Raw genomic sequence first — 51223 nt, 5'->3', positions numbered from 1 at the left:
TATCCTACTCTTCTTTTATACCACTTGATCTGCCTTGTACTGAGATTGGTATACTCTTACCATTACTGTGTTTTTAACTAAATCTCCCTGCCTTTTTGCTTTATAAAGGTGATTGCTGTGTTATTCGGTGTGTACATATTTCTAGGTGTTATATCTTCATTGTGAATCTTGGCTTTTATCATTAAGACATGTTCTTTCTCATGTTTAATGCTTTTTAAAAAATCATACTTAACCACCTGTTTTTCTTAACACTTTACTATCTGGTCCATTTGGTTCCCCCCCTCCACCCAGTATCATTTAACACTCACCTACTGTGTTATGACAAAAAGGTTTTCTGTTTTCTTCTATTCCTCTGCCTTCTCTCACTTTTAGTTGCACAATTTCTGTTTTTTCACAACATAAAGCATTTGTACATTAGTCTTCCCCCCTTTCCTCCACCTTGATTTTAGTATTAGATGTAAAATGCTCACCATCAGATATTTTGGTGAAGCTTTTTTCTGTCATTGCATGGGAGATCACAATCCCAGTTCATCTTTTAGAAAATTACCTAGCAAACATTTTGTAAAGAGACCTATAGTAAATATTTTACGTTTGTGGGCCACAGTGCCTCTGTCACAACTACTCAACTTTGCCATTGCAGTGCAAAAGCATCCATGGGCAATACGTAAATGATTGGTCATGGCTTTGTTCCAATAAAACTTTATTTACAAAATCAAGCAGTGGACTAGATTTGGCACAAGGAGCCACAGTTTGCAGACCACTGTCTAGTAGATTCCTCAGGGAGGGCTGAGGGGTGCAGAATTTCCTAAGTTCCTCTATGTTGAAAAACTGTTTTTCTATAGGCTGTGATATTTGAAGGACACCCCAGCTGGATATAAAATCTTTACTTCAGACTTTCTTTTTAGTCCATTTCTGGTTTTAGATTTTTAAAAATATTCTGATTCAAGGTAGCTTTCATATCCTCAAATGCTTGCTTGAGTATAATTAATTCTGTTTGGAGTGTTGACTTACAGTCTCCTTCTGCTTTGTGGTTGTTAAATATGTGTGAAATTTTGTTTCCTCATCTTTTTTTGCAATGTTTTCTGTGCAATTCCCCTTTCTTTTGTTCGTTTGTATGAAATTGGGTTGTTTCACAAGATTCTTAGTTTAATGATGTCATTTTCTGCCAGTATAGCAAAGTCCACATCTTTTGTTCATTTTGTTTATTTGTTTTGGTGCCCTTTCGCTGTCTCCATCTTGGGACGTTGAGAGTATGAGAGTCATACTATGAAAACTTGGAAGCCATGATTGATGGTCTGCAGATCCTCCCTGTCCAGAACTCTGCCTCTTGGTAAGACTATGTCCGATAGAGACACTGTGAGTCAGCAGGAGGGTATGCTGGGGCCTGGGGCAGGGGAATACCTAACAGTCTCCCAAAAGTAGCCAATGGTGAATGCTGAGGAGCTCTGTGGGCCTATTGGTCCAACAGTTGGGGTCACCTGAGGGACTCCAATGTCTTACAGAGTTGATTATAGAATAGAGGTGATGGAGGATACCATGGTTGGATTTACCTTCTGAGTGTGATTACATAGAAGGACATGGGTATTGAGACTGGGGAGGACCAGAGGTGAAGAAAGTATGGGGAAAAGAATAAAAGATGCTAAATTTGTATGGAAAGGACTTCTTGGTGAATGGTATATGGAGTGAAAACCAGAGATAAAGAGTTCTGTCCTGCTTCCCATCATTGATCGTGCTGGATTATATTCAAATCGTCTCTCTCTCACATATTCTGTCTCCTCTCCTTACAGGGGGCCAAAACTGAGGATCCTAGATTTAAGGCAGGACGTGGACTGTGGGACAACATGCTTGGAGATCAAGACCACATTCCCTTTCTGTTTTCAGTCTTGTGTTTATTCTCAGCACTCTATCCTTAAAAGAGAAGAAGCCCAGCATAGTGTCAGGTGCCTTGGAATTGTTAATTCAGAGTCTGAGCTTCAGTCACCCTGGGAACCCATGGAATTATTAGTGGACCTTTCCCTCAATGATACCTTGAGAACAAAGCAATTTCTTTCTTTCCTTCAGAGTAAGGTTGAGCAGAGCTTTGAGTCCCTGCACCTCTGCTGCAGACATTTGCAAATCGATAAACTTTCTGCCCACAAAAGTCTCCTGCAGTTTCTGGATCTGGGATTCACTGATCATGTGGAAGTGGATCGGGCTTATCTGAGTGGAGTCACCACCCTTTTGGCTCAGACCATCCACCTAAACAGCCTTAGTCTGTCTAACATCCCCTCTAAATCTTGTAAGGGGAGAAACTTCAGGACGTTTCTCATCTGGCTTGGGCAGCTGGACAACCTCCAGGAGCTCAGCTTGGCTTTCTTCCGCCTCACAGATCAACTGCACAAACTGCTCAGGCGAGGGGGTGGGAAGGAACCTGGGTTCCATGAACACACCATTTTTCAGACAGGAAAAGAGACCGTGTTTGGATATTCCTGAGCTCCTTGTAACCTATTTCTCCTTCCACCTCAGCATGGGCACTGCTGGGAGTTTGAAACTGGCCAGGCTAGAGAGAGGTGCCTCATGGTGAGGAGAAAGACAAGATTAGAAAAGGAAACTGTGCTCATTCTTTCATTCATTCAGTCAGTCAGTTGACCATGTGCAGACACTATCATAGGTCTGTAAATATACTGGTGAAAAAGACTCAGGCCTTCTCCTGTTGGCATTTACAGCTCTCTAGAGAGGAAGGGGAGGCATTCGGATGGAGAAACGTTTGATGCTGTAGCACTGATGCACATCCCCATGGACTGGCCACAGTAGTCAACACTGCCCTAACGTTTTGCTCCTGTATTTTCCCCAAGGCTTAGACCCTGAATGGAGAACTTGTCATCTGGGAACTAGTCAAAGGGAACCCTCAGTTGGCTGCTTTCCCAGACTCATCCTCACCTAATAAGTGACTAAGACTCACCATTGATTATGTTGTACATCCTAAGTGCATACAATTGTTTTCACTTAATCTTTTCCACAATCTTGTATAATAATTACTTTTGTACACAGTTTAATGATTAAAAACCTGTATCTCAGAGTGGAAAAGTAACTTCCTCAGCATCACACATCTCTTAAGTCTGATTTCAAAGCCCACATGATTAACCGCTGTTGCAAAATATGTACAAATTAGTTTATTCTAGAGCCTTAGGTACCTATAATTTGGGGCTTGCTGCCCTGGTCCAATCCTCATTCTTCTGAAATAACCTTTCTTTTTTCTCTCTATAGAGTTCTGCCACCTCAGTTGGATACATTGTGTCTATCTTTCTGTGGCCTTTCTAACAGAGATGCCACTGTCCTGTCCCAGAGCTCTCAGGCCAGCCACCTAAGGCTGTTGAATCTCAGTAACAACCAGATATTCTCGGAAGATTATGAGCCCTTCCAGACTCTGCTGGAGAAGGTCTCAGGCACCCTGCAGCATCTGGAGATGCATAATTGCCTGATGACTGATTCTACTCTCTCTGCTGTCATCCCAGCCCTGAGCCAATGTTCCCATCTCCGTGTCCTTAGCTTTGCCTTCAACCCCATTACAATGCCTGTGCTCACGAGCCTTCTGCAGCACTTAACATCCTTGATGGAGCTGAAGCATGTAGTTTATCCCATCCCTGTCCATTGCTATGAACAATGGAATTTTCTTGGCAGTTTGGACCCAGAGAAACTTGCAGAAGGGCAGGCCCAATTGAAGGAAATGCTTCAGGCAGTTCAGCAGAATGACATGAATTGGACCACTTGTCCTGAGTGATTTCCACGGTACAGGGAGTTGTTTCAACACTGATGTGTGGCCATTAAAGCACTCAGTGTTTTGCCTGAAGCTCAAGTTTTTGGAGACACATATATAAAATTCTCCTGTTCCAGGAAACTGGGGTTAGGAAGATTGAATATGTAACTGACCTCTATGAAAGAGGAACTCTGAAAAAAAATGGAGGAATTTGAAAGGTCCTGTGGATCTCTTGCCCCTGGCCCTTGACATCCTCTTCTGGTTACTAACCACAGTGTTGGGTATGTGATGTAAGCTAACCTAGTCACGGTACGTCACTTCCCTGTCCACACTGACTGGTCCATTTACCCACTTATGGGCACTTGACACAAGTCAGATCAATTGAAACTCTTCCTGGATGTGGTAGTTGTTGAAGCCAATAATTTTGCCCTCTAGGGTTCTGCAAACATCTTGTATTATGATTGCCTTAGGTTGCTTATGAGAAACCAAATGCAAGTAAAAGGAAACAAACCATGCCCGCTACCTACTGGTGTCTGCATCAACATGTTGCTACCTGCTTTCTCGGCTCGGAGACCCCTGGCTCAGTTTTTCCTTATTTCACACACATTCACCAAGTATCTGTTGTGATTTAGGTACTGTTTCAGGTGCTAAGAAAAATAAAGTCCCTGCTCTCAAACCACCCAGAGTACACATGTTCCTGTGATTTGTCAGTTTCTCCACTCTTTCTTAGGACATTTAGGAAAATTATTTATTCCCCAAAACCCCTCGGTTGTTTTTTTTCGCTTTTTCCCTTATATATTCTGCTGAATCCATGTTGGCCTTTTTTTGCTGTTGGATAGCTGCTCGACCCTCAGGTCATGGCTTAAATGTTAGCTCCTCAGATAGGTTTTCTCTTACTTCCCTGTTTAAGTAGCTTTACTCTGCTGTTGCTCTCTCTTAAGGGACCACGTACGTTTCCCTCATGGTGCACACCATTCCTTATGTATTTGCTCCCTCTGCTCTTCCACTAGAGTTGCACTGTTCAGTGTGGTACACACTAGCCATACGTGGCTACTAAGCAGTAGAAGTTTGGCTGCTCTGAGATGTGATGTACTCTAAGTGTTAAATGCACACTGTATGTCCCAGACTTAGTAAGAAACAAAGGATGTAGAATCACTGGTAACTTACTTATATTGTTTACATGTTGAGATGATAACATATTGCATGTCAAAGACTGTAAAGAAGAAAGAATGTAAATTCACTTGTTTATATTGTTTATATGTTGAAACGATAGCATTACATTTCAAAGACTTCTAAGAAAAAATGTTAAAATAACTAATTAATGATCTGTTTACATGTTTACATGTCAAAATGATAAAATATTGCATTTCAAAGACCTATTGAGAAAAAAGAATGTAAAATTAATAGTTTTTTCCTATTGCTTACATGTTGAACTGTTATACTGAATTTCAATGACTTAGTAACCAAAAAAGAATGGAAAATAGTTAATAGTTTGTATACAGTGTTTCCTTGTTTAAATGAAAGCAGACTGCATTTTAAAGACTTAGTAAGAAAGAAGAATGTAAAAGTAATTAATGATATGTTTATATTGTTTCCATGTTGAAATGATAACACACTCATTTCAAAAACTCAGTAAACAAATAATTAAAAAATTTTTTTTCTTGTTGCTTACACCTTGAAATGATACCAAACTGCATTTCAAAGACTTAGAGAAAAGAATGTAAAAATCAATCATTAATGTAGTTAATAATTGGTTCTTATTATTTCCGTTTTGCGATAACACTGCATTTCTGACTTAGAAAGACAAACATGTTAAAATAACTAATCAATGAATTGTGTGTATTGTTTCTTTGTCGAAATGATAACACATGCCATTTCAAAGACTTCGTAAGAAAAAAAGAATGCAAAATTAATAATTTGTTCATGTTGCTTACATGTTGAAATAATGCACTGTATTTCAAAGACTTACTAATAAGTATAAAATTAACCATTTATTTATATTGTTTCCATGTTGAAGTTATAATTTTTTTTACTTTTGTGTTAAATAAAATAATGATTACAATTAAATTCACCTATTCCTTTTAACGTTTTCGTTTGGTTTTTACTTTTTTTTGACGTGGCTCCTATTATATTTCTATTGGACAACATGCCACTAGACCACAAGCTCCATGCAGGCAGAGGCTGTTTCTGTTTAGTTTATGTATTAATCACTCCTTTTAATTTTCTGTGTTTCGTGATGTTTTGACGTCGGGAGCCTTCTGACACAGGAGAGACTGCCCCTCCCCAGGCTAGCTAATTCCTAGAAATAGCAACCTACTGGCCGGTAGGCATGCCTTTCTTATGCAAACCAGCCAGTACAGAACCCTAGCCCCCAATCACTTTCTTTGTGGGCTCTCACAGGGCTTTTACACTCTGGGCTACTATTCCCCTGCCCTAATCACCCCAAGGACAGGTACCAAACCACTAGGGACAAGCCCTATGTCCCAGTGCCCACTGAAAATGCACAAACTAGCTAATCCTAACACTATCGAACCTGCCTTGCCTTGCCTTTCCCTTGGAAACCACAATAAAGGTGAAAACTTCTATAACACTAAGCAAAGGGATAATAAGGAACATTATTGGTGTGGTGTTGACAACGTGAATGACATGTTTAGACATTTCTTTTGCGAGACTGGTGGTTCCCAATTCTTTGCTTTCAGCAGATTAGAAGAATGATCTAAATGACTTGTCAGATAGAGGATCATTAAAAATACTTTTGGAGGATGTCATAAGACATTCAAGGAACAGACTGCTATTTCTACACAAATGTCCTCTATTACTATTTGTTTAGGGTCACAAACACAGACTGACACAAGGCCAGGAATTCATTTTGTTTCCTACAGGAGGCCTGATTACTTAAGACTCATTCTGAAAGCTACTTCATTAGGAAACTAGAACTGCTACATTACTTCCCACTAAAGCAATAGAGTCTCAAAGAAGGAAGCTTCAGGGTGAGGAGTTCCACTTTTCTGTAAGCTGCAGAAAGCTGGAAAGAGCATCATTCCCACCCTATCAAGAAGAAAAAGCCAAATAAACTACACAATCATTATCTTACTTGAGCCTGTCAGAGAGCTGAAGTCATTGTAGGGCAACCAAGTAGACTGAATTCCAAGGAGGGTCAAGCCTCTCCAGGGAAAGACTGGAGGCATGGACTTTTGACACAACACAGGAAGAAGGAGCACTAGCCAGCTGTGTAAGTGGGTTAAAAGAAGTTACCTAACATTTTTAATGAACTGCTAAACCTCAAGTGTGGGCTAGTTTGACAGCATAAAACCCCTGAGAGTGCCAGACACAAAGGGAGTTCACAGTCATTTGCAAGCTCTTATCCACGGACCTCTACTAGGTGCTCACAAGAAAGACTGGGAACAGGGTAGGAGATCAGAGAGAACCCTCCTGAGTGGTGCAAGCTTGCTGGAGAGGATAAGTCATTGCTGCAGAAAAATCATGAATCTTCAACCCTTGCCCATACCGTTCTTTCATATGAATCAAAAACATTAAGCAAACTTTACCACCAACAGGTCACAGCTAAACACACATTGTTGTCATGGGAAAGGCAGAAGGAAAGAACCCTCTCCCATTAGATGAGATGTAGGAAAGAGCCCAGGGCTTGTTATCCTTTGCCAATAACATTAGAAATCTCCTACCACTGAGGAGGTGGAGGAAGGAAACACGCTCCTGCACACAATCAATCACAAATACTGGCAGAGTTTGGCTGCTACATGGAGGAGAGACAAGAATGCTGAGAAGACCCAATCCCAGAAGCCTAGGCACATAGGGACTGCTTAAGACTGAGCTTGGGAGTGATGTCAGCAAGATGGCAAAGTAGGAGACCCCAGACTCCATTCCCCCACAAAAGCAACAGTTAGACAGCTATCCATGAAATAAAATAGTTCTGGGAGAACTCAGGAGTCCATTTAAGGAGCTGCAGCAACATGGGGGAGCAAAAAACCAGAGAATAACCACACAGAAAGGGTAGGAAGAACAGTTTCATTTTGCCTGCATCATCCCATCCCCCAGACCAGTACTCCTCAGGGTCAAGAGGGAACTCCCCAGCCAGAGAGTTCCCCTCGCAGGGAAAAGAAGAGCAGGTTGAGTGACCAGCTCCCCCAGTCCTAAAAGGCGTGAAGGACCTGATTCAGTTTCACCCCACCCAGATCACTGGGAAGACTGGCAGAGTGAGATGTCTGGAGACATATAGGAATAAAGAAGGGCAGGGGCTATTAGTATCAGCCACGTGGCAGGAGCAACCACGGAACCCAGTGGCCTGCTCTGCAGAGGACCCCAGCGGCCTTCTCCACTGAGGACCTCAACAGGCCCCCAGAGACCCTCCATAGCTTCCACCACTGAGGACCCTGAAGTGTTAGCTGTTGTTAACATTCAAAAATCAGTTGCACTTTCTATACACTAACAACAAGCTATCTGTAATAGAAAACAATCCCATTTACAATAGCACCAAAAAGAACAAAACACTTAGGAATAAAATGAACCAAGGAGGTGAAAGATCTGTACACTGAAAACTATAAAACATTGATGAAAGAAATTGAGGAAGACACAAATAGATGGAAATACATCCTATGCTCATAGATTGAAAGAATAATGTTGTTTAAATGTCCATTCTACCCAAAGAAATCTACACATTCAATGCAATCCCTATCAAAATTCCAACGGCATTTTTCACAGAAATACAAAACAATGCTAAAATTTGTATGGAAGCACAAGATTCCAAATAGCTAAAGCAATCTTGAGCAAGAAGAACAAAACTGGAGGCATCAAACTTTCTGATTACAAATTATATTACAAAGCTATAGTAATCAAAACAGTATGGCACTGACATAGAAACAGACATATAGCCCAATGCAACAGAATTGAGATCCCAGAAATAAACACATGTATGCATATAAGGGCAACTAATTTTCAACAAAGGTGCCAAGAATACACAATGGGGAAAGGATAGTCTCTTCAATATATAGTGTTGTGAAAAGTAGATATCCACATGCAAAAGAATGAAATTGGACCCTTATCTTGGGCACCATACACAAAAATCAACTCAAAATGGATTAAAGACTTAAACATAAACCCTCAAACTATAAAATTTCTAGAAGAAAATATATGGGAAAAGCTCCTTGACAGTGGTCTTGGCAATGATTTTTTGCACTTGACAGCAAAAGCACAGGCAACAAAAGCAAAAATAAACAAGTGGGACTACATCAAACTAAAAAGTTTCTGCAGTGCAAAGGAAACAATCAACAAAACAGAAAGGCACCCTGCAGAATGGGAGAAAATGTTGGCAAGCCATTTATCCGATAAGAGGTTAACATTCAAAATATATAAAGAATTCACAACTCAGCAAAAAACCACAAATAACCTAATTAAAAACTGGGCAAAGGACCAGAACAGACTGTTTTTTTAAAGAAGACATACAAATGGCCCACAAGTACATGAAAAGGTGCTCACCTCATCAGGGAAATGCAAATCAAAACCACAATGAGATATCACCTCATACCTGTTAGAATGACTTTTATCAAAATGACTAGAGACAAGTTTTGGTGAGGATGTGGAGGAAAGGGAACCCTTATACACTGTTGGTGAGAACATAAATTGGTACAGCCATTGTGGAAAACAGAATGGAGGTTTCTCAAAAAATTAAAAATAGAACTACCATAAGATCCAGCAAATCCACTTCTGGACATATATCCACAAGTAATGAAATCAGTACCTTGAATATCTGCACTCCCATGTTCGTTGCAGCATTATTCACATTATCCACAGCAGCCTAACTGGAAACAACCTAAGAGTCTACTGACAGATGAATGGATAAAGAAAATGCGATAGATATGTGAATATTATAAAGCCTTAAAAAAGAAGGAAATGCTGTCATTTGTGACAATATGGATGAACTTGGAAGACATTATGCAAAAAGACAAATACTGTATGATCTCACTTATATGTGGAATCTAAAAAAAATTGAACTCATTTTTGGTAAAATCTTATATGTGGAATCTAAAAAAATAATTGAACTCATTCTACTCTGGTAACACAGAGTAGAATGGTGGTTACCACAGGCTTGGGGTTTGGGGGAAGAGGGGAGATATCAATCAAAGGGTACAAACTTTCAGTTATAAGATGAATAAGTTCTGGAGACCTAATGTACAGCATGGTGACTATAGTTATAAATAATGTATTATATACTGTAATTTGCTAAGAGAGTAAATCTCTAGGGTTCTCACCACAAAAAAAGGTAAGTGTGAGCTGATTGATATGTAAATTAGCTTGATTTTGCTAATCATTTCACAATGTATACATATATCAAAACATCATGTTGTACACCTTAAATATATACAATTTTTATTTGTCCATCATACCTCAATAAAGCTGGAAAAAAACATCTGAGCCTGGACCAAGAGAATGGAGAAAAACCTCGCCCGCTACCATCAGGCTAGCAGACACCACAGGAAAAGCAACACAAGTTTACTACCAGGGGAGGTGTGACAGTGAGGAAACAGACCCTGTCTCTGGTGCAGGCATACAGGGATGGCTGAAAGCGGAAGATGGAGGGGGAATACTGAAAAAACAACAAACCAACCTGTGTTACCCAACCAAGCACTGTAAGAACAAAGTAACACTAGAGGAATTTGAAGCCTGTGGTGCACCAAAGATAATCACGTCGACAACAAAAGCAAAACCCAGCTCAATTCCTGATTAGATTTGACTCTAAACTAGAATATAAACAGACAATAATGGTGTTAGGAGGCAATTCTCTACGAGTTTCTCACGTCTGCCTCTTTTCTGCACTGGGCTATATTTTCCAGGACTTTTATTTTTAGTGAACTGTCTTAGAAGGGACAGATAGTTTCCTTCCAAGGCGGATGACAGATTTTTTTCTGTCCAGGATAATGAAGACCATGTCTCCCTCTGGGGCAAAGGTTACGCATGATTGCTAATAGTCCCATTACAAAAGATTGGAGTTTCTTAATCTCAGGATTCCTTATCTGTGATGCAAACCCACTGTGTGCACAGTTTTCACCTGGGCTACTCAGCGTCGCTTGTGTGGGAATTGGGGGAGGAAAATTCAAGGGGAAACAGCACAGACATAAAGCTCATGCTGCCTGCTGTTCTGTCGGGAATAAATTCCTTCTTCTCGGACCCAGAAGTCTCGTGTCTTCTCCAGCATCTATGAAACTATGGCAGGCTAACTTCTAACTTGCAAGTAGAGCAAAATCACACACCCTTCCTAGTTCTTGAAAGTTTTGATGACAACAATAGGATGTTGACAAAGACGTGGTTTTCTGAAAGAAGAAGGGGCAAGAGATTTTGTCCTGGGTTAGAGGATATGAGAAGGCTCCCCAGGATCTGGTACTGAATGTTCTCATCCCGAGTGGTACATGAGAGTGATTAAAGGTCCCCAACCGTCCTACCTGTTAATGAATGCCTAGAGATGGAGTGGCAAGAGGTAGGGTTGAAACAAGCTGCAATGAGTGGTTCTTTGCTTGATGCTCACTCTCCCCCATTGGAGAGGAGGAAAGGATGTTGTCACGATAACAGGGCAGCAAGCCCCGAAGCCCCATTCAAAAGGCAACATGGCTGTCACTGCTGAATCAAGGGGCCCCAAAGATAAATTAGATAGTGTCAATACTAAGATATAAGAGCTTTGGGTGGAACAAGAGGAGAATTTCATTTAGCTGAGCTTGGCCCACCACAGGACAGCTGAAAATAAAAATAAATGCAAAGCCTTTCTTACTGGTGGGATGCTCCTCACTCTTCCATGTCACATGTTCGTCCCTCCCCATCTACCCTAATATCAGTGACTTTAATGAAAAGTCTGCTTGCACTGAGAAACTTTGGGGGAGGGAAGGGACTCAAACTTTGTTTTAACATGGTAAAATATACATACCATAAAATTTGCAATTTTAACCATTTTTCAGTGCATAATTCAGTGGCATTAAAAACGTTCACATTGTTGTGAAACCATCACCACTATCCATTTCCAGAACTTTTTCATCATCTCAAACTGAAACTCTGTACACATTAAACAGTAACTCCCCAATCACACCTCCCTTCAGCCCCTGGGAACCACTATTTTACTTTATCTATTAATTTTACTATTCTAGGTATCTTACGTAAGTGGAATCATACATTATTTGTCCTTTTGTGTCTGGCTTATTTTCCTTAGCATAACATTTTCAAGGTTCATTCACGTTGTAACATGTATCAGAATTCCATTCCTTTTTTTTTTTTTTTTTTTTTTATTGCAGTAACATTGTTTTATAACATTGCAAAAATTTCAGGTGTACATCATTGTACTTCTATTTCTGCATGGACTACATCATGTTCACCACCAAAATACTAATTACAACCCATCACCACACACATGTACCGAATTATCCCTTTCACCCTCCACTCCTCCCCTTCCCCTCTGGTAACCACCAATCCAATCTCTGTCCCTATGTGTTTGTTTATTGTTGTTATTATCTACTACTTAATGAAGGAAATCATACGGTATTTGGCCTTCTCCTCTGACTTATTTCACTTTGCATTATACCTCAATGTCCATCCATGTTGTCACAAATGGCTAGATTTCGTGTTTCTTATGGCTGAGTAGTATTCCATTGTGTATATATACCACAGCTTCTTTATCCATTCGTCCCTTGATGGGCACTTAGGTTGCTTCCCAAGTCTTGGCTATTGTGAATAAGGCTGCAATGAACACAGGGGTGCATGTACCTTTGCAAATTGGTGTTTTCAAGTTCTTGGATAAATACCCAACAGTGGAATAGCTGGATCATATGGTAGTTCTATCGTTGATTTTTTGAGGAATCTCCATACTGTTTTCCATAGAGGCTACACCAGTTTGCACTCCCACCAGCAGTGTATGAGAGTTCTCTCTCTCCACATCCTCTCCAACACATGTTGTTTCCTGTCTTGTTAATTATAGCCATTCTGACAGGCGTGAGGTGATATCTCATTGTAGTTTTGATTTGCATTTCCCTGATAGTTAGTGATTTTGAACATCTTTTCATGTGTCTGTTGGCCATCTGTATATCTTCTTTGGAGAAATGTCTGTTCAGGTCTTTTGCCCATTTTTTAATTGGGTTGGTAGTTTTTTTGTTGTTGAGATGCATGAGTTCTTTATATATTTTGGAGATTAAGCCCTTATCAGATGTATGGTTTGCAAATATCTTCTCCCAATTGTTAGGTTGTCTTTTCGTTTTGTTGATGGTTTCCTTTGCTGTGCAGAAGCATTCTAGTTTGATGTAGTCCCATTTGTTTATTTTTTCTATTGTTTCTCTTGCCCGGTCAGATGTGGTGTTAGAAAAGATGTTGCTAAGACCGATGTCGAAGAGCGTACTGCCTATGTTTTCTTCTAGAACTTTCACAGTTTCAGGTCTTACATTCAAGTCTTTAATCCATTTGGAGTTAATTTTTGTGTATGGTGTAAGGTAAGGATAATAAAGACCATATATGAGAAACCCACAGCTAATATCATCCTCAATGGTGAAAAACTGAAAGCTATCCCTCTAAGAACAGGAACCAGACAAGGATGCCCACTGTCACCACTCCTATTTAACATAGTATTGGAAGTCCTAGCCAGAGCAATCAGGCAAGAGAAAGAAATAAAAGGGATCCAAATTGGAAAGGAAGAAGTGAAACTGTCACTATTTGCAGATGACATGATTTTATATATAGAAAAACCCTAAAGAATCCACCAGAAAACTTTTTAGAAGTAATAAATCTAATATGGTAAAGTTGCAGGATACAAAATCAACATACAAAAATCAGTCGCATTTCTGTACACTAACAACTAAGTAGCAGAAAGAGAAATTAAGAATACCATCCCATTTACTATTGCAACAAAAGAATAAAATACCTAGAATAAATTTAACCAAAGAGGTGAAAGATCTGTACAACCGAAAACTATAAAACATTTCTGAAAGAAATTGAAGAAGACACAAAAGAAATGGAAAGATATTCCCGTGCTCTTGGATTGGAAGAATTAACATAGTTAAGATGTCCATACTTCCTAAAGCCATCTATAGATTCAATGCAATCCCTATCAAAGTTCCAACAACATTTTTCACAGAAATAGAACAAAGAATCCTAAAATTCATATGGAACAACAAAAGACCCCGAATAGCTAAAGGAATCCTGAGAAAAAAGAACAAAGCTGGAGGGATCACACTCCCTGATATCAAAATATACTACAAAGCTATAGTAACCAAAACAGCATGGTACTGGCACAAAAACAGACACACAGATCAATGGAATAGAATCGAAAGCCCAGAAATAAACCCACACATCTATGGACAGCTAATCTTTGACAAAGGAGCCAAGAACATACAATGGGGAAAAGAAAGTCTCTTCAACAAATGGTGTTGAGAATTCCATTCCTTTTTAATGCAGAATATTATTCCACTGTATGTATATGCTGCATTTTGTTTATCCATTCATCCATAGATGGAAATTTGGTTATTTTCACTTTTTGGCTATCATGAATAATGCTGCTATGAAGATTTGTGTGCAAATATCTGTTCGAGTTTCTGATTTTAATACTTTTGAATATGTATCTAAATGTGGAATTACTGGATCATCTCGTGCAATGTTTTTGAATTGCCATAATTTGTTCCATAGTGGATGCACCATTTTAAATTCCCACCAGCAATGCTCAAGGGTATCAATTTTTCCACATCCTCATCAACACTTATTTTCTGTTATTGTTATTTCAGGGGGATAATGGCCATCCCAATGACTGCAAAGTGGTTCATCATTGTGGTTTTGATTTGCCTTTCCCTAATGATTACTGATGTTGAGCATCTTTTCATGTGCTTATTGGACATCTATATATCTTCTTTGAAGAAATGTCTACTCAACTCCTTTGACCATTTTTAAATTGGGTTCTTTGGGGTTTTTTGTGGTTGAGTTGTAGGAGCACTTTAAATAGTCAGAATATTGATCCCTTGTCACATATATGATTTGCAAATATTTTCCCCCATTCTGAGGGTTGCCTTTTCACTTTGTTGATAGTGTCTTTTGATGCACAAGTTTTTAATTATATAATCAAGTCCAATTTATATAATAAAGTCCAATTCTTTTGTTGTCCGTGCTTTTGGTGACATCTTCAAGAAAACATCGCCAAATCTAATGTCATGAAACTTTCCCTCTATGTTTTCTCCTAAGAGTTTTATAATTTTAGCTCTTACATTTAGGTCTTTGTTCCATTTTGAATTACTTTTTGTATGTGGTACAAGTCCATTTTCATTTTTTGCATGTGGATATCCAGTTTTCTTAGCACCATTTTGTGGAAAAGATTAACCTATCCCTACTAAATGGTATTGGCACCCTTGTCAAAAATCATTTGATCACATATGCAAAGGTTTCTTTGTGGGCTCTCTATTCTGTTCTATTGGTCTATTTGTCTGTCCTTATACCAGTACCACACTGTTTTAATTACTGTTGCTTTGCAGAAAGATTTAAAATCAGTATTTGTGAGTCCCTCAACTTTTTTGTTCTTTTTCAAGATTGTTTTGGCTACTTGGGTCCCTTGAGATTCCTGAATTTTAGGATGGGATTTTTTTCTGAAAAAAAGTTGTGGGCATTTTGATAAGGATTGCATCAAATCTGTAGATTCCTTTAAGTAGTATTGACATCTTATAAATGTTAAGTCTTCCAATTCATGAATATGGGATGCTTTTCCATTTATTTGTGTCTTCTTTAATTTCTTTCAGAAATGTTTTGAAATTTTCAGTGTAAAAGTCTTTTACTTCTTTGGTTAATTTTTTCTTAAGTATTCTATCATATTGATGCTATTGCCAATGGAATTGTTTTCTTAATTTTGTTTTTGGATTGTTCATTGTCAGTGTATAGAAACAAAACTGATGTTTGCATGCTGATTTTGCATCCTGCTTCTTTGCTGCATTTGTATACTTGTTCCAACTGTTCTTTTTTAGAATCTTTAAAGTTTTCTACATATAAGATCATCTCATCTGTGAAGAGAGATATTTTATTTCTTCCTTTCCTTCCATCTGCATGCCCTTTACTTCTTTTTTCTTGCCTAATTGTTCTGCTAAAGTTTCTGATACTATTCTTTTACAATTTTTCTTTATTTTATTATTTTTATTGAGTATATTTAAAGTATACAACTGGATGATTGGATATACTTATACCTTGTGAACTAATCACCACAATCAAGTTAATTAACATATCCCTCATGTCACATACTTACCTCTTTTTTTTCTGGTGAGAAAACTTAGGCTCCATTCTCTTATGAAATTTCAACTATACAGTGCAATATTGTTAGTTATATATATATATGTATATAAAACACACTTTTTTTTTTTTTTTGCTTAGGAAGATTCACCCTGAGTGAACATCTGTGCCAATCTTCCTCAATTTCGTATGTGGGTCGCTGCCACAGCATGGCTGCCAACAACTGGTATAGGTCCATGCCCAGGAACCAAACCCGGGCGGCTGAAGTGGAGCACACTGAACTTAACCACTAGGCTATGGGGCCGGCCCCTATACCACACTTTCTTTATCAATTCATCTGTTGACAATTAGGTTGTTTCCATATCTCAGCTATTGAGAATACTGCAATGAACACAGCAGTGCAGGTATCTCTTTGACATCCAAATTTTAGAAAATTTGGATAAATACCCAGACATGGGATGGTTGGATCATATGGTAGTTCTATTTATTTAGTCTTAGGGGAACCTCCATACCGCTTTCCATAATGGCTGTATCAATTTACATTCCCATCAACAATCCATTAGAGTTCCAGAGTGTATACAAACACACACACACACACACACACACACACACACACATGCAGTGGAATATTATTCAGCCTTAAAAAGAAGGAAATGCTGTCATTTGAGACAGCATGGATGAAGCTATGGGACATTATACTAAGTGAAATAAGCCAGACTCAGAAAGACAAATACTACACAATATCACTTACCTATAAGTGGAATCTAAAAAAAGTCGAATAAAGGTGAACTCATAGAAGCAGGGAGTAGAATGGTGTTTACCAGGGGCTGGGAGGTCAGAAAAATTGGGAGATGTTGTTCAAAGGATAAAGTTTCAGTTACACAGGATGAAGAAGTTCTAGAGATCTAATGTACAGCATGGTGACTATAGTTAATAATACCCTACTGTTCTTTGAAATTTGCTAAGAGAGTAGATCTTAAGTGTCCTACCACAAAAAGAAAGGTAACTATGTGAGGTGATGGAAATGTTAATTAGCTTGAGTGTAGTAATCATTAACCATTTCACAACATGTACATATATGAAAACATAATAACTGTTATATACTCTTGTGAATTGACCTGTTTATCATTATGTAATGACTTCTTTGACTCTTGTGACAGTTTTTGACTGAAGGTCTATTTTGTCTGATATAAGTACAGCCACTCTTGCTTTCTTTTGGTTAGCATTTGCATGAAATATCTTTTTCCATCCCTTCACTTTCAGCCTATGTGTCCTCTAAGCTAAAGTGAGTCATTTGTAGGCAGCATATATTTTGATCTTGTTTATTTTATCCATTAGCCACTTTATGTCTTTTGATGCAGATCTAGTCCATTTATATTTAAAAGAACTATTGATAGATAAAGACTTCCTATTGCCATTTTGTTAGTTCTTTTCTGACTGTTTTGTAGTTCCTTTCTTCTTCTCTTGCTGTCTTGCGTTGTGATTTGATGATTTTCTTTGCAGTGCTATGCTTTGATTCCTTTATCTTTATCTTTTTTGTATCTACTATAGATTTTTCTTTGTTCTTACCATAATGTTTATGTAAAACATCTTATAATTACAAGTCTATTTTAAGCTGATAACAACTTTGTTCATTTACAAAACTCTACAATTTTACTTCCCCCCACCCTCTTTTGCGTTACTGATGTCACAGTTTACCTCTTTTTATATTGTGGGTCCATTAAAAAATTATTGTAGTTATACTTATATGTAATAATTTTGCCTTTTAACTTTTGTACTAAAGTTAAAAGTGATTTATATACAACCATTACAGTGTTAGAGTGTTCTGAATTTGACTATGTGCTTACCTTTACCAACAAGTTTTATACTTTCATATGTTATGATGTTGTTTATTAGTGTCTTTCTGTTATAACTTAAAGAAGTCTCTTTAGCATTTCTCATAAGGCAGGTCCAGTGGTGAATATCTCCCTCAGCTTTTGTTTGTCTGGGGATGTCTCTACTTATCTTTCATTTCTGAAGAACGGCTTTTATGAACAGAGTTGTCAGTTTTTTTCTTTCAGCACTTTGAATGTTTCACCCAATCTCTCCTGGCCTGCAAAATTTCTGCTGAGAAATCTCCTGATAGCTTTACGCTGTTCCCTTGTATGCAACAAGTGACTTTTCTCCTGCTGCTTTCAAACTTCTCTCTTTGTCTTTGACTTCATATTTTGATTATAATGTGTCCTGGTGCAATCTTGTATGGGATGATTTTGTTTAGGGACCTTTGAGCTTTGTGAACTTGAATGTCCATATCCCTCCAATCATTTGGGAAGTTTTCAGCCATTACTTCTACAAATAAGCTTCTTCCCCTTTCTCTCTCTCTCTTCTCCTTCTGGGACACCCATAATGCATATATTGGTTCATTTGATGGTATTTCAAAAATGCCATAGGCTTTCTTCGCTCTTTCTCATTCTTTTTTTTCTTTTTTCTCCTCTGACTTGATAATTTCAAGTGACCTGTCTTTGAGTTCATAAATTCTTTTCTCTGCCTGATAGAGTTTGCTCTTGAAGCTCTCAATTGTATTTTTCATTTCATTCATTGTATTCTTCAGCTCCAGAATTTCTGTTTTGGTCTTTTTTATGATTTTTATTTCTTTGTTGAACTTTCCATTTTCTTCAAGTATTGTTTTCCTGATTTCATTGAGTTGTCTATCTATATTGACTTGTAGCTGGTTGAATGTCCTTAAATAATTATTTTGAATTCTTTGTCAGGCAATTCATGGACTCCATTTCTATGGGGTTGGTTACTGGAAAATTAGCTCATTTATTCTGTGGTGTCATCTTTCCTAGACTTTTCGTGTTTCTTGAAGTCTTGTGTTGCAGTCTTTACATAAGAGGAAGCAACCACCTCCTCCAGTATTTACTGACTTTCTTCAGGAGAGAAAGACCTTCACCAGTCACCCAGGATAGGAATTCTGGGGGTCTCTGAGGCCTTTTCTACGGATGCACCCACTCCACTTGTCTTGTTCACTCTTGTGGGGGAGGTGTTAAAATTGTATGCTTCTCTCAACTATGCAAAGCCCAGCCACTTGCTGAGAGCCTCCTGTTGATTTTCGTTAGGGCAGTGCCCTGAAGTGTTCAAGGTTATATGCCTTCTCCCAATCCAGCAGAGTCCAGCCAGTTCACTTTGAGTTCTAGTGCATGATCTGCAGAGGTTTGAGTGCACCGTCTGCAGGGGTGCAGTGGGGCACTGGCTCTGGGAGGAAGTGGCACATGGAGTGCTGAGGATGCTTGTTGGCTAGTTGGGGGTTCTGTAGGTGATGTGTCCTATGAGGTTTGTGATTGGGCCTCTTGGAAGAGTCTGTGAGGGGGTTAGTAGAGACTGCAGCCCTTTGTCAAATTTGGTGCCCTGTTTGCTGTGAGCCCTTGCCCCTTTTCCCTGCTCCTTGCTCTCCCCAGACTATTCAGCCGTGCTCATCCTCTCTATCTTCTGGGTGGGGCAAGAAAGAAGTGGACCTCTTGGGCTGTGTCTAGCACTGCTGGGGAAGGCAAGCACTCACTACACTCTCATTTTACCCCATGGAGACATTGCAGGCCGAGGGAGTCTCTCTCGGCACTGAGCTGTGCAGCCTTGGAAGAGGATTGACGTTTGTCAAGTGAAGCTGTTCTTACCCTTCTGAATGTGTCTGATCTTAGATTTTTTTCCTCCAACAGGGTGCTGGGACTTCTCTGCTGCACACTGGAGCTCCCACAATGTACTCTCATCCATGATTGATTGGCAAAGTAAGTGTTTGTTCAGGTGTATGAGGGCTGAAAACTCCTATTCTGCCAACTTCCTGACGTTAGACTCTAGAACTATTTTTTGAATGGCAAAAAGTAGTTTGAGTGAATAACAAGAGGCAGTCCAGGAAAAAGTTGATTCTCTACTAATCATATATGAATGTGTGAACCACAATTGTTTCCTTTTAATGTTCTGAACATGGAGGGGGTCATCAAAATGTACTGGAGAGTCATATCATCACAAAGGACACAGCTCATGAATAAACACCCTATATGGAATCTCTACCTTCTCACATCTCTCTGTCCTCTGCCTGGAAGGAGTTTACATTGTGGATGTAATCTTCTATTTCCATGCCATGGTAGTCCCCAAAGAATGAGCCTATTACCTAGAGCTGCTGAATTTTACATTGTGATGGGGGATGGGTGGGCATATTCAGCACTTTGTCAGTGAGCACTACCTGCAACTGTTCCTCTTTTTTCCCACTGCATACCACTGACAATAAAGTTACTTCTAGATAAGTTAATGTATTCCACAAAGGAACAAAGAAAACATGTTTTGAATGCAATTTCCATAACTATACAGCCCTATCTGATGAAATCTCCTGTATACAGTTGCTAGGTAAGTCAGTTTTGCTTTCTGAAAGTAAATTCACATAGGACATCTAGTTCAGTTGTACATATTTGTGTTAGAACCAAAAGCATTTGAGTATTTACATTTAAGTTAACAGCATCACAACTATTCTGTTGCTCCCCTTTCCTGCTTCTCTGTGTTAGATAAAGCCACTCCTCCTAAATCCACTAGCTCTGACCTCCAAAATGTCTACCACAAAATAAAAAAGATAAAAGAAGGAAAAGTTGTTTCCATTAAATCCTGCCAAATCACAGGCAAGAGAAATGGCTTATCATCCTGTCTTACCTAAATAAGCAGAGTGCCTGATAGATGCAATGCCTAAATTAGACCCCAGACACACAGATCTTTAATCACAGAGTTTTTTCTCTGCCCGTCCTCAATGTCGAGAGTGCTGACAGAGTCCCATTGATGGAACCAAATGTTTTCTGAAAGATCCTAAGAAACTCTTGATAATCATTTCAGAGAAAGAATGATTGATTAGATTATTGAGTCTGATAGGATGAAAATCTGACTTAAAGAAGAATTATAATTAGAACCCCAGGATTTGTCTTTTTGGTAAAAAAGTTGATCCCCATCACCGTCAGTTGAGCATAGGTGTACTAGACAAAATTCTTCTGCATCTTACACTGTCAATCTGTTCATTTGTTTGTAATGTTAAGAACCAGGTTTCCTGTGACTGTATGTAGATACTTGAAAAATCCAACTTAAAGTTTCTTAATAGGCTCTATGGTAACTAAACATGTGCCTCTATTTTTGTATCCTGAAGTTATGTGTGTCCCACAAATAACTCTCCACAATTACAGGAGACACACTGACTTGCACAAATAGTGTCTTCTCTTACTATTCTTCACTCCAAACATTTTGACTTCCTTCAGTAGGCCTAGAACCACAAACACAGTCTCTTGTCTTGACTAAATTCCTCACCTTTAACCACAGTGGAAAATTTGGTCTGTTGCATTTTCTTCAGCTTATTTATGTAGCCACGGCACATTGCAGAGACCTAGCAAAATAATCCCAACACATGTATAGCGTTGTTTGCCTAAGCCAGCAAACCAGAAACAGCAGATGAAATTTTTTTTGGACATATAGACGAAGCTGCAGTTTCCCACATTAATCAGCAAAAGACATGTTTGTGGAATTGCAATTTAAAAAAACTACAATATATATATTTTCCTTCTCCTTTATCTGTCCTTTTCTGGGGAGGCACAGACAGAATATAAATACAGCAAAATCTGATGAATTCAGATTCCACTCATTTGTAATTGTCGTAGTGCAGGCAAGGGAACAGGTATGATGTTTAAACTTTACCATAGTTCCCTTTTCAGTGTTTACTTAAAAGGGAATGTTTTCAACTAATATCAAGCATTTTATACACCACTCTTATATACACATATTCCACATATTAGTGATAGGTTTATATCTATGCATAAAACCTTAATTAGAGGTCATCAAGTAGACTCAACTTTGACTGGGTCTAATTACTGATAGTACTTGAATTTACTTAAGTGACATTTCAGAGATCTCTCATGATCTCAACTTTTCAGTAACTGGGGCTGGTTTTCCAGGTTTTCTGAATTGGTAAGGCTGAACTAATACTACTCTCTGTCAAGGAACCTGGCGGGTGACCAGAACACAGAGTTGGAGCCAGACTGCCTATAGGCAACTCTTGGTTTGCCACCTACAATATCTGTGACCTCTTAGGCAAGTGATTTACTACCTCGTACTTCTATGTCCTCATTTGTAAGTTTCTGTAACATTACTCACTCTATAGAGTTACCTCTCTTAAATGAGTCATCCTTTTAAAGTGCTTGGCCCACAGTAATCACTATACATTTTTTTTTTCAAATTAACAACTAAAACTCATTAGACTTGCTTTAATTTCCTTTAGGCTTGCATGGAATTTAAGTCAACCATGCTTACCTGTACCCACTGCTTAGGCTCTTAAAGTAGTGTCTACAGTACACCCACGATTATGGTTTTGCGGAGGATGTATTTCATTGTTATGTATTAAATTTCATGTGTCATTAGGGAAAAATCACATAAAATTAGCACATTAAACAGGGATGGGATTAGGTAAAGCCCAAGCTTGCACTGTAGAGGGTCACCTGGAGGCACCAACCTCACAGAGGAGACCAGGCACGTGGGCAATCTCAGATCTGCGGGTCTCCTGAAGCTATTTTCCTGAAACATGCAGATCAGGAGAATCCTACTGTCTTGGACCCTACTATCAGGAAGCTGACTCAGCCCTCCCAAGCACATGAGCATTGTGGGTTCCTAAGGCTATGGGTCATGTGGATGCTGCCATCATGTGGACAATACTTATGTGGCAGTCCCACCTTTAGCTGTCATGTCAACACCATGGGCTCTTAAACTCAAAGGTCATGCAGTCTCTTTGGCCCTGTTGCCACTATGGTCATGTGGTAGATCCAGCTCTTCAAGTCACTAGAGCATCCTGGACTCCTAAACCCTGCCTGTCACATGGATCCTTCTCTCATGTGACCCTTACTGGCCACCAACATGTGGAAGCCTAAACCGTTGATGTCACACAGATGACCTACTGCTTAGGGTCATGTGGATGCTATGGCTATGTACACCCCCCATGGTACATGTGAAACTCAACTGTCTCTGCCACGTGAAGATCGTGGGCTACTAAACTCTGCAGATCCACATATAGGCAACAATGTGGCTCCTACCACACGTGGCAGACAAAGCCCTTGCAGTCACATGAGCATTGCAGCTACCGCTATTGGTCACGTGGATCCTGTGGTCACATGCCAGGATATGATCACGCGAGAGTCAGCCGTCTGAGTCACGTGAAGACTGAGGGCTCCTGAGCCCTGAGGGTCACGGGGATCCCGAGGTCATGCGACCCCTTGTGGTCGTGTAGTTCCGCGTGGCCTTCCGAGGAGTGGCCGCCATTAGGAGTGGAAGACTTTAGAACTGCGGTGCGCCCCCTGGCTCAGGTAGAACTTTGGTGAGACTGTGGCTCACATCCCAACCTTTCCGCCAACTTTCATATCCTGCCGCGGTGAGCAGTAGTCGGGTAGCGGGGCCTGCAGCCGGGACTAGAAGTTTAGTCAGAGAATTGGCTTTTTGCGGGCGGCCAAGTGGCCTCGGGCCAAGGCCTGGGCAAAGGGCAGAGGGCCCGACAGGGGGTTGGGTGGAGGTAGGGGGAGAACTTGTGAATGTGGCCTCACTTTCGTACGTCTGGCAGAGAAAGCCTGTGGGTGTGTGCGACCAGGAGCTGTTGTCGGTAGAGAGTGAAGTGGAGGAGGAGAACGTCCTGCCTCGGAGGGTGGGGCGGCGGTGGAGGGGGCGGCCGGGGCTCGTGGGCTTGTATGGAATCTCTCAGCAGCTGGGCTCTGGAAGCCCGATGGGACCCCCTTCCCTGCCCCCACACCAGAGCCTTACCCTTGCTTATCACCCCGCCATATTCACTGTCCGTGTGGTGTGATGGCCTCCTCTGACCATGTTCTGATTAAGGACACCAGAGACCTCCTAGATGCCAATTTGTATAGAGGATTCCAAACCTGATCCTAATTTCTGCCACGTATTCGATTTTGTAAAGATTCTCTTTATTCCCTTGATGTATTTTTCCCTCACAAACGTTCTACATGTGCTCAAGCAAGAAGCAAAGCAGGGCCAGCCCCCGTGGCCTAGTGGTTCAAGTTCAGCACTCACCACGTGGGCGTGGTGGCTTTGTTTCCTGGTAGCAGTACCGCACCACCACCTGTCAGTTGCCATGCTGTGGCTGCGGCTCACAGAGAGGAACCAGAAGGACTTACAACTAGGATAAACAACCATGCACTGTGGCTTTGGGGAGGAAAAAAAAATAAAGGAAGATTGGCAACAGATATTACCACAGGGCGAATCTTCCCCTGCAAAAAAACAAAGAAAGAAGCAAAGCAGAGCTAGAGGGAGATAGAAAGGGGAGGAGAAGGAAGGGGAGACAGAGGGAAGGAGGGAGGATAGGAGAGAGAATTTATTTTCGAGAATTTGATATTTCAGTAAAAGTGTCAAAGTAGCCATGCTGTGAAGATTCAGACTTACTTTCTTATACTTAATTTGAAGTTCACTACTTTTACAAAGTACATCTGGGAGCTGGGCAACAATCTCTTTTGCACTTAGGATCTCTGGTTTAAAGTAGTTCAACCAGACACTGTTCGTTTCTGGTTTCCCCCCTGATTTCCTAACCATTGCTTCTTAGACTCCTTCTTGAAAACTCCCTCCTTTCCTTCACTGGGAAAATAACAGTGAATTTATTTAAGAAAATATTCGGTCAAGTCATAGGTGATACTCATGTTTGGTACATCATGAAAGCGGTATAGAATGAATAAAGGTGAGCAAATAGCAAGATTGTGCTTACATTGATGGGGGATTTAAGTACTGCTTGACACGTGGTTCAAGAATATTGTCATTTTTGATAGTTTATATTACATGAGGCTTAAGTAACACACTTTATTTTTCTCTCATTTCAGCATTTCCAAGTTTGTTCTTCAGAACACTAGGGCCAAGAAACAGCAACAACAAAAATGTACTCTACTTTAAAGAAGTATAGGACAAACAGGACTGAAGGTAAGTGAATTTCCACACAGTAGGAATTTTTTAGAGAATTTAATATGTAATACGAATCTCAAAGGGAGGGATAGTTTCCCCAACTTATATGGGAATGGAACATTTTTCTACAGAGCATCTAGTGTCCTTCATAAAATATTTTGGGAAATCCTCTACCACTTTAAAACCTTGTGCCTTTGTTTATACTGAGAGCATTAGAATGTGTGTTTATGATAATTGTAATCTACTCTTCTTTTCATTAAGAAATTACTTGTTGCTCTTTCATTCATTTTCTTTTATCTCATTGGCCAGTCTGTCTCCTGCTTAAATCTTTTCAGTTTTTCATTCTTCAGAGATAACCCCAATTTCTAAGCATGTTTCTGATAGCATGGTGGCAAAAATAAGTGCATAAGTGTAAATCATTGGGAAGTCTTATCTGTAGCAATAAATATAGTGCCTCCATCTAGAAAGCAAGATACAACTTATCTATCAGGATCAGCAGACACAATGCCTCTCATTTTATACAAATATTCCACACTTCTTCAAAACAGTTCTGTTATTATTATTTAATAATTATAGCTGCCATGTTTTGAGCCTCTAGTATATGTCAAACACTGTGGTAACCTCGTCATATAAGTTAACTCAGTTAATCTTCAGAAAAATCCTGAGAAGATTTATTTTAATTTACAGATGAGACATCTGAGTCAGGAGAGGCTGGGTTATGCCATGGTAATAGACAATCCCCAAATCTCAGTGGCTTATTCCTCACACCTATTCCATGTCCACAGCAGGTGCACGTCCATCACGGGATGGTGGATGTTGGGGGTCTGAGCAATTCTTATTGGAATGACTTGGAGATCCAAACTGAAAAAGCAGCCACCATCTAGAAAACTGTCTGTCACTATACCTGAGGGGAAGAGGGCCCTGGGAGGTCTCAAAGAAGTATCCATAGGTTCTGGCCCAGAAATAACACATCACCACCAACCCATTAACCAGCACTTGTCACATACACGGCCCTCCTCAAACAAAGGGGGTCAAGTAAAAATTGCAGTTCTGCAAGGTGCCTGGAACAGGGGAGAAATGGAAACACTTGGCAAACAGCACCACCGACCACTGCGTGATGGAACTGAAACTCAGAGAGATTGAGTGCTTGCCTAAAATCACATAGGAAGTAAGTGACAGAGCCGAGATTTGAATCCAGATAAGTATGTTTTCAAAGTTGATGCTCTTGTTATGCTCCTTTCAACATTGCATGCTATTCTCTTAAATGACATTCATATATATTTATTATAGAGATTCCATTACTTCAACGCTCCAGTTCCCTCTTTAATCATCTGATGTTCCAACAGTGGAACTGAATGAACGTGAAGGCATTGGCTAAAAGCAACATCATTGCTAGCTGCAGGTGTCTTCCAAACAAATGAATGTACTGGACATTTGAGTGTCTGTAATATTCAAGAATAAAAATTAGAAAATAAAACCTGATGGTAGATGAAAGGACTGTTCATTGATCGTTTACTTAATAAAAAATAATCTCATGTTTTTCAACTATTGTCAAGGAAATATAATAAAAATAAGATCAGAGTGAAATTGATAACAGATATGACAGCTCAACAAAAATGCTAGGTGGTAGTACTTTAGAGAGATAGGATAATAAAGAGAAATCTCTGGCAACATGGGTAAAGAAAATTAGAGATAAGGCACAGATAAGCCACTTTGGGAAAGAAAAAGCTTATAGTTACAGCAAAGATTTAAGAGGTAAGATAATATTATGTAAAAGACATGCTGAAAAATTTAAAATTTAGGTTAAATAGATAATATCCAGACAAAAATATAACTTTCCATACTGAATAAATAGAAAAATCTTAATGCTATTAAAAGTATTCTTGACAAGGAATACATGAGAAGGCAAAATTACTAGCCAATCTCAGTTAGTTACATAAACACAAAAAAGTATAAATAAATTAACAGCAAACTAAATCCAGCAATGGCTAAAACAGGTAATACAGCATGACAAAGTTGTGTCCAAGCATGCAATGCTGGCTTAACATTAGGAGATCCATAATGGAATTTAACACAGAGGGGAATAAAGGAAGGAGGAAAGGACGATTATCACAAAATATCCAGTAAAAAAAGATAAACAAAAAATCAAACAACCAATCAGGATTAAACAACAACAATAATAATTCTCAGCAATTAATGAATGAAAGATATTTCTTTAAACTGAAAACAAGTATTAAAAAAGAACAAACTACATCAAACATCACACTTAATAGTGAAACATTAAAAGCATTCCCTTTAAAATCAGAAAAGAGACAAAGATGACTCATACGACCACTTCCCTTCAGCATCATACTGCGTCTCCTAAGCAGTACAGTAACCCAAAATACATACATGCATATATACTACATCAAGAAATAAGTATATACAAGTAAAAATAAACAAAGTGTCAATACGATGGTTATCTTCATATAAATTCAAGAGAAGCTAAAGAAAATTAAAATTAAAAATAGAGTTTAATAAGTTTCTTGAGCATAAGACCAATACACACAAAATAATTGTAACAACTAGGAAATACATTTTTATTCTGAACACATCATTTACGATAGAAAAATGACAACATTCTGTGAAATAAACTGTGAATCGGCTCCCTTGACAACTATTCCAACATTCGTAAACACTCTTACATGCTTTCCTGTTCTATAGAGACTAGAATGCTTAAAACACGAAAGGAAACTAGGGTGTGTGTGCGCGCACGTGTGTGTGCGCGTGTGTGTGCGTGACACACACGTTAACCAGAGCCCCTTGCAGCTAGGGTCCCAAATGGGATCTTGGTTGTATCAAGCATAGGCACCAACCTGAGACTTGGAGATGTAACTGCATGACGTGGGAACCTATGGCTCCATGAGGTGGTCAGCTATGTGTGATGGGAGAGGTCTCTGCGTTGTGTGGAGCAGCCATAGCGGACGCCTAGGATTCAGTCTCTGTCGTACATGTCAAGTAGCGGGCAGGCAGCGGTGGTGTTTCAGGTATAACAGTCCCATAGTGAGAGTGAGCTTCCCCTGGGTGTGCAACATCCAACCCTGCTTTTCTGGCCCTCACAGAGTTTTTATAAGCTGTGTAATATATTTTATTAACATATCTTATGTTTCTAAAATAACTAGAATGAATTCTGGCATAGGAAAGTGGAAACCTTGATTAATAGAGTGCTTGACACCAAAATTGGTTGCAAGCATAGGGCCCTGAAGGAAATGGGGATCTGGGATAGGTTGTGTGACCTGTATGGATCTGAAGATACTAAGGATCCAGTTGACTTGAGAGGATGAAATATTGGTATTCCGTGGCACACAATGGTGAAAGAGTTGCAAAAGTTATCACCTGTGGTCACTTGAATTGAAGTGTCTTTGAAGTCAGTGTGTCAGTGGACCAAGCAGCTGCTGTTAGGGACTCAGAGGACAGTCCACTCCCACGGTGTTGAGACACGTATTGGTGAGGAGGGCATCTTCACCTCTGAAGTGTTGTGATATGGCTGACTTGTGTAGGCCACAGATGAGATGGGAGATCCTGCCATTGACATGGTCACCCTCAGTTCAGTGGGGAGGTTGGGATCCTGGAGTCACAGGCCAGGTAGAAGCACTTAACCTCCTGGGTCAAGGTGAGTGCTGTTTACCTTAATAGGCAGCAAAGATGGAAGGACAGTCACATTGGTTTGACCTCCAGTAACATTTGAAGGTGGCTAACTGATCAACAGATCCCTTGGATCTTGAAATATCTGAACATTCTCTAAATTTGCATTTAATCAATGTAAAAATAAAGAAAATATAAATGAATATTTATTTATAATAAAATGTAAGAACATAAAATATAAATAAAACTCTAGATCTGGTGACTTGAGCCATCTTGATGGCAAACGATGGTCCCTTACTCCGTTCCCACTCCTGACCCACAACACCATGAACGAATGGACTACTGAAGAAAGACCTTCCAATGAAGTCACAAGTAACTACAGTCAATCTTCTCCCTGGGCTTAGCCCAAGGGATCTCCAGCCATTTACCACAGATACTGTGCACTTGGTTTAGGACACTTGCTCTAAGCCAGAGCTCAACAAACTTTTCCTGGAAAGGGCCAGATCATAAACATTTGAGGCTTTGCAGGCCTTTTGGTCTCTGATGGAGCTATTCATATCTGCCGTTGTAGAGCAAAAGCTGCCATAGACACAGCATGGCTACGTTCCAATAAAACTTGATGTATGGACACGGACATGTGAATTTCAAATAATTTTCAGGTGTCAAGAAATAATATTCTTGTTTTGATATTTCTCAACCTTTCAAATATGTAAAAACCATTCTTAGCTCAAAGTCAGCAAAATGAGGTGGCAGCCATTCCTAGGGTCTTCTGGTAAGCATCAACCAAAAGCTGATGCTTTTTGACAGAGTGGTTTTCAAACGTGGTTGCACACTGTAATCACATGAAGAGTTTAAAAATGTGGTTGCCTGGGTCTGCCTCCAATTCTGCTCTAATTGTTCTGGATGTAGACTGGTGCTAGTGATTTCTTCAAACTCGCCAAGTGTCTCTAATGTGTAAACAAGGTTGAGAACTACCTGAACAATTTAAATGGTGAGAGTGCGAGTATTTCACAATATTTAAAGTCTTATAATTGTGGTTTTAGAATAATAATATTCTAATGTAAATACATATAATATTCCAATAACAATAAATATGTAGCCATGGCTCAAAGTATGAACTAAGAATTTCCATATAAGAAATCTAGTGAGTCTGCCCACCACTGAGGAACTGTTGGTTGCCGCTGGGCAAGTGCTTGTTTGCTTGTCACCCCATTTTTTCCCTACCGTAGCAGGGATGCTGTTGCCATGTACTCAGTGGCATAGCAATGATGTAGGTAGAATTCCAAAATGACACAGGAAGTATCCGTATGAACACTCATAATGTTATAAAGGATACTCACGACTATTTCTTCGTGAGAGGATCAGCTAGTATATGGTGGAGCCTGAAGGGGAACGCAGGCAGCCTGGGTGACAGGCACTAGCTGCTTTATAATACTCCTGTTATCGCCTTTGATTCTGGCAGAACAACTGTGAGACAGGGATTGTGTGGAGATGCAAACACACAGTAAGTGGATATATGTCTGTGTGTGGGTGTGGGGTCTGTGGTCCCCCTGTGGCTTTTTATCACATGCCCACTCTCCTGTGAGATTCCCAAAACAAGGCCATGCCTGAGATGGCTCGTGTCTGAATCACCTTGATGAGGGAGGGCCCTGGCCCTGTCCAGGCACCCGACTTAGTTGGTCAGTCTGGGGATTGCTGTAGCCATCAGCTGGCTCACTTGGACACTCCCCCTCAGCGACAGTATTTCTGAAGTAATGTTAGTTCTGGAAAATGACTCTGACTCTTCCTATATGCCATGTGTTGACCGGGTGCCCTTACTCCTCCCTTTAATATTTGATTTTTTACTTTCATTGATGTACTGTCAGGAAAACGAGTTGGTTGCCTGGCATTCTCCAGTGGTCAGCAATAAGAGTCCTCTTTGCTGTTTGGTATCATTTTGAAGTCATGGCTTTTTAACATGGTGATGGGCTTCAAACCATTGTTATATGGTTTTGAGCAGAGGAGTGAAATGATTTGACTCATGGTCTGCTGCCAGGTTGAAAACAGATGGTGAGGGAGCAAGGATAAAAGCAGAGGGACCAGTTGGAAGGTGGTATAATCCAGGACATAGATGTCTTGGCTAGGGCGGTAGTAATGGAGGTGGGGAGAAGCAGCTAGATTCTGGATATCCTTTGAGAAAGGGGCCCAGAGCATTTCCTGATCAATTGGATGTGGAGTGTGAGAGAAAGAGAACACTCCAGGCTGCCTCCAAGTTCTGGGGACTGAGCAAGTGGCATTTCTGGGTCAAATGCTCGATTCATGTCGAATTTCACTTCCAATGCCACACAGGGAAGGTCCCAAAGGTTGTGAGCAGCAGGATTGCCCTGATAGCCGGCCACACAGTGAAAGCAATCACTTTCCAGAGGAGTCCATCTGAGGTCTGGTTATAATCACTACATCATGGAGTGATCAGCCACGAACGGACTTTTATTCATAAGGGTGCCCTCAGACAACATGGAGTAATTAATGTACAAAATGCACAACACACAAAGCTAGAGAACCTTAAATATTATAACGCAAAAGGAAGCTGGCTTCTTTTTTTTTTTAAACAGTTATTTTAATTTTATTTATTTATTTATTTTTCCCCCAAAGCCCCAGTAGATAGTTGTATGTCATAGCTGCACATCCTTCTAGTTGCTGTATGTGGGACGCGGCCTCAGCATGGCTGGAGAAGCGGTGCGTCGGTGCAGGCCGGGGATCCCGAACCCGGGCCCCCAGCAGCGGAGCGTGTGCACTTAACCGTTAAGCCATGGGGCCGGCCCAGGAAGCTGGTTTCTAACAGCCTAATTACATGAATAATCCTCCCTCCCCCAAAAGCACTAGGATTATTATCTGCTGGTACAGTTTCACTTGAATGTGGTAAAAATAAAACACCCTTAGTAAATCCACCCATGGGAGACAGAACTGAGACTATGTTATTTCTGTAGATGCCAAAAAACTCTTCCGAATATCTCCATATGGTGAATTACAAATGTTGGTGGGGAGAGTTTTGGGGACTGGAGGGGGCGCACTGAACAGCAACACAAATCCTAGGAGTGAATACAGGGTGAAATACAACCAAGTCACTCTGCAAGCATACCTGTGGCTACAGTATCCAATAAAGTAGACATCAGAACAAAGACAATTAATAAGAGACAAAGAGAGGCATTACATAATGATAAAAGGATCAATCCACCAGGGAGACATAATGGTCCTAAATGGGTATGCACCAGACAACAGAGCCTCAAAGTACACGAAGCAAAATCTGATGGAGCTGAAAGGAGAAATAGCCATGTCCATACTTATAGTTGGGCCTTCAACACCCCCCTCTGAGCAAGTGATAGAATTACTAGAGACAAAACCAGCAAGGATATAAGAGGTCTGAACAACACAATAAACTAAGAGGATCTACACGACATAAATACAACACTGCCCCCAACAAGAGCAAAGTCCAATTTTTTTTCAAGTGTCTATGTGACATTTACCAAGATAGACCCTCTCTTGGGCCATCGAACAAATCTCAACAAATTTAAAAAGAATTGAAACCACACAGAGTATGTTCTCTGACCATAACGGAATCAAATTAGAAACCAGTAATAGAAAGAAAAAAGAAGACTCCCTGAACACTCAGATAAGGTAGTTGATACATCATTCCAGTTGGTCATTCAGACCCTTGTTGTAGAAGAGCTGAAGTTAGCAAGAGTTGTCTCCTGAGCTGAGAGGCATGTCAGGCTGGGCAAAAGGAAAGCTCACTCTGGATATTTCAAACAAAGTATTGTTGAGAGCAAGGCTGGAGGCTGTTACATCAGTCCCACCTGACATGAAAGCTTGTCCTACACTGGCAAAGGAAGGACAGCTTGCTGATTGTTAGTGGAATCAGTTTGGTGGCTGATTGGATCTGAGAAGTGGGAGAGAGCTTCCCTCCCAGGTACTGGTGTGGTTGTTAGAGAGGCCTGAGAGAATGCAAGATTCACATGCTTTCCAGGTGTATGGCTGGTGTCCAGTCTAACCCATGGATGCACACACCCCTGTTCTTTATAAATCCTGCTCCATTATTTAAGAAGTTCAACACCATTTCCCTCTCCCCCTCCTCCTGCTCCTTCTCCTCTAAGATTCCTTCCCTGAGAGTGCCATCTGTCAGATAATGCTCTCCTATCTGGACAGGCAGAGGAGTTTCCTTTCTGGGGTTTGTGGGATTGGTCCCTTAGGGCAGATTGGCACTTTGCTTGCCCTCCCATGGTGTTAGCCTAAGACGTAGTACATGGTAAGTGGACCACTGATGTGTCTTCAAACGTGTATTTTTGTTCCTCTTCTCAGAATACAATGATGGTGGTAGCTCACCTCAAGGAAGAAATAAAAATTGGAGTTCTTTCCGAGGTAATTTTGGCAAAAGGAACCCTCGTTATGAACATGGTGGATATGAGCCTTGGCCTTCACACCGCCGGGAGGATGATGGAAACATGGTGATGAGGGATGTCCAGGAGGACCCCCAAGTAAGACAGTAAGTGACCAGGCAGCCTGGTTTGCATGTAGCAGCCCCTGGGACTATGCAGCTCTTTCACTCTCCATGGTCTTTTTCTTCTGTCACTGGAAAACTGAAGAATACTGGAAGTGGAATAATGGTTGAGCAATCCTAATTGTAGTCCTGCTGTCAAAGAGGCAAAGGTGTATAGAAGACTTTCTCAGCATTTATGGCCACTCACTTTCTCTCCACTTCCCGCCCACTGCAGCACTCCCTATACCATTCGACGCAAAAACAGAAGAGTGAAATGGTATAATGAAGACCATATCCATATGGCTGTGTGGAGAAACAGAAAACCTCTGGAGAGAGAAGTTGGGGGGAACACAAGAGATGGAACCCCAGGAAGCTGGTTCAAGATCACAGTGAGTGTCCTAATAAAAAAATGTATGGAATGTGCAGGAGAGAAAGGTCAGGGCGGGTGGTGTTGGTCTCATGTAGAGATGCCAGGTACTTTACTGGGGACAGTTTGTAATCTGTCCTTTTGTTGTTATCTATCTATTTATTTATTTATTTATTTTCTTTACTGTGAAACTTTTGTTGTACATTGTTTTTTGTCAGTCACCATATAAATGTATCCCTTCAGTCCTTGTGCCCACCCCTCAGCCCCCTGGCCTCTGGTAACCACCAAACAGTTCTCTCTGTCTGTGTGTTGGTTTATCTTCCACTTATGAGTGAACTCATGTGGTGTTTGTCGTTCTCTTTCTGTCTTATTTCGCTTAACATAATTTCCAGGTCCATCCACGTTGTTGCAAATGGGATGATTTTGTCCTTTTTTATGGCTGAGTAGCATTCCACTGTGTATATATACTACATCTTGTTTATCCACTCATCAGTCAAGGGACACTTGTGTTGCTTCCATGTCTTGGCTATAGTGAATAATGCTGCAATGAACATAGGGGTGCATAAGCCTCTTTGGATTATTGATTTCAGGTTCGTTGGGTAGATACCCAGTAGTAGGATAGCTGGATCATAAGGTATTTCTATTTTTAATTTTTTGAGGAATCTCCATACTGTTTTCCATAGAGGCTGTACAAGTTTGCATTCCCACCAGCAGTGAATTATGGTTCCTGTTTCTCCACAGCCTCTCCAGCATTTGTTGTTTTTTGTCTTGGTGATTATAGCTATTCTAGCAGGTGTAAGATGATATCTTAGTGTAATTTTGATTTGCATTTCCCTGATGATTAGCAGAGTTGAACATCTTTTCATGTGCCTATTGGCCATCTGTATGTCTTCTTTGGAGAAGTGTCTTTTCATTTCCTTTGCCCATTTTTTGATTGGGTTTTTTCTTGTTATTCAGTTGTGTGAGTTCTTTATATATTATGGAGATTAAACCCTTATCGGATATATGGTTTGCAGATAATTTTTCCCAGCTGGTGGGCTGCCTATTCATTTTGATCCTGTTTTGTTTGCCTTGTAGAGCTTTTAAGTCTGATGAAGTCCCAATTGTTTATTTTTTCTTTTGTTTCCCTTGTCCGAGTAGACATGGAATTCGAGAAGATCCCTTTATGACCGATGACAAATAGTGTACTGCCTAGATTTTCTTCCAGGACTTTTATAGTTTCAGGTCTCACCTTCAGGTCTTTGATCCATTTTGAGTTAATTTTTGTGTATGGTGAAAGAAGATGGTCTACTTTCATTCTTTTGCAAGTGGCTGTAGTTGATTTTTTCTAATAGTTTTCCAATGGATTCTTTAGGGTTTTCTATATATAAGATCATGTCATCTGCAAACAGCGAGAGTTTTACTTCTTTGTTGCCTATTTGTATTCCTTTTATTCCTCTTTCTTGCCTAATTGCTCTGGCCAAAACCTCCAGTATTATGTTGAATAAGAGTGGCGACCCTTGTCTTGTTCCTGTTTTCAGAGGAATGGCTTTCAGTTTTTACCTGTTGAGGATGATGTTGGCTGTGGTTTGTCATATATGGCCTTTATTATGTTGAGGTACTTTCCTTCTATACCCATTTTTTGAGAGATTTTATCATACAGGGGTGTTGTATCTTGTCAAATGCCTTCTCTGCATCTACTGAGATGATCATGTAGTTTTTATTCCTCATTCTGTTAATGTGGTGTATCACATTGATTGATTTGTGGAGGTTGAACCATCCCTGTGTCCCTGGTATAAATCCCACTTGATCATGGTGTATGATCTTTCTAATATATTTCTGTATTGGGTTTGCCGATATTTTGTTGAGGATTTTTGCATCTATGTTCTTCAGAGATATTGGTCTGTAGTCTTCCTTCTTAGTATTGTCTTTGTCTGGCTTTGGTATGAGGGTGATGTTGGCCTTCTAGTATGTGGTGGGAAGTATTCCATCTTCCTCTAATTTTTGGAATAATTTGAGAAGGATAGGAATTAAATTTTCTTTGAATGTTTGGTAAAATTCTTCAGAGAAGCCATCTGGTCCTGGACTTTTATTTTTTGGGAGGTTTTGATTACTGTTTCAATCTCTTTGCTTGTGATTGGTGTATTCCAGTTCTCTATTTAATCTTGACTCAGTTTTGGGAGGGTGTATGAGTCTAAGAATTTATCTATTTCTTCTAGATTGTCCAATTTGTTGGCATATAGTTTTTCATCGTATTCTCTTATAATCCTTTGTATTTCTGTGGTATCCATTGTAATTTCTCCTTTTTCATTTCTGATTTTGTTTATTTGAGCCTTCTCTCTTTTCTTCTTGGCGAGTCTGGCTAAGGGCTGTCAGTTTTGTTTATCTTCTCAGAGAACTAGCTCTTTGTTTCACTGATCATTTCTACAGTTTGTTTTTGCTTGTTTGTTTCAATTTCATTTATTTCTGCTCTGATTTTTATTATTTCACTCTTTCTACTGACTTTGGGCTTTGTTTGTTCTTCTTTTTCTAAATCTGTTAGCCATAGTTTGAGGTTGCTTATTTGGGCTTTTTCTTGTTTGTTAAGGTGTGCCTGTATTGCTATGAGTTTCCCTCTCGGGACCACTTTTGCTGCATCCCCTATGAGTGGGTATGGTATATTTTCATTTTCATTTGTCTCCAGATATGTTTTGATTTCTCCTTTAATTTAATCAATGATCCATTGGTTGTTCAGTAACATGTTGTTTAGTCTCCACATATTTGTCACTTTCCTGCTTTTTTTCTTGTAGTTTATTTCTAGCTTCATGGTGCTATTGTCGGAAAAGATGCTTGTTATGATTTCAATCTTCTTAAATTTATAGATGTATGCTTTATTTCTCAACAGATGGTCTGTTCTTGAGAATGTTCCATGTGTGCTTGAGGAATGTGTAATCTGCTGTGTTTGGATGGAGAGCTCTATATATATCTATTAAGTCCATCTCGTCAAGTTTTTCATTCAAGTCCATTATTTCCTTATTGACATTCTGTCTGGATGATCTATCCATTTATGTAAGTGGGGTGTTAAGATCCCCTACTATTATTGTGTTGTTGTTAACATCTCCTTTTAGGTTTGTTAATAGTTGCTTTATGTACTTGGGTGCTCCTGTGTTGGGTGCATATATATTTATAAGTGATATGTCTTCTTAGTGGAGTGTCCCTTTTATCATTATATTTTGCCCCTCTTTGTCTCTCATTACCTGTTTTATCTTGAAGTTAACTTTGATATAAGCATGGCAACAACTGCTTTCTTTTGTTTGCCATTAGCTTGGAGTATTGCCTTCCATCCTTTCACTCTGAGCCTGTGTTTGTCCTTAGAGCTGAGATGTTTCCTGGAGGCAGCATATTGTTGGGTTTGTTTTTTAATCCATCCCACCACTCTGTGTCTTTTGATTGGAGATTCAGTCCATTTGCATTTAGGGTAATTATTGATATAGAGGGCTTATCGTTGCTATTTTATCGTTCATTTTCCAGTTCTTTTGTATTTCTTTTGTTGTCCCGTGTGTTTCGGACTACCAATTCAGTTTTGTAGTTCTGTAGGGAGGTTCTCTTAGTTTTATCTTTATTTATCGTGTGTGACTCTGTTCTGGTTATTTGGTTAGTGTCACTATCAGGTGTTTATAAAAAATATCATGGATGTGATAGTCCATTTTTTGACTTCCTCTTATTCCTTCAGACTAAGTTGATTCGATCCCTTTCCACTTCCCCTTCTAAGTTATTGTCACAACTTATTCCATCTTGTCTTGTGAGTTTGTGTTTAAAGTGATGAGGTTATATTTATTTTTGGTGTTTTCCTTCCCTTGATCTTTGGTTTTATAATTAAGTGTTTGCTAATCTGTTCTTATAGAGAGCTGCAATTTTTCTGGTTTTGTCAACCTATTTTCTTCCTTGTTCAAAACTTTGTATCCCTTTTCTCTTTTTTTTCTCAGGCATGAGGGCCTTCTTGAGCACTTCTTGTAGTGGGTGTCTTGTAGCAACGAACTCCCTTAGCCTTTGTTTATCTGGAATAGTTATTATTTCTCCATCATATTTGAAGGATATTTTTGCTGGATAGAGTATTCTTGGTGAAGTTTTTGTATTTCAGAATTTTGAATCTGTCATTCCACTCTCTCTTAACCTGTAAAGTTTCTGCCGAGAAATCAGTTGAGAGCCTGATAGGAATTCCTTTGTATGTTTTTTTTTTTTTGTCTAGCTGCCCTTAATATTGTTTCTTTGTCATTAGCTTTTGCAAGCTTTAGTACTATATGCCTTTGAGTGGGTCTTTTTGTGTTGATCTATTTAGGAGATCTGTTGATTTCATTCACTGGTATTTCCAGCTCCTTCCCCAGGTTTGGGAAGTTCTCAGCTATTATTTCTTTGAACAAGTTCTGTGCTCCTTTTTCCCTCTCTTCTCCCTCTGGAATACCTATAATCCTTATGTGGGATTTCCTAATTGAGTCGGATATTTCTTGGAGAGTTTCTTCATTTTCTTTTTTAGTCTTACTTCTCTTTCTTCCTCCATCTGGAGCATAGCTGCATTACTGTCATCAATGTTGCTAATTCTTTCCTCCATATTGTCAGCTCTGATGCTTAAGGCTTCCAGATTTGTCTTTACCTCCTCTATTTTGTTTTTCATCTCTAAGTTTTCTAATTGTTTTTTCTTTATGGTTTTAATGTCTCTTGTGAAGAAATTCCTGATTGCATTGAATTGTCTATCTGTGTTTTCTTGTATTTCGTTGAGCTTTTTTATCATAGCTATTTTGAATTCTCTGTCATTAAGGTTATACATTTCTGTGCTTTCGGGGGTGATTTCTGGGTGCTTGTCCTTTTCCTTTTGGTCTGGAGATTTAATGTATCTTTGCATAGCGCCTGTTGGTGTTGGCTTATTTTTCCTCATAGTGAAAATATCTAGTCCAAGTTCCTCTTGCCGCCGCTGGGTGGGGGTCAAGAGCTGTGTATTCTGTGCCCACCTCGATCCGCAGGTGCTCTGATCAGCCTGCAGCTGAGCTGAGGCGTGGCTGAGCTGAAGGCCACCTCAAGTGAAGCACAGCTGAGCGGAGGCTGCTGAGGCTGGAGTACGGGAACAGCTGGGGCTGGAGTACGGGAACAGCTGGGGCTGGAGTATGGGAACAGTTGGAGCAGGAGCACGGGAAGAGCTGGGAGTGCAGTGTGGCTAGGCCAAAGCAGCTGGGGCTCAGGTGTCAGTGGGCCAAGGAAGCCAGAGCTGAAGCACAGCTGAGCTTCAGCATAGCTGAGCAGAAGCAGCTGGAGCTGGAGCACGGGAACAGCTGGGGCTGGGGCGCAGCTGGGTGGACACAGCTGGAGCTGGAGTGCGGTTGGGTTGAAGCAGCTGTAGCTGAAGCGTGGGTGGGCCAAAGAAGCAGCAGCTGTAGCTGGAGTGCCACTGGACTGAAGAAGCTGGAACTGGAGCACAGCTGGGCTGAAGTAGCTGGCGCCAAGTCAGCTGAGGCCTGAGTGCAGCTGAGCTGAAGCAACTAGGGCCAGGGGGCGGTCGAGCCGATGGCGCTGGGGGAGGGCCACAGTCAAGTCAGTGCAGCTGTGGGCCATGGCACGGTCGAGCTGATGCAGCTGGGGCTGTGGCACAGTCAGTCAGGGGGCAGCTGGGGCCATGGCACTGTCAAGCTGGGGCAGCTGGGGCTTGGGCACGGTTGGACCTGAGCCACTAGTGCCGGGGTGCAAGTGTGCCACTGCCACTGTTGTGGGCGCTCTGGGGGGGGGCCACTGCCTCTGGTGGGGCCGGGGCTCTGGGTGTCGCTGCCCCTGGAGCTGGGGCATGGGTGCACTGCTGCTGCTGGTGGCAGGGCTCCAGGGGGCTGCTGCTGCTGGGGATAGGGCTCTGGGGAGCCGCCACCTGGTACCAGCATGTGGGCATGCCACCACTGCTGGTGGGGCCGAGGTGTTGGGGGGGAACTGCTGCTGGCACCTAGCATGGGTGCGCCCCTGCCGCTGATGCTGGGGCTCCAGGGAGCCGCTACTGGGGGCAGGACGTGGGTGCACTTCTGACACTGGCACTGGGTCTGGGGCTGACCTGCAGTGCTGCTGAGCTAATGCTGTAGGGCCACTGTGCAGAAGCGCCAGGTTGGCACATGTAGGCAGGGGCGCTTACTTTCACCTCCCTGATCCCAGAGGTTTCTCGCTTCCCTGTTGCTCTCTGCTCTCCTGAAGGGCTAGTTTGTTGAAAGTACCCTCACAACAGTTCTGCTCCCTCCGGAGGGAGCTTCCCCACCAGCTGAGAGAGGTCTTGGAGAGCGCTGGTTTTCCCATGGAGGGCTGCCCCTCCCCCCGTTTCTGAGAGCCGCTTGGTCTCAATCTCAGCGTCATAGACCTTGGAGAAGGAAGGGAGCTCCTCTTAACTCCTTACACTTTCTCTGGTGATTCCAGCACCTCAGCCCTCAGGTATATGGCTGCATGGGTGCCTCAGACGTCCCTTGTGTTGTGTGAATAACTTCTGTTGGCATATGAATGTCCTTTCTGTTGTGTCTTAGAGGGGGAAAGTTCAATGGGGGAAGCTCACTCTGCCATGATGCTGATGTCACTCCCCTGTAACCTGTCCTTTTTCATACAAGGAGTTAACATTCTTGTTCATCTAAGGGAAAATTCAGAGAAGCCATATAAAGGAAACAGGCTGACTGTAGGGCGAACAGAGGAGACTGCTTACAAGCAAAGATGGAAACTATGGCCAAGAAGATGGAGCAGCTCCACAATGGATGTCTCAGTTTGGCTCAAGCTGAGTGTGGAGGATGAGGTGTTGAGTCTCTGGATACCTTGCCTGAGGTGTAAGCAGGGTCTGCACTAGGTAGAATCTCCTGGAACTTTATAAAAGGAAGATCATGCCACCACCTTAAGTTGATTAGTTGGAGGAGAGCTTTGGATGGGGAGAAAAGGAATTTAGGAACCCATATTTGGCACAAAGATAAGAAATGATGTCAGTAGTCCCTTCTTTTAAAATACTTTAAAGCTCAATGGAAGGTTGGAAAAGAACACTGTTGGGTCTGTTCTCCAAGCTTAATTCCATGTTGTCTCTCTTCTCTCCCATCCCTTCTTTTCACCCTTAGATTCCCTATGGGAGAAAGTATGACAAGACATGGCTAATGGATTCAGTCCAGAGTCGTTGCAGTGTCCCTTTCACTCCAGTGGATGTAAGGGAAGATGGTGAAGGCAGAGAGTGGCCACAGGGTAGGGGGAGAGACCTGGCTCAGCAGGGGCCATTGGCCTCTGACACTGTTGCTATTGCTTTTAATCCCCTTAGTTCCACTACGTGGAAAATTGGGCTCGGTTCTTTGTCCAGGATGCTGGCGCTGCCTCTGCACTGATGGATATCAGCTACAAGATTTGTGATGACGAGAACCGAAAGGTGTCTATTGAGGGCATTACCTGTACCCAGTCTCAAGGGAGGAGGACAGTCCAGGGGCCGGTTGTCATCTTTGGAATTAGAGTTCCTGGTGCTTAATCCATCTCTCCTTCCTGCAGATATCTATCTTGGTCAGTCCCTCTGCTGAGCCCTACTCTGTGCGGTATAAGTTGGAGCCTGAAGAAATGGAGCAGCTAAAGGTAATGCAGACTGAAGGTACACTGTGTGCCCACAACTAGACCCACTTCTTCACCCAGCCCCCGATTTCCCTATCACCACTACAGCCTCAGAGCGGCTCGCTCCATCTCTCTCTGCAGCTGACCATGAACAAACGATATGATGTCTCCCAGCAAGCTCTTGATCTCCAGAGGATTCGCTTTGACCCAGGTATTGCTGACAGCAGTAATTCTAGGGCAGGTGAGGGCAGAGAGATCTGCGTGGGAGGGAGATTTAGGGCTGGTAACGTGGGGAGGAGTTGGTGCTGGCAATGGACCCCACTCAGCCTTCTGATTCTCTCTTCTTGGCTTTCTGAAGACTTGGTGGACCATGATATTGATATAATCCTGAATCGAAGAAACTGCATGTCTGCCACTCTGCAGATCATCGAGAAGAATTTCCCCAAGGTGAGGCCTTAGGCTTAGTGCTAATATTATGTAAGGGAGTGGAACGGATGGGCTGGAGGGCAGATTTGTCTCCCAGGCCCTAGATAGTAACCATCACTCTAACTCTTCATCCTCACAAGCTATTGTCCTTGAACTTGTGCGACAACAAAGTGTACCGGCTGGATGGCCTGTCTGACATTATACAGAAGGCCCCCACAGTCAAGATCCTGAACCTCTCCAAAAATGAGGTGGGAAGAGGGAGCCAATCAAAGTTGGTTGAGAGTGGGTGGTGGTGCTCATCAGAGTGATGACAGGAGGCAGGTGAAGATACTTGTGGGGAGAGTCAGGGCTGGAGGTGCAGGGGCCCGGGTGTCTCTCTTTCCCTGAGACTCCTTTTCTCATTTCCTCCCCATGTTTCTCAGCTGAAGTCAGCCAGGGAGTTGGACAAGATGAAAGGGCTGAAACTCGAAGAGCTGTGGCTGGAAGGGAACCCCTTGTGTGACACTTTTCAAGACCAGTCCACCTACATAAGGTCAGTGTGAACCCCTGTCATGCTTCCTGGGGACTTTCACCCATAGGAGCCTGAACGACCCCCGACAATGCCCCTCCTCAGGAGGAGGCAGCATTGGTCCTCTGGGAGGACCACAGGCCATCCCTTCTCTTTTCTGTGTCCCTCATCTGTGCTAGGAGGGCTACTTTCCTTCCTCTGGCCAGCTCACCTCTTCAGGTGCTCTGGGGACTGTTTCTCGACTTTGCACCTAGCTTTCTCTAGCACGCTCTCCCAAGAGCATGCTCCAGGCAGCAGGGCTCCCTCTACTCACGAGGACCAGGAGTGACCAGCCTTGAGCCAGATGTTGGTGCCCTGGACTGAGAAGGGTCCTCCCGACCAAGGTCTCATGCTGACACAGGCCTTCCTGCCTCTGAGCCAGTATGGAATTTGCTTCCCCTGCCCTGAGAGGGGTCCTCTTTCCCTTGCTCCAAAGGGTCTCCCCTCCAATCCCAGGCTGCCATGGGGGTTTCACTGCCCCATACCGAGGTCCAAGGCCCTAGCTGGCTTCTGTTGTGACGTCCGTTTCTCTGGCGCAATGCCAGGAGCTGCGTACTCCTTGGGAGAAACCTGAGTTCCCTGAGTCAAGGGGCCAGAAGTGGGCCACCGCGAGTGAGAGGGCTCCCTGATGCAGGAGTGGAGGGCAGAAGGCAGAGGTGGTTGAGGAGACAGAAGGACAGGCCTCTCAGGGGCAGTGCTCCTCCCTCCATCCACACATCACATCATCCTGCCTGGTCCTTCAGAAGAGCCCTGGGTCACCCAAGATGGGTGTGATTCCTCAGACAAAGAATCGACTAAGACAGGCACAGGTGCACAGGGGCCATCAGGAGAGAAGGCAGTGATCATAAGAGGGGCCACAGACCTGCAACCCCATGCTGAGCTGGGGCCTGACCCTGACACCTTCTGGGGAAGGTCCCCTACCCCTGGGGCTGCTCCCTTTCCCATTCCCAGCTCAGACTGAGTTCACACAAGTGACAAAGTGTTAACCAGTATCCAGTGGGCCCCCAGCCCAACAAGTGCATGATTTCCATTTCTATCTTGGGTCCAGGGCCAGGCAGGGCAAATGAAAGAAAGGGCTGCAGCAGGGGAGACATTACCCCTTTCTTCTTTCTTATTCCTTGACCTCAGCCACCATGGCAGAGCTTCTTTCCCTCTCCTTTACTTTCTCCCTCTCCTTATCTCTACTCCCCTGTGTCTTTCTCATCTCTCTCCTCCTACCTTCATTCCCTCTCTGTCCACATCCCCTCCTTTTCCTTCCCTGCCTCCTGAGCCCAGCCTCACTCACCTCCCTGCCCCAACATGTGGGGCCACTTATGGGTACTGTCTTGGTCCTGGCAGAATGCTGTACCCTCAGTGAGGTAGTAGAGCCCAGGGCTCCCACCCCATTCCCACTTCTCTCTGGAGACTTCAGTGGGGACTTGGAGGAAAGAAGGGAGGCAAGGAGGAGAAAGAATCCCTGGAGCCTGGGCTCCAAATGCTATGTCATGCATGGGAAAGGAATCAGAGCACTCTAGGTGAGAGCTACGAAGGAGGAAGGAGAGGGATGCAGGGAGGGAGGGACAAAGGGGAGGGAGGAAGGGATTATGAATGTGAAGCTGTGGAGAGAGGTGAAGAGACTATACCTTTCAGGCAGTCAATATGGCAGATGCTCATTGCTCAGCAGGGAAGTGGACCCAAAACCCTTAAAATCAGAGACTGAGGTGGGAAAAGGGGGCTTCTGGATGGGCAGAAGACACTGGGCTCTGTTTATGGTATCTGTGTTTTAACTCAAAGTAAGCATTGCAACCCCAAACTGTCAACCACTTCTTTCTATTTTTGGTTTTGGACAGTGCCATCAAAGAATATTTCCCCGACTTGTTACGCCTGGTAAGTGCCTGCATTCATCGTTGTCTCTTACTCACATTGATGACCTCCACACCTGCCCTAAAGCCCTTTAGGTCTCGCCTAGATTATACGTTTGCATCAGACCCTTATCCACTTTAGGGGACATGGACTCCTGAAAAAGACGTGAATATACTCTCTGGAAAAATGTCCATACAAACAGACACACGTTGCATATAACAGTAGAAACTTCCAGGACCTCATGATGAAGACGCCCACTGTAGTCTTGCCCATGGAATTTCCAGGGCCCGTTCACACGTGACCTCTGACCCTCACCCTCTCCTGGGCCCATCCTTTTGCCTGATCACCCAGGGCCACCTCGCTGGTCTGCACTGCTGACTTCCTCTTCCCTTCTCCAGGATGGCCAGGAGTTACTCCAACCAATTATGGTTGACATTGACACCCCCTACTTAATAAAGCCCTGCAAGGTAAGGAAGAAGGATCAAACAACATGTGAGGTATTACAAGGGAGGCTTTATCAGCCACATGGTCTCAAATGTCTTTTGATTCCAGGAAAGCTATAAAGGATGCGAGACCCTGAAGAATCTAGTCCTGCAATTCTTGCAGGAGTAAGTACTCCTGGGACCACGAGGAATAGGGAAGGCTGGGAGATGCAGGGCCACCCAAGCACAGGTCTGCTTGTGGGAATGTTCAAGTCTCATCTGAGGTCCAGACCACAGAGATAGACTGTCTTCATTGCTCCCCCACAGGTATTATTTGATCTATGACTCTGGAGACAGACAGGGTCTTGTCGGTGCTTACCACGACGAGGCCTGCTTCTCCCTGACCATTCCCTTCGACCCCGAGGATGCAGCCCCGTGAGTATCACAGCTCAGACTCTGCTCCTGGGCTCTGTAGCTCCCCAGCAGACACAGGCCAGCTCCTGGAAATACCCACACTGGACAGACCACTACCTCCTGTTCCTCTTTCTCTCCTAGAAGCAGCTTGTGCGAGTACTTCAAGGATAACAGGAATATAAAGAAGCTCAAGGACCCCTGTGAGTGTGTGATGGGAAAGACTGGCCAGGGAAAGGGGGCGTGGAGGGGTCAATCATAGGACACAGGGTGTGGCATCCCCTAACCTTCACTCTCCTCCCCCCACAGACCTGCGGGTTCAGCTGCTGAAACACACAAAAGATGACATCGTGCGCTCCCTCTGTGTGTTGCCCAAAACTCAGCATGACTTCAGCTCCTTCTCGGTGGAAACTTGGTTCCAGACGGTGAGCACCTGCTTCCTGCCTCAGGCAGGCCCTGAAAGCCGCAGGTGGGCAGGGGTTTAGCTGGTGACTGAGCACCTGGGCTCTTCCCTTTCAGGAAAGGATGCTCTGCTTCTCTGTCAATGGGGTGTTCAAGGAAGGTGAGTGTGTGTGGAGTCCCCACCCCAGATGCCCCACTTCTCCCTCCCCCTGGCTGGGCTCCCTCTCAGAACTCTCCCAGCTTCCCTGATCTCTTCCCCTCTCTTCCTATTCCCTCTGTGTTCTTCAGTCCCCACTCTGCCTCCAAACCATCCTGGTCTGACCTGTGTCCATGCCTGTCTGTGCCTCACAGCTCAGGCATCAGGGACACAGGCTGTGGAGTTTGATGGCTCTCATCCCAGACCCTTGCTCTCAGAACTTAGGCCAATTACTTAACCTCTCATTTTACTCATTTGCAAAATGGGGCTAATAATACCCACCACTTGGGTAGCTGTAAAAAATGAATCCAGTGAACTTGTAAAGTGGTTGTCACAGAGCCTGGCACGTAGTAGGGTCCCTGTCACTGGGAGCAGATTGTTTCTATTGTTGCCCTCCCCATTCCCAACACCCTGATTCCCAGTGAACAACTGTCCAATTCAGCATGAGTGTCAAGTCAGACCCTGACTGGGCAACACTGTGTGAGCATGTAAAGCATGTGAGACTCTAAGGAGGTATTGTTGTTTGTTGTTTGGTTTTGATGTGGTAGGAGAGTCTCAGAGTTCTGTCCATGTCTTCACACGGACCTTCATCGCTATCCCTGCCAGCAATTCCAAGTGAGTACTGTGTTATGAGTGGGAACACCCATCCCAGCCTGGGCTCAGGGGTGTGGGAATGTGGTGGTGTAGACCTCAGGGTTTTCTCAAAACTGTGGAAAGCCAACAGGTAGATCAAAGAAGCAGTCTAGCCTAGTAGGTAAGATCATGGGCTCTGGAGTCAGAACACTGGGTTCTCTTCCTGGCCCCAGCACTCACTAGCTGTGTGACCTTGGTCAAGTCACATGACCTCTCTGTGACTCAGTGTCTTCCTCTGAACATGGAGATTAGACTGTCCACTCCTTGGGCTGTTGTACAGGGTAAATACGAGTGTAAAATTGTCCCTGGGTTGCAGGTAAAGTACAAATCCAGTGAAGCTGGTAGACAATCTCTCCAAAGATGGGCTCTGTGAGAGGGGAAGAGGTACCAGCCAAGGAATTTGGGGGGCAGGCACAGTATAGGGTTCTGGAAGGAATCTGGTTGCTGAGTGGCAGTGGGAGCAGGATCGTCGTTGGGGGTGTCGGGTTGTCCATCTGCAATATCTGGGGGCCCATTTTTCCTCCAGTCTATGCATCGTGAATGACCAGCTGTTTGTGAGGGACACCACCCGCAGTGAGACTCTGAGTGCATTCTTTATCCCAGTTCCCAAACCCACCTCCAGCTCCGTGCCCTCCCTCTCCCAGGAGCATCAAGAAATGGTGAAGGCTTTCTCCACCCAGTCTGGGATGAACCTACAGTGGTCTCAGAAGTGAGTTCTGGGTGTGCATGGGGATAGGGGCGATTTGGGATAGCTGGGGAGTGAATCAGGGTAACTCGCAGGCAATTTGGAAAAATAGCTTTTTTGGATATTTTGCTTCCAAAAAAAATTGGGCCCATGAAATGATATCATACTATTATATATGTAAGGGATTCTAAAAATAGTACAATGCTCAATGACATTACTTTTATATGGAAAATCTGAAAGAATCCACCAAAAAACTGCTAGAACATTTAATAAGAAATTCAGCAAGGTTGCAGGATACAAGATCAACATACAAAACTCATTTGTATTTCTATGTACTTGCAATGAACGATCCAAAAGTTAAATTAAGAAAACAAGTCCATTTACAATAGCATCAAAATAACAAAGTACATAGAAACAAATGCAACAAAATAAGCACAAATCTTATATTCTGAAATCTGTAAAACACTGTTGGAAAAAATTAAAGAAGTCATAAATAAATGGAAACACTCCATTTTCATGGGTTAGAAGACTTAATATTGTTAAGACATCAGTACTACCCAAAGCAATCTACAGAATCATGCAATCCCTATCAAAATCCTTCCATGCACAAATTGACAAGGCTATCCTAAATGTCATATGGAAGTGCACCAAAACAATCTTGGGAGAGAAGAAGAAAGTTAGGGGACTCACACTTCCCGATTTCAAAACTTGCTACAAAGCTACAGTAATCAAGACTGTGTGGTATTGGCATATGGACAGTATATGCATCAATGGAATGGAATTGAGAGTTTGCAAATAAACCCTCACATTTATGGTCGATTGATTATCAACCAGAATGCTGAAAAACTCTGATGGAGAAAAAAGTAGCCTTTTCAATAAATGGTGCTGGGACAACTGGATATCTATATGCAAAACAATGAATTTTGACCCCTCACTCACACCCTATGCAAACATAGACTGAAAATGGATCCAAGATTTAAAGTAAGAGCTAAAACTATCAAATTCTTGGAAGAAAACATAGGTGTAAATTTTCATGAATTAGGCAACCATTTCTTATATATGACACCAAAAGCACGAGCAACCAAGAAAAAAAAAGATAAATTGGACTTCATCAAAATTAAAAGCTTTTGTGCATCAATGGACACTATCAGAAAAGAAAATCCCATGAACAGAATGGGAGAAAATATTTGCAAATCACATATCTGGCAATATATGAAGAACCCGTGCAACTCAACAATAAAAAGACAAACAACCCAATTTAAAAAAATGGAGAAAGGATCTGAATAGACATTTCTCCAAAAAGATATACAAATGGCCAATGAGCACATGAAAAACTTCTTAACATCATTAGTCATTAAGGAAATAGAAATTAAAACCACAATGATTTACCACTTCACGCCCACTGGGATGGCTTTAATCGATAAAACGAATGAGAACAAGCGTTGGTGAGGATGTGGAGAAATTGGAATTCTCACGTATCACTGGTGGGAATATAAAATAGAGCAGTGGTTGGGGAAAACATTTTGGCAGTCCCTCAAAATGTTAAACATGGAGTTACCATAAATGACCTAGTAATCCCACACCTAAGTATCTACCAGGAGAAATTAATACATGTGTTCACTCTAAAACTTGTACAGGAATGTTCATAGCAGCATTATTTATAATGGCCACAAAGTGGTAACAACCCAAATGTCCTTTAGCTGATGAACAGATAAATAAATGTGGTACGGCCATATAGTAGAATACTATTCAGTCATAAAAAAGAATACAGTTCTGATATATGCCATGACATGGATGAACCTTGAAATCATGCTGAGTGAAAGGAGTCAGTCACAAAAGGTCGCATATTGTATGATTCCATTTATATGAAATTTCCAAAATAGGCAAATCCACAGAGACCAAAGCAGATGAGTGGTTACCAGGTTCTGGGGTAAGGGGAAGAATAGTGAATGATCTCTAATGGTTAAGGAGTTTCTTTTTGAGGTGATAAAATTATTTTGGAATTAGATAGTTGTGATGGTTGCACAATCTTGTGAATATACTAAAAAGCACTGAATTGTACACTTTAAAATGGTATGTGCATTATATCTCAATAAACAATGATTGGAAGCTTGTGTTTTTAAAATTTTCATTTGTCAATTTCTTGAGCATCTTTCTTTATCAATATATATTAAGCTCCCTTGTTCTTCTGAACAGCTCTATTATTTGGTTTTGCATTCGGGTGGGCATGAATGCTAGTGATAGACATTTTGGTTTTCACTAGGTCTTTCTTCGTCATTACACATAGTGTTCATTCTGGTACATGTGTCCCAGCAAATATGTGGCATAGATTTAATGGCGGCATTGCATGGTCAGCGTGTCTGTACTGCGGTACTAATGGAGATCACCTGTTCTTCTCCCACTCCAGGTGCCTTCAGGACAATGAGTGGAACTACACCAGAGCTGGTCAGGTCTTCACTATGCTCAAGGTGAGGTCTGGGAATCAAGTGGGTTCAAGAAGGCCATTTCTGGGCCTTCAGGAAGGCCAGGAAGGTGGAGGCAGGTGGCCTGGGAATGAAACTCAGGGAGCCAGCTCTTCTGACATCCTGATTCCTTCCCTCCAGACCGAGGGCAAGATCCCAGAGGAGGCCTTCAAAGAAATCCCCTAAAAGGAGCCGTTGGATGTCGTCTTTGTCTTCATCCCCATCATCTTTGTTTCTCTTTTCTCCAGCCTAAGGCCATGCCCATGACTGGGGGTGGAGGCCTGGCTGACCAAGAACCCAAAGTTAACTCGTGGGCCAGGTAACATAACGACCTGAAGGGTCAGTTGTTCTGTGTATTTTCCCCATTCATGATGGCTGTTTATTTTCATAATAAAGAGTGACGTTGCACGTTGTATGTTGTGTGTCCTGGATCGCTCTTCCCCTGCCCCAACCATGAGCCAATGGGTCCAGGACTGAAAGGCCCTGGCCTCTCCTCCCGCCCTCCATTCACCCTGGCAGTCCCTAGCAGATACATCAGGCTTGGCTCTATAGGTAGTTTGTCAGTAAATCCTATGAGAAGGGATACGTGCTGCTTCCAGGGATTGGCCTCTGGAGACAGTGTGACTCAGCCTGATGCTCTACCTGGAGGCCCCCAGAAGCAGGCGTGTGACCTGGCACAAAGGGGCTTTGCAAGGGATGCCTACTGGCTGGTGAGGGCTGTGGAAGGAAGGAAGGTGAGGACTCACATATTTCACTTCTTATTCCCAGTCATTTGAATGTTTTCAAAGACCACACCGTGAACAATTTTATGATTTGCACAGCTCTCACCATGCTTCCATCTGTCTTATCCATCCACTGTGCTGCCGCCTCCTCCTTTCTGAAGGTGCCCTGTGGGAGGGATCTCGCTTTAGTGCCTGAGAGGGAGGGCGAGCCAGCCTTTCTGCCCAGTGCCTTTCTCAGAGAGCTGACACCGGGTGCTCCATGTCCATGTGCTTTATTTTCACTTCCACACAAACCACAGTGGCACCTGATCTCACATTCTGCTTAGTCCTGTGGGACCTTTCTCGTCGACTGTCAATTATTAGTTCAGAATTGCAGGCAAGAGTCGAAACGGACACCTGCATAATTTATTTTCCACACCTCTTTGATGTTTGCACTTCCGGTGACAAGCAGGCATGATTTTTGAAATTAAAACAATAGTAGTACCAAATTTCAACTTACAATCCTATAAAGGATGACATAGGTGAAGTACCACCTGCTTACAAATTATGTCTCTATCTTTGGGTCTCGTATATGTTATTTTCTACCACTTGCCATTTTTCCTTTCTTTATGTATATTTACATGAGGGATCCATATATTGGCGTGTGCTTGTCTTAAAAATATGAACTAAGGGATAATTGCCATTACGTAAGGAATAATCCCATGTTATTCCACGTAGTGTCTCAATGATCAAAGACTTAGTCTCAGCCTTCTACCTAGAGAACAGAGAGCACAGTGCACACCTCTCAGCTGCACTGTGAGGAATAAAGGCAGTCTCACATGTTAGCGTACAGTCGCAGAGTCTGACTCAACTCAGGCTCTCTGAGCTGTCTGAGTTCCCTCGTGGGCAGGGACCATGGAATCCATCACATGGCCCCTCTACTTCCTCTCTGTACATCATCAGGCTTCCACATCCTTGGACTCCTTCCCTAGCCAGCTCAGATGCCATGGTCTTCCAGTCCCTCATTCTCCTGCCATTCCCTCAATTCCCTTGGTCCCATGACCTGGGCAAATGCTAACCCTGCTGTCTTCCTCCTCATACACAGGTCTCTGTGCAAACTGTCCTGCAGGACAAGTTTTTGGAACTATAAATGCTGAGGCAAAATGTGTGCTTTGCAAGATTACTTCTGAAGTTGGGGGGCAACAGTTACTCTTATACACTGTATCTGAGCATGTAAATTGGCATAGCCATTCTTTAGAATGATAGGCATAAATGCACACACACATACATGTACATGCATTTTTATATCAAGAGAATTATAATGCCGATAGCATTTTATATGCATTCCATTTTAGCTGTCAAATTTATTGACATGAATTTGTTTATAATACTCACTTATTATTGTCCTTTGTAATTAGTATTTTGGTGGTGAACATGATGTAATCTATGCAGAAATAGACGTACAATGATGTACACCTGAAATTTTTACAATGTTATAAACCAATGTTACTGCAGTAAACAAAAAATT

The 51223-nt window shown here is 42.1% G+C and overlaps 3 protein-coding genes across 3 annotated transcripts in view; all 3 read left to right on the top strand.

Annotated features, from left to right (window-relative positions):
- Positions 1 to 3239, top strand: part of LOC101390389 (melanoma antigen preferentially expressed in tumors-like) — a 12002-nt gene extending 8763 nt beyond the window's left edge. Inside the window, 2 exon segments of the mRNA XM_087426421.1 lie at positions 1170 to 1330; positions 1788 to 3239. Of these exon segments, the coding sequence (XP_087282547.1) occupies positions 1170 to 1330; positions 1788 to 2472 (846 nt within the window). The 3' untranslated portion in view covers positions 2473 to 3239.
- Positions 3240 to 3246: 7 nt separating this feature from the next.
- On the top strand, positions 3247 to 5021 carry LOC147911850 (melanoma antigen preferentially expressed in tumors-like). The gene has a single exon (XM_087427711.1). The coding sequence runs from the start codon at positions 3446 to 3448 to the stop codon at positions 3758 to 3760; it is 315 nt and encodes a 104-aa protein (XP_087283837.1). The 5' UTR covers positions 3247 to 3445; the 3' UTR covers positions 3761 to 5021.
- A 14643-nt stretch (positions 5022 to 19664) lies between these two features.
- On the top strand, positions 19665 to 49401 carry LOC101389338 (nuclear RNA export factor 2-like). Its single transcript, XM_087427372.1, has 22 exons — positions 19665 to 19737; positions 24844 to 24940; positions 32882 to 33065; positions 33295 to 33448; positions 40497 to 40580; positions 40691 to 40795; positions 40912 to 40992; positions 41110 to 41179; positions 41327 to 41415; positions 41535 to 41642; positions 41817 to 41926; positions 43771 to 43807; positions 44182 to 44250; positions 44336 to 44391; positions 44533 to 44640; positions 44761 to 44819; positions 44926 to 45041; positions 45136 to 45178; positions 45763 to 45829; positions 46374 to 46556; positions 48940 to 49000; positions 49136 to 49401. The coding sequence occupies exons 2-22, from the start codon at positions 24898 to 24900 to the stop codon at positions 49178 to 49180; spliced, it is 1872 nt and encodes a 623-aa protein (XP_087283498.1). The 5' UTR covers positions 19665 to 19737; positions 24844 to 24897; the 3' UTR covers positions 49181 to 49401.
- The last annotated feature ends 1822 nt before the right edge of the window (positions 49402 to 51223 follow it).

This window comes from Ceratotherium simum, chromosome X (assembly GCF_057802395.1).
Source record: "Ceratotherium simum simum isolate JZ-2026a chromosome X, ASM5780239v1, whole genome shotgun sequence".
Classification (NCBI taxonomy): domain Eukaryota; kingdom Metazoa; phylum Chordata; class Mammalia; order Perissodactyla; family Rhinocerotidae; genus Ceratotherium; species Ceratotherium simum.
The sequence above is the reverse complement of the archived record's forward strand: the minus strand, read 5'-3'. Positions and strand labels throughout refer to the sequence as shown.

What these genes read in the sequence shown, in the direction of transcription:
- LOC147911850 (XM_087427711.1), top strand. Translation starts at nt 3,446, where the DNA reads ATGCATAATTGCCTGATGACTGATTCTACTCTCTCTGCTGTCATCCCA.
- LOC101389338 (XM_087427372.1), top strand. Translation starts at nt 24,898, where the DNA reads ATGTACTCTACTTTAAAGAAGTATAGGACAAACAGGACTGAAG. An exon ending in TAGGACAAACAGGACTGAAG is followed by an intron (nt 24,941 to 32,881) that starts GTAAGTGAATTT and finishes TCCTCTTCTCAG; the next exon opens with AATACAATGATGGTGGTAGC. An exon ending in GACCAGTCCACCTACATAAG is followed by an intron (nt 41,927 to 43,770) that starts GTCAGTGTGAAC and finishes GGTTTTGGACAG; the next exon opens with TGCCATCAAAGAATATTTCC.